We start from the raw sequence: 71,812 nt of genomic DNA on the forward strand, positions 1-71,812 counted from the left end.
TGGGTGTTATGTCACCGGGATTGCAACGTTTAGGCATTGAATGAATCCTTAGGATATTTTGAGTGAGAGTGGTTGAGAGACTACGGGAGAGACCGAAACAGAACGACGAAAAAATTAATTCAGAAACAAAGGGAAACAACCACAAAAGCCCCTAAATCCAAACCCAATGCAGAAGCATCCTTTACATATAAGAAAACAGTAATGACGAACAGATTCAAACACCAGAAAACAACTCCAAAAAGGAAACTTCGAACTTCGGGTTTTAGAAAAGAAACAGGGTTTAAGAATTAGGGTTTGAGGAAGAGAGCTTACACCAAATCCAAGTAGCGGCGCGTGAAGAACTTGAACGACCCTCAGTTGCTCATCTCACCTTCGAACATGAAAGAGAACAGAAAGAGAGAGGGGGCTCTGCCCCTCACTCCTCCCTCACAAGTGCCAAACCGCTGCTGCTGTACAAGAACTTCAAAAGAGAAACGAAGAACACAAAACCTCACACCCTCAACAAAGCCTGGGGTTTTAGTATTAACCGACAGTCTAAGAGTGTAATTCTTTTTAGAGACTCTAGGGTTTCTCTTTCCTTTTTTTTTTTTCTCGTTTTTCACATTTTTCTTTCTTTCTCTCACTCTCTCTCTCTCTTCTCCCTTTACGAGAGAAGCGCCGTACAATGCGCGTTTACTATTACAACGGCAGGGATTTCATCTACCCGTGGGCCCAGTATAAAGTTAAAAAATCGAGCCGTTTAATAAGCCTCGTGTGTTGCTGTTGCCTTCTAAAGTTATAATGAGTAATATGTACCTTCTCAGAGGGTATTGGTTGGAATTCTACCTGAGTAGTTGAAACACTTGCGGCTAGGAGAACACTGTCAATGGCTCGTCAGCTCCAATTGAAAATCGTTTCTCTGGAGAGCGGTAATCTCCTTCTTGTTAACCTTCTTAAGGGTCATATTACGAATGTGCTGTGGAGGATCACCACCATTATCTCTGACTGTCGTTCTCTTTTTTCGTTTTTTGATGTCATTCAGTTTGAGCATGTGCTTCGTGAGGTCAATAGCGTGGCTGATTTGCTTGCCTCTAAGGCGACAGAGTCTCAGCATTTCATGTGTGGGCTTTCTACCCCTCCCCCCTTTATCTCCCCTCTTCTGTTTGCTGATGCTGTGGGAATTTTGTTCCCACTTTGATGAAGTGCTTTTATAAAAAAAAAAAGAAAAAAAGAGTAATATAAATTTTCCTATCTATCAAATAGGAATATTATAAAATGTATATATATATATATCCATCTAATTCTAATAGGAAATGGTAATATTTCGACCAAAAAAATTGAAAAGTAATATTTATGGACGGAAGGAGTCGGAAATATCTTTTGGATTCCAAACGCGTCCTCATGTGGACTTAAGACATCACGTTGTCACGTATTGAGTCATGTTTGGGTATTTCGATTATAAAAACAATTATTTTGAATTGGATTAGGGATCTCTGACTTTTGTATGTTGTGCTACCACACTACTACTAGAAAGCAGTGATATTTTTTGGTAGAAAAGAAGGTTATTCATTCATGCGCGTCCAACGCCAAACAAAGGGAAACAAAATACATAAGATAGATAGAGAACATGATAAACACAAGGTATGGATATACGGTATCCAAAACCAAGGAGTGGAAATTGACCCGGTCTCACATACCATTGACTAGGTCATCCAGAGTAGGGGATGGATTACAACCATATCCCTAGAGAAAAAGCTGTAGACACAGCTAAAGATAAGCGCATGCACATACGTGCCAATAGAGGGGGGCCCATACGTGCCGAACAGACCAAAAACACCAAACTTTCCACACGTGCCGACATGCTGCCACAGTCTCGACGAGTGGAGCTTCGGTAGACAGTTAAAAAAATCATCTGAGATGTTGTCACAGCCTACTTTCGAACAGATCTGCAAGGATCTGCTGGATCGGCGAGTGGAGATTTGGCCAGCGACAGGAGAGGTATGGTGAAGGTTGAATGGCGGTTGGAGTTTCTGAGTCGACGATAAACTCAGTGCCACCAGCACCAGGATCAGCAATACCTGTAAACAAACAAACAAAGAAAACGAAAAAGGCAGGGCAATGATGAATCGTGAAGAAAGGGGTGGGTTTGTCGTCATCGTTGTCGGCATCGTCGGTATCATCATTGACGATTCCAAGGATCATGGTGAACGGAGCAGAGAAGGAGAAGAGAAGTAGTACACGCACAAACGATGAAAAAGAGACACACTCAAACGACGGAGAAATGACACGCACAAACGGTGGAGAAACACACGCACAAATGGCAGAGATGGGTAAAAACCATATGAGAAACCAAGAACTCGCCAATGACAACAATCAAAAGAGGTTTCGTGCAAGAAACCAGCCGGCATCCGAACCTTTAATTCATAAAGAGATCTAAAAATAGGAATAGCAACAGCAGGAAGTTAAGATCGTCGTCGTATTTTGACGGCAGCCAAAACTATCTTTAGGGTTTTTGTTTCTAGAGATAGCGATTTAGACGACGTTGGTTGGAAACAGTGATATTAGTACTTAAAATGGGATAGCAAGGATGGTAGGGGTACTATTGTAAATAAGCGTACACACATACAGGATAATAGATGTCCAGTTGCATTCAAGGCTAACACTTGAGTCTTGACAACTCACTCTGTCCACAGGTGAGGTTCACAGATTGTGCCTTGCCTTGGATTCGGCTCCTCTCCTCCGAGCCCAGCGCCCAAAGAGGCATCCAATGGGGTTGGGCTATTGGTCACCTCGGGATGCATTTCAGGCCCCATGCAAGCACACATAACCCCTAGTGCCCACCAACCCAATGTCGTTGGATGCCTACTTGGGCACTCCTTGAGCATTGGGGTGTCAGGAGAAGAGCCCGATCCGCCTTGCTACTATGAAGCTAATGATTGTGAAGCCAATGATGATATATCAAAAAATAAGGGGAAGAAAAGATTAAATTTTTCTTCCCCCATGGTAAAGAGAGAATCTCTTCGATCACGGAATCTATCCTTTTGATTGAACCCTAGTAAAGGTGTTTCTAATTCTATTAATAGGGATGAGAGTTAATGATGAGATTTATTATTGCAGGAGTCCAATCATAGCATCAAATCAACATGGATGAAGAGAATCTCTCTTCACCCAAGGTGACGAAATATAATCTCTCAAAACAAAAAAAAGGAGACATAAACCTCCTATATATCGATGGTGAAGATAAGTTTGTTTGTGCAATCCATTATTTTTTAGCCATATGGACAATTGATTTTAGCTAATTGATCGTTAGATGCTTAGTTTCAACTCCAAAAATTGTACATTTGTTGATTTGTATTTATATCTTGCCCATTTAACTCAACATAAATTGAATTTTTGCCTTTATGTTGGTTACAACCATTGAACTAAAAACCTAAGTTATCAAACTTGAGTTTTCAACCAAATTTAAGTTGTCAAACAAAGGATTAAAGCTTTCTAATACTTAAGAACAACAAAGGTTAAAAATTAACAAAATTAAGTTTTATGAGCTAGCTTGGTCACTTCCATACAACTACTCTCGTTAATGTATTACAATTCCAGCCTTTCATGATCCAACACATTTCTTGGAACATCTGCTAAGTTCACATTTAATTCAACTAAATATCACATTTAATTGATACATCTAGTTTATTATATCTAATAAATTAAAGATGTGTTAATTCAAACAAGATCTTCATTATAATTATATTTACCCTCTTTTTCAAAGGGGGAAAAACACCATGACTTGAAACAAGAACAATATTCATTTTTATTTTTTTTATAATTAGATGAAATTAAAAAAAAAATCTAAATACTAGTGTATTTATTATATTTTTTAGGGAATTTGGTAAGATGATATTTCAAATATTATAAATAACATAATAATAATAATAATAATGCCACAACTATGTGATGGATACCTGCAATTCAATTATGCTTATCTCTAGTTCGTGAATTTTGTCAATACAAAGGTAATATAATAATAATTCTATATTTATGTATATATGATCGACTATGTAATCATAGCATGATTTGGTTTTCTCTTAGAATAGATAATTATCAAAAAAAAAATTGATTACTTATGAAACCAAAATACTTACCATTACAGCATCAAGTCAGGGTTGTCCCAATGTTTCATTTATCACCTTGGTTTCACTAAGACTAGGTAGGCAAGCAAGATGATAAAAAGCATTCAATCATTTATAAGAGATGTTACAACCTTTGTTCACAGTCTATGTGTGCTTTTCAAATAGCATCCTCACAAAATGTTTTGAAAGACGTGTAGTACTCTTCACAACTTCATAGTTTATAGACAATGTCACAATTTAGATATGTTAGAGTGAAATATTGACAATGCATGCACCTTGTTAGGCCCCGACATGCTAAACCAATGTGTATTTCTAATTTATAAATTTATGGAGGAAAATTCCCAAGAAGACTTGATGTGTTTAAAGGGTACAGTTTGGGCATACTAGCACTATGCCCAGTTTGACTCTGTCTCTCCCCCATTCCCTATCGAAATGAACCCTCTGCCCTCCCCATCCCACCCTTTCCATTGGGCACAATCGCTAGGTACAGGAAAGCCATTGGCGTGCCCAACCCTCTCCCGTGTTTAAATTTGTGTCAAGAGAAGAAAGAAGGGGAGGGTAAAAACTTATAGGGTTTTCTTCCCTACTTCCCTGTCACTGTTCTTAGTGAAATATAACACTTCAATATTTCCTGCATAGTAGTACATGAGAGTTCATATGATAAAGGAATAGGCAAGCTTTCAGCTTAAAATAAGTAGAGGAAGTAGCTAAAAATACAAAAGATGTCATTTTGTATTTTATATTCATCTCCATTTGATGGCATTTTGATAATTTTACTAAAACGTTGAATTAGAGTTTGAGCAACTTTCCTTTCTTACATTGGACTCAAATTTAGCCATTGAGATTTATGTGCATCCTCTGTGACATGGACAAATAGTGAAGCTTTATACTTCATTAGGCATTGTGACCCCTTGAAGGACCCAAACTCATATTTCAACTATTTTTTTCTTCCAATAATATCTTATATTTCAACTTCATAATTATATTTCTTCAACTGCATCCAATGTGTCGTTAATGATCAAATGACTTGTCATCTTCAATCATTCAATAAAGATCATATGGATTGAAAAATGAATGAAATTAAAATCAACACCATCACCACTATATAAAAAAGAAGTCATGTTGTTTTGCTTCTAGTTTTGGGTGGGGGGAGGTTAGGGGACAAATGAACCATTATATTATACAAGAAGAGAAAAGTGTAATTTCTCTTGGGAAAAGGTTGGACAAGCCGTTGTTCTGCCAAGCCATGTGTTTGTCTCTCTCCCCACCCCTTGTGAAATGACCACCCTGTGCAGTTCATCCCACCCTCCCCATTAGTGCGTGCCGGCATGCCGCTAGCTTGTAGAAAGCGGGCAGCATGTTCAACCTTCTCCCTTCTCCTATTTACATATGGAGAAAGTCATCTACAGTAGATAAAGGAAGAATATACCCATTTAAAGTCATTATTACTCTGCCCTTCTGTTCCTAATATCTATCTCAAACCACCAAAGACATAGGTATGGGATTCTCCATTCATTGGGGGTGAAGGGAAACTGCCTGAATTAGAATGGATGAAAATGAAATCAATTTTCAATTGATGCTTGTTTTTGTTAAGTTCAATCGAATGAATAATGTGGATAAGATCCCAACCATAACCCTAACCCTAAGCTGGAAGGGTACTTGGTTTGAATTGCCAATGTCCAAAGAATAGGAATTGCTCTTAAGCATTATCATATGGAAATACTTATTCATCACAGGAATTGCAGACTTTAATTTTTCTCCCCAAATATTATCCCCCATTAGTAATTGAGCAATTTGAATTTCTTAAGCGGGATTAGTAGAATCCCATAGTTTTTTCATGCTTCACTAGATCAGATACACGAATCTGCTGTCTTACTAAAAATTTAGGATTTAATTTATCTTCATTGATGGCAATTTGACATTGTGATTGGAGTTTGGGAAGAGTGAATGTCATCATTAATTAATTCCCACCCCCCATTGTTTACCGCTATTGTTAAATAGTCTGAAATACTCTTCTCCAATATAATCAGATGGTTAAATCATGTGGATGAAGAGATTCTCTCTTCACTATGCGTTAAGATCAAATGGGTCCAATGATCTAATCCACCCACTAAAAAAACTAACCTACATCACTATATTTAATTTGTGAAACCAAACCTAATCATGGAAATTTAGAAGACTCTCACGATCTAAAGTCATAAAAATTTAAATTTGATTGTTGAGGTTAAATTTCGTCTAAAGGTGTGTTTGTGTCTAGGCGTGGTTGCCATGCCTTTTGCATGATTACCCCGAAAATAATGAGAGAGTATTTGATTTCTATTGATCTTTACCAATTAGCAAGGACAATTACATATTCTCATAAAAAAAAAAGGGACAATTACATATTAAAAAAAAAAAAAACTAACAAAGACAATATATGTATCTTGAAAAGGAAAAAGGAAAAAAAAAAGATTTCTTTATTAGAATATATAGGGTTTGAATAAATATGAAAATTTTTATTTCTTTAGAGCAATTATCCATCTTTGATTGTCATCCAATAGCAATGTTAATTAGCCACCAAGTCTTTTAATCACGTTGTTTATAATATAATTTAGCAATGAGTTTATTTTCAGTTGGATCCAACATTGTTCATTGTTAAACTAGGGTTTGCTACTTGCTTTAAAAACAATACACGAAATGCCTCATGCATAATGCCATGAGGGGTCATTCAGGTTCACATGGTTTACAAATTTGACATATGAACTATCCAAGTAACTCCTCATCTAACCAACAATTAGAATGATCAAAGCATTCTACAACATGGTTTACCAATAAATGCATTATGACCGGTGACAAAGAGAGAAGCCTATGGAGTACAAAAACTTCCCACCTCTATTGAAGTCAAGTGATATGTTTTCTTTCTCTTCCAAAGTATCGGGTCCAACCATCTAGGAATGCAAACGGATCGAATTCAAATGATACTCTCAGAGTGGATTTTCATTTGTATTCTTAAAATCATCCCTTTAGTAGTGAGTTTAATTACATAGAGTGGCTAAAATGACTACCCCATCCCATGAAGGATGGTAACGACTAATGATTGCCCTTTTGATGCTATCACATGTTTCCATTACACCCCCACAATACATGGTGCAGGCCGTGCTGCTTTTGGAGAACCTTCTCCCATAATTTTATTTATACGCTATTCAACCTATCCAAGATAAGAATATGGGAAAAAAAGCTCTGCGAGTGTGACTTATACTAATACTCCCATGAGTCTATCTCTTTCGTCCATATATGAGATGATACCTCTCACCTTCTATTTTGAGGAGGAGTGAGATAGATACATGAGAGTATTTACGTAGACCAAATCCCAAACACGTGTTAGGCAAGCACCGCAAGCGTAGGCAGCCAACTACCGCGGAGACTGACTTTTCGAGTAGGTGGATCAGTTGCACGGTGTCAGGTGTGAGGATTTTAAAAGTAAGATGACAACCCAATAAAGTACTCGAGAAAAGAATGGATGTGGCATTGCAGCCATGGTCTTTCGCATCGTTCAGCCCTCTGCCCAAACATAAGCAACTCTGTCTCCAAACGAGAAGTCAAACGGTTACTAATACTAAAATTAACTCCAGAACCAGAAGCAGATCGTATTTCATAATTAGCAGTTCTAGCCACCGGCGAGTGGAGAAAGAGAAGAAGACAAAGAACAATGACAATAGCAAAACCCTAGTATTAGAGGAGATGCACCCCGTCGTTAGTGACACGGGCACCGACAATAAGTACCGAAAGAGCTGTAAGCAAGAAGAAGAACGACAAAGCAAGAATAAGAGCAGCTTCAGTGGCATTTCATCGAACATGTGGTGGCGGAACTTGAAGGCGGTATTGGGGCAGAGTTTCAATCTCGAAGGGATCATTTCTTCGGTGCAGGTGGTGACTAAAGAACGCCATTTGGCCATCCCGCATATCACCGTGCGGGACATTAGTTGGATCGATTGGGTGGAACTGGAGCGGAGGGGTTTCAGGGGCGTAATTTTCGATAAAGACAATACCCTCACTGCGCCTTATTCTCTTGCTCTGTGGCCTCCTCTAAACCCTTCGTTGGAACGATGCAGATCTGTTTTTGATGGGAACGTCGCCATTTTCAGTAACTCTGCTGGTAATGCCTCTTCTCATTTCACTTCATTGTTTTATCGTCGGAGCGGATTTTTCATGTTGCTGTTCAATTATTAGGGCTCTACCAGTATGATATTGACGGTTCGAAAGCAGCAGCAATTGAGAAGTCCCTCGGAATTCGCGTCATAAGGCATGGCAAGTTTTCTTTCCTCTCTGTTTTTCCAGTGCGACTGTCGTCGGTATTTGTTTCCTTCATCCCCCCTAATCTGATTAACAACAGTAGCAAAGGGAAAATGGAAAGCATGAGAAGGCAAACAGAACCCTTCCCAATAGTTTGCGAAATTGGAGAATCCTTCTCGTGTAATGATGATTATGAGTAGAACAAAGAAAAAATTCAAAAAACTGTGTTTAACTCAGTTCTTTTGTTGATTTAATCATGTTTTTATTTGATGACCACATTTTTTGTTGCATAAACTAGGTCATTCGTTACCTTGAGGCTGCAGCCTTTGTTTTAGCTGTTAAGTACATGGATTGACCATTCTCTTCATTTTGAATTTTCCATAATTAATTCTTCACACTAAACTATAGGGACCAAGAAGCCGGCTGGAACAGCTGAAGAGATTGAAACAGACTTTGGCTATGATACCTCACTTCTTGTCATGGTAGAACTCTTCCACTTGAAAGAATGGTTTGCTTTTGTTACTTTACTCCTCAAGCTCTGTATTGCATGTCAGGTGGGTGATCGCCATTTCACAGATATTGTTTATGGAAATCGAAACGGCTTCTTGACTATTCTAACAGAACCAATTAGTCTATCTGTGGAGCCATTCATCGTTAAGCAGGTTGGTGGTAAAACTTTATCCCTTCTTTTGTATTATTGACATAATACTGAGATGTATTGAAAACCTCATAGATTTGGTGTTTTTTGGAAGTGAGGCTTCAATATTTTGAGTCTAGAGGGTGTTGCTTACTATTATGTTTGACTTAATCTTTTATCCATGCTATTATGGTCTTTTTTATCTTGGACGCAGAAACTTAGTTTTTTGGAAATCTAAATATATTAATGGCTGAAACTCTGAAAGTAAAACTAAGATGAATGTGTCATTAGGTCAGTCCAATTTGACTACCAGAGTGCCTGATTAATCTGTGGCTTCAATACATTCTAGCATCTATTTTTTCTTTCTTATGCATTATTAATGTTCTAGTGGTCTGTCATGTTTCTGTTCTTCGGCCTACAACAAAAGAATTAGTTTAAATTCTGCCATTTGAGGGTTTCATCCTTGATAAGACTTCACAATGTTTCTTTTACAGTTGGTGCTGTCAATTTTTGTGCTACAGATAGTGCTGAAGTAACAATGTTGTTAGATACTTACATTAAACAGATTTTGTAAAATCCCCAGCTATATGAGAAGCAATATCTAGGATATTTTTGCAGCTGTATTCAAAAGGGACTTGTTACTGTGGTAAGTGGTATGGGGGTGTGGCTTGGTTACGGACTTATGCCCTTAATGGGTTGTTATGGAAGATCATGAAGTGCTTTTTGCCTTCCATTCTGGTCAATTTCTCCTAATGATTAAGATCTGATATGTATCCTGCTGAGATATTTTGTATAGTTGATGCTAAAAATGTGATATTCTTTCATTAGGCACAAAAAATCTTTTACTGTGATTCATGCTTTAATTTCTTCTAGAAGTTTCGAGCATTTACAAATTACAAGTGCCATCTGTTTCTTATATATAAATAAAGTAAAACGGTAGGCTGACATAATGAACCTTAATTGAGATTGGAAGTTTCTGTAGCAGTACTTGAGAGTAACTTTTCCCTGTCTTTGTAAAATTTGTCTCAATTAGTTGCTCATGGGAGGATAGATTCCACTTGTTGCAATATAGATTGTTTAATGTCCGGTTGTTTTTTATGGTTAATAAAATTTTTAAAAGAGAACATTTGAGATAGATTAGTACCACTATTTTCAATCATCTTTCTAAATGTATGGTTGCTAAGAAGATTCTTGCCAGAAAGTCAGGCTTTTCTTGTGCTGCCCTCCCCCCTCCCAACCAAATTGTGATCATTATCACATATATGGGAATTTTTTAATGAAAAGTTGCCCTAACAGATTAAATTCTCTTGGTCAATTTAAAAAGCTCTACTACAAAAAAATTTTTGCTATCAAATGCGAGAAGGAAGAAAAAGTTTCTTCTCTTTTCTTTCATCAATAATTGTCATTACATGCATTGCATTCAAACACAACCTAACCATATGAGATGTTTTTCAGGTTCGGAAAATGGAAACTTTTCTTGTGAACCACTGGTGCAGGAGAGGTTTGAAGCCAAGGGATCACAATCTCCTGCTAGAAGCCATGGAATGTGTAAAAGACCCATCAACCATGTGACAAAATATTCTTTTTTAATGCAAAAATCAATTGATGTCTTAGGAGCCTGGTAGCTTACTATGTCATCTTTGCTCACACACACACATTCACACACATGCACACATGAGCACATATGCAACACTCATTGGTACTATGAAGAGGATCCTCCGTTAGTGTGTGTCTGCTCCAAAGCCAATATAGGGATAGATTAATGAGACCGAATTCCTCATAGTTAACACTATTATTCAGAGCTCTCCTTCAAAATAACATGGAAATTTTCATCTGGTCATGGGTATGTGCAGGTTTAGACTTGATCATTGGAAAGAAATGTAAAAACTGTCTCAAAATTCCACGCAAAAGAAAACTAGCAATTCTTTTTTCTGAATGGAGAATCAAACATGAAAATTATAGTAACACTGAAGAGGAAATAATTGAAAAAGAAAATGCAAATGGGGAAAGATTGAGTAATGCTTATTATTTTTGGAGAGGAAGTAGTCCCATTAAAAGTCACTTTGAAAGAAAACAAAGACAATGGACATTTTTAGAGAAAGCATATGGAATTGAGGACAAACCAACCCCCCCCCCCCTTCCCCCACCCGCTCCGGAAAAAAGGTACTGTTTAAAACTTTAAAATGCATTAGAAAATCAATGTTGGTAATATTGGCACTCTACCTCTACTGCATAGTCAATAGGTCAATATCCTTCTTCGTAGCTCAACTCTTTTTGCAGCTAAACAATGGTAGTGGCGTGACCATATCAAATATAGGAGTTGTAATACCACCATTTATTGTGGAAGTAATGATCTGGTCCCTTAAAAAATGGGAATCAGCATTTTAGTTGCTAATAACTAAGAAATTCACACCTTCTGGAAGATGTTTTTTATGTGTACAGATTAATAAATTGATGCTTTAGGATGAGCAATGAGCCTCTCTGTATACATTGTGATAGACATCTTGCATTGCACACCCAAGGAATTCATAGTATCCAAAGGGTGGTGGGTGTTTTAGTGAATGCATGCATGCCTTATGCATGCTTAGCAAAGACCCTATGAATGCTTTTTTTCACTTTTCATTTGATGTGGCGTGCGGGTTCATCCCTGTGATTCACAAAGGGTATGATTCTGATTCGCATCAGCTTGAATTGAAGCTCCAACTTTTGAACCTCCCCCCCCCCTCTAGCTCTGAGTGATTAGTATTTACTTGTTTCAGCTCAAACATCACCCTTCCAAAAATCCAGGGCCTGTTGCTGTAAATCTTATCAATTTGATGCCAATATTCAAATTAAGGGGTCTCAAATCCTAGCCTGACCCAGGCTTACTGGCTCGGCCTCGATTTGGGTGTTTTCTTACAAACTATATGCTGCTCCTGCACCCTTCAGGCGAACTGATTGTCCTGCCCCTGGGTGTTTGCAAGGGCAGCGCATTGCACACGCCCATGAAGCATTCTTTCTCCCAACAAAAGAATATTTAAGAGATTGAAGATTTGAAATTAACCTCTGCGAGCTAAATATAGTTCAAGCAATCTCGGAAGGCAAGGCATTTTGTATGGGGAAAATCTTGTTGTAACTATGGTTGGTGAGAAAACAAAAGTCATAATTTCACCATTTTTTGCTTTTCTAGTACAACACACTTTTTTCTGAGGGTAAATCCTATCAGTTCACATTCTTTCTCCCAACATGAAATCGTACAAATGAATTTGCACGGGAAAGTGTAATAAGAGGGTGGATAAAACTAGTTCTGCATCTTTTATTCTTGCAATCGATAAAGATGATTGCGTTTGCGTAGTATACTAAGAGGACTTACGGAATGTATTTCTCAGTGCACAGGGAACTCAAAACGAATGTGTCTATGAAATTGCAAAATTTGTTACTGGTAGAGTAACCAGAGGGTGGATCCAAGTAGTTCTCCATCTAGTATTCTTTCAATCCTTTGGAATTGAGCATTGTAAATTCTAATGTCAAGCAACACTGTTTAGTTTTGACAGGACAGGGCACATCCAACCACATCAGAACTGGAAGAAGGAAGAAACCAGAGGAGAGGAGAGGAGAGGAGAGGTCAAGTCACGTGAGGAATTCCAATCCAACCCTAGGAAACAAAATTAGCATTAACACATGACAAAGAAAAAAAGTAAATATCATACGATAAAAAAAAATATACTAAACCACCAAATGCTGTCTTCATACATAACTCAATGCAAGTGGGAGGCCCGCAAAAATTGGTCTCTTTTACTTGCACAGTGGAACTAGTCTCAATAAGGCAATTTCATAATCAAACACCCTCTTTTGAGGCATAAACGCCCCAAGTACAAGCATGGTATACACATACCTATGAATCATCCCCTGGAGCTCTTAAATTAAAATGGAGCAGCAAGAATACATGCATCGTAATGCAAGGGCTAAGATTTTTCCAGTTATCTTTAGTTGAGATTGAGCATCAATAACAGTCATTTCATCAAACTGTGGAATCCTTGCACCCGAGTTATCAAGTAAAGAACTCATGTTAATTCTGCTTTTTGGTCGGTGTAGTGTATCTCCAGATACCAGCTAAGACACTACCAAAAATTGAGTGGCAAACACTGGAAACCGCACACGGTACTGCAGTGAGGGGATTTCCAAAATGCTGACCAGCAAGAACTACCCCGAGCACGGAATTCTGAACACATGCAGTGAAAAAATCGGACTTGTTATATTGAAAGAGAATGCTTAATATGGTCCATAAGAAATTCAGTCACTTACCTGCATGCCAACCTCAATGGAGATGGTTCGTGACGATGATATGTCAAGCCCAAGCACCCTGGAAAGTGCATAACCAAAGAAAAAGCCAGATGCATGAAGAAGACAAGTAGCAAGAACCACTTGTTTACCAGACATAAGGATGGAAGATGCACTTTGAGCAATTGCATTGCCGCACAGAACAGCTACAGTTAACACAGCAAGAGGTGGCATCAAGGGTGAAACCACTTCAACCACACTTTTGCAATACTGGTTCAAGAGAGCACCAACCAATACAGGGAGAAGTACAACCTGCATCCTGTCACTGACTCAGACATATAGACCAGGAACAGCATAGCGACAAGAGGAAGCTAGCTACCTATCACACTTACCTGCATTGTAGAGGCAACAAGTCCAGCTGCATCTACAGCAACAAATTGCCCAGCAAGTTTGGCAGTGAGGAAAGGGGTCATCACCTGCAATTAAGGAAGCAAATTTTGAGACCATGGGTGGGAACCGAGCTCATTCAGTAGAGAGTATATACGGTGTAATTCAATACCACAGCAGATAGAGTGCTTGCAGCTGTCATCAAAACTGAGAGGGCCACATTTCCACTGGAAAACATTAGAGGTATTAGGACAAATTACAGCTCAATGAAGAAAGGAAATGACTGTATTTCAGATCTGACATACCGTCCAATGTAGGTGACAATATTGCTTGCTGTCCCTGAGCCGTACAACAAGGAAGAAACATAAGAGGATGGATAAATAGGAAAATAAGAAGCAAATATACACAAGAATACCAACCTCCCGGGCAGCAACCCACCAATATCAACCCAGCCGCATAATAGGAAGGCAGCCCTAAGAGCTTGCTCACAAAGTATCCTGATAATGGCATTATCTGTCACCAGTCATCCAAGTACTTATTCAGAAGCATATAAGCAGCAGGGGAGTTGGGGGAGGGGACCACTGAATCCAAACAATGCAAGCACCATTTGATGCTGATTTAGCAATCAGGCTAGTTGGACCCGAATTGGGGGGGGGGGGGGGTGGGGAATATGAAAAATGAACCAGAGCTGTAATCATGAATTAAGGAGACACACACACACACTAATGCGGGTCAGAAATCGAGAAGAAGATTGAAGGAGGTAGAAGAAGAAACCGGAGGGGGAGGGGAGAAATCACACAGAAGAAAGGGGAAGAAGGAGCCGTGAGAAGAATAAGAAGGGGGGGGGGGGTGGTGCACACGCACAAACTCACTTTGTTTTCAATTCATTCTTGCATTCATTCCAAAATGTGGCTGAGTACAATCTTAAATAAAGACAAGAAAAATGTAAATCCCCAAAATAAAGACTCCTAATTACTTACTAAAACCATACTAACTAAAATAGAAACCCATAAACTCAAATTGGAAATTTCCCTATCTGTCTAATAACTACCTTACAATAAAAGATTACATAATAATTTCCCAAATAAAATAAACTTCCTACAATCCTACTAGATCCGAACACTCAAACTGGGCCTGGTTCAACTGGGTTTGGGTCGGTCCAATGTGGTACACCAGTTAGGTCGGCCCGGTCCAAGATTGTCCTGCATCAACTCTCCCGATGTTGAGAAAAACTCGACCACGAGTTTTAAAAAAGGAGAGGATCAACACCACTCGATCAACATCCACGATCAACAACTTGGATGGGGTGAACGTACGGATATAATCGTAAAGACAAGGACGACACTTCTCAAAGTACTTCAAGGGGATGATGAATTCTACGTGCCCAACCTTAACGTCATGGGATGTATCCATAGGGCCATATGTGTCGCCTTCCATTGTGTTCTTGACCTCCATAGTTTCAATCTCAAGCTCCTTAGGATCCTCTTGGCTGGTCACGATCATCACAGTTGTTAAAAGGCTAAGTTCCTTGGTCTCGACCTCATTGTCCACTAATGCGACCATATTGCTTTCGACGTCGAGTGTCGGTAACAGGAACTTCGCGGGCTGGATCTTCCTTGAAGACAGAAATTACTGAAACTTCTTCATTCTCAATCAACGTTGCTTCAACGTCAGGCTCTTCGGGGACTGTCCTATAAGCAAGTGGGGCAGCCATTTGCATTTCATGGGTAACTGGAAGGTTTTTCAAGACCTCTCCAATCAAACGATCCAACCGTTCAAGTCTTGAGAGCTCTTCATCCTGAGTTGATTTGTTCGTGAAATCCCATGACCATTCAGTATTGCAGTTCACTTGTAACTCACTTAGGCATGAAAATTGGATGTTCAGTGTACAACAATCATCATAAACATTACGGTCTTGAAGAATATTCCTTGCTGAAACGGCACTCAAGAGTGATTGATACTGGATAAGGGCTTGAGAACTATCAGACTTATGAAATGTTGTCATGACCTTTTCCACAAATCCATAAGGAGAAAATACCTGATGCAGTGCTTCCACTGTTACAGGATATAAGAGGTGATGGATTGTAACCAAGAGAATTCGGTTGCATTGTATCAGAGTCCTACTATTGGTCAATTCCCGTAAATATGGTGAAGTGTAGAACATTGATGGCACAATTATAAATATAATGGGATCTATGATATCAATGGCAGAATTGTAATTCAACTGAAATTGCTAAATGGATGGCAGATTGGTAATTATGGAGATTCAACTAAAATTCTGAATGACACGTGAAAGATGGGGGGCAAACTTGGAACAAAAAGAAAAAAGAAAGGTGAATCCAATTATGAAGAAAAGGGGAGGGCAAATTGGAAAAAAAAAGGGACTTTAAAGAGGGACTTATCGTGTTTCAGCACTCAGTAGGGTGGAAGACGTGTTTTAGAGGGCTGAAGAGAGCCTTCACGTGGAGTTGAAGACGTGGCGAGGAGGGTCGTTTTCCTCTGGCAGCGGGATTTTAGCAGGAATCCAGCGGAGAAACCAACGGTACAAGAATTTCGAGCCAGCAGTGGTGGAGTTTGAAATCAACGATGACTCCCACGGCGACGATGGAACCGCGCTAGAGTGCAGGAGTCCGACAACGACGGGAACCAGGGATCTCTTCCTCTCTCTCAACTTCTTCTCTTCTCTGATCTTTTCTCCCTCTTTTTTTTTTTGGCGGGAATCGCAGGGGTGGGTCACTAGAATCGACGAAAGGAGAAAATAAAAAAAAGGGTGGTGTGGAGTTGTCACTGGGACTCAACAGGTTTTTTTATTTTATTTTATGGGTTGCTGTTGGCGGAACCCCAAAGTGGGAGGGTTCGATCGAAGTTGTGGAGAGGGAAGGTGGTGGGTACAGCTGTACAGGGAGGGTTATCGCTAAGGGAATCAGGAGTTGGAGGGGTTACGGGATCTGGAGTGCTGCGGTAATGATGCAGCGATGGGATGGGTCTGCTTAATTATTATTTATTTCTATTTGTTTTTTGGTCGCTGTTACAGCGAGGAAGAAAGGGGTTGTTGCGGTTGGGGTTTTGAGGGAAACAAAAGGGAAGGTGGGAGTTGGTGCTGGATGCGAAGAGGGCGGCAATGAAATGGGCCGAGGAGATGGAGAGCTACCGTGAGTCGTCGTAGCGCCAGGTTTGGCTCTGATACCAGATAATGCGGGCAGAAATCGAGAAGAAGATTGAAGGAGGTAGAAGAAGAAACCGGAGGGGGAAGGGAGAAATCACACTGAAGAAAGGGGAAGGAGCCGTGAGAAGAAGAAGAAGAAGGGGGGGGTGTGCACACGCACAAACTCACTTTGTTTTCAATTCATTCTTGCATTCATTCCAAAATGTGGCTGAGTACAATCTTAAATAAAGACAAGAAAAATGTAAATCCCTAAAATAAAGACTCCTAATTACTTACTAAAACCATACTAACTAAAATAGAAACCCATAAACTCAAATTGGAAATTTCCCTATCTGTCTAATAACTACCTTAAAATAAAAGATTACATAATAATTTCCCAAATAAAATAAACTTCCTACAATCCTATTAGATCCGAACACTCAAACTGGGCCTGGTTCAACTGGGTTTGGGTCGGTCCAATGTGGTACACCAGTTGGGTCGGCCCAGTCCAAGATTGTCCTGCATCACACACGTACACCCAAAAAAAAAAAAACCCTCACCAGAAATGAAGGCAATAAATGCCCATTGCAGCGGAGGAATGGATCGGTTCCTATTGTGTGTGAACTTTACAGTTCAAAAAAACTAACGGGAAGATATGGGTTACCTTTTGAACCGCAATCAAAGTTCCTCCACGCGAACTTAGCTCTTCCACACTCGAGAAATCGAAGGTATTTGCACGCAGTGCTTACGTTCGTCAGGGAAACACCGGACAGATACTCTCTCAACTAGGGTTTAAAAAACTCTAATTTCACAATTTAAGAGATGGAGAGGGAGATAGAGCAATACGTTTGAAGGGGAGGGGGGACTACTAAAATCATTGGAGTCCCTTCCCCTCCTCCCTTTTTTATAGTCTAGGTCACCCACTAAGTGAGCAACCTTGTCTGAGTCAGTTTAAGATTCACAATACTTATCTGACTGAGTTCGGTGAGTCCCTGTAGTGACAAGTGTCTTTGTCAATCCCTATAATGACAAGTATCCTTGTCTATAGCTAGTGTTATTGTTGCTACATTAGTGAGAAGAGGTAGGATCCCATTGGGAATCTTTACCTAATCCAAATACTTTATATTTACCATTAATCTAATCAATGATAATTATAAAATACTAATAGATAAGTTAATACCATTATCACCCCAAAATAATAAATACTTCAAAATTTAATCCTATTAATTGCATATTAGTCACTCCACTAATACAATATCACATAACAGGCTATACGGCATGTAATTGCATTCTGCCAAACCCCAATCCATCGAACATGTAAATGTAGAGATGGTGTCAATGATTGGATGAAAACAGTTTGTTAAATTATTTAATAAATAATATGAATTTTAAAAAACAATTTGCAAACACTTTACAAAAACAACACCGGATCCGGATTTATGTCCAATCATAATCAGACTTTCTCTCTCCTTGATATTCCCCAGAAGGACAGTGGATTCCGTGTTGAGTGATTCTTTCATTCACGACCAAACACCGTGAATCCAGTTCACCGATTTATAGTCTGGAAGACATCAACCATTAGTGCACCAAAATCCACGATGTGCAACTACAACAATAAGGACCTCTCAGGTCAAGGGAGCAATTGAATTCTATAAATGTGAATCTTGTTACTTAGCAACTAGAAGTAACACATGCAAGATTCTCGTGCAATCCAGTGTATGTGTACTCACATATGTGTCTTGGAATCAACATTTTGAAGATCACATGATGTAACGACCATATGAACAAGATGTTGAGTCATGTCTCTAGTTGAGTACGTTTTAGTTGAAAACCTAAGGACAACCAAACCCTCTTTAATATCATGCAAATTAAATTAAAATAATATAAAAAATGAATTCCAGGTTTTGATGGACACATATCCAATAAGAAATGAATTCAACCTACACAAAGGGCAAAGCTCATAAATTAGAGATTATCCTATGGACTCAACCAACATGGAACGAGGTCTTGTCGAGATCTCCGAGATGAGATAAAGGACGAGTTAAGGAAATAGTATCGACACGAGATCTCGGTATTAACTCGGTATCTCAGCGAGATCTCGGTATTATCTCGGTATTTTACATTAATTGTATGATTTCTTCTACTAAATTATGTGTAGAATAGGTCCTATTAGTACATCGTAGCCTACCAACCTAGGGTCTGAAGTCAAACTCCTATTTGGACTTGGATATTTTAAAACGTGATAGTGCCATTGTGTTTAAATGGCCTAAAATAGGCTGTATACCAAGTTTCATGACCTAACTAGGTCAAAAACCCACCAAAACCTGCCTTCGAGTTCCAAAAAAAAATAAAAATGCACCAACTCACCGAGATCTCGGCCCAACTCGGTTTTCTGCCTGGCCGAAACCGAGTACTTGAACCATGTCAACCAGATGTTAAAAACATAAATAAGTTCTTATCATGTGAATCGAGCTTCCATTGTGCATGCCTTGAAACAAACTAGAAGAAAAGATAATGGAAGAAATAGGAAACAAGTACACAAGAAAAAAGAATTTAACATGGTTGGGCCTTATTGCCGATGTCCATTGGATGAGCAATCAGCCTTCACTAAAAGGGAGAAATATGCAACTGGAAACAAGAGCTTTCACTCTCTCCCATACCAAATAATGGAGAAAAAACAAGCCCTCACAACTATACCCTCTTGTTTCTCTCGTAACTGTAAATGCTCACTCTATCTTTTTTAACATCTCTCTTCGGAAAAAGGCCTACTTATAGTGTTACAGGGGGAGAACCATTATTTTCTTCCAAGAAAGGACCAAATCTTTTGGATTTAAACCAAATCCAATGGTTGAGACTACACAACGTCTATGTGTGAAAAGTGAACTCATGTCCATCAGGTACCTAGGCATATTTTGTGCATTAGCCTTACTAGTTCTGGAAACAGCCTTTTTGCGAAAGCAGGGGTAAGACTTCCGACATTATGATACTCCCCAGACCCCGCAGTGGCGGTAGCCTCGTGCACTGGGTATGCCCTTTTTAGTCTTACTAATTCTAAAGCCATCAGGTTTGGTACGATCCAAAGGTCGAGATTATGTCTTGAGACACAAGTAAGGGTTTTTCCCCTAATAAATTCATAAATAGACCTTAGATATGATGCAATCATTGCAATGCAAGAGAAAAGCAGAAGGGGCACAGTTGTAAAAGATCTTTCATGTTTTCTCTGTTCTGTTGGAGATCTTACACCATTTACAGATTCTCTCTTGGTTGATCATCCCTCAGAAGCAACCGGGGTGAACAACCTTAAATTGTTGTTATTGTATTTGCTTGTTTTCTTTTCTCCATTATTGCTTTTTTTCTTATTTTGTTTAGAGAAACCCATCAGACGCAACAGACATTATGCAGTTCCAATCTCTTTTGATGATGTTTGTCTATGTTGCCTTTGAAAGTACCATGTAGAGCAATCACAACGCATACCAAGAGAATAGCAGGGTTAATGTTATCTTCTAGCGGATTAAAAGACTAACTGAATACTGAGGGATTTCCTCTCTCACAGTTGGCTCCAAAAACCTTTTCAAGACACTCCCAAGTAAACTCCCCCCCCCCCCTCTTCTCTCTGAAAGATCAAAGGGTCAACATCCCTTAAAGGCATGGTCCACCCTTAGCATAGACAAACTGAGGGCAGAAAGAGGGAGAGGACATCATTTAAAATTTGTAGGATGGAAATTAATGTAGTGCTAACCCCAAACCAGGAGTATCCAGTGGGAGATCAGCTTGCGACAGGATCAATCGCTTATCCTAAAAGCTCGAGCTGTTAAGTGAGAGCAACAACAATGTATATCACATAGGGAATAAGGACAAACCAAAACTGAGAGAAATTTAAATAACTTAAAAAGAGGACTTGACTGATTATGCTCTAATTCTGGCCGAAGGTCTATTATAGACTGGGAATCAGTCCTACAAAGTTTCACTGAATCTGAGGGTTAGATTCTCAGTTATGGAGCAATCCTACTTGGGGAAGAACAATTCAACAACTGCATAATCGATGGACAGAACGGGGGTTCAAACCAGAGATCAATTGAGGCTTTAACAGTTGAATAACCACCTGATCTGCAGGGCTAGAATCATCAACAGTACTTTAACTTTGGAATCACCACCAATGAGCCTACTGAATCACCACAGAACCAAAGGCAAAAGCCAATCTTTTATTACTCAAATTCGGGTACCGGGCTGTAGCCCCTAACAAATTTATATAGAAGACTGAAAAATAGACTCAAACTAAAAAATGAAAAGGCCTAAACCAATCTTGAACTGATTAGGAAACTGAAATAATAAAGGAGAAAGACTGAAATAAGACTTCACTTTTAGAGACCTATTCCACCCTCCTAACTAAAACACTCAATAACAAATAAAATAAAGAGATATTTCGAAAATACCTCTTCAGCAGTATAGATTAGCCTTAAAGAAAGAAATACCTCGATGGTTGAATCCATAATAGATACAACCTGATAATGGCGGTAGAACAGGGGATCCAGAAGCAGCAATCTCCACCAAATTGATTTCAATAGATCAGAAACTTCATCGGCAGACAGATAGATATAGTAGAAGATGACCCTAGTTTGTATTTATATCATCGAAACTAGGGTTACATATAATAAATAGGCAGCATGGGCTGCTTCAGCCAAAATCGAGATTTGTTTGTGTGACTATCAAACCAGAAAAGGAAGAACAGTGATACTAGTTAATAAAGCTCTGATACCATGTTACAATACCAGAGTTAGAAACCAATAACCGAGAGAGAGAGAAGAAGAAGAAGAAGATCAATGCAATTTAGAACCCAGTCCCACACAGTTTAACAGGGCAGTGTGGACATATCATAAGTAATTCACGGTAGAGGGACTCCCTCTATCACGGTGACATACAAAGACACCCAGTCCCACACGGTTTAACAGGACCAAAGGCCCAACACTTAGAACCCAGCCCAAGGCTTATTTCCACTAAAATAAGCCCCACTTTGCTGATTTATCAGCATCAGAGATTCTCTGAAGAAACTCAAGGATGGTGAACATCCCTAACAAACTTCTACAATATCTCATAAATGAGATCATCAGAAAATTCCACAGAATCACCAATCAACTCTATTCTAGATTCATATTCTTGTCATCCTCCATACTCTATTGTATGTTTTATATTCTGTCCCTTATGAGAGAAACTTCCCTCCACTGAATTCGCTGTTCAATCAGAAAAACTTTCATGTTTCAGTATAATATTAGTGAGGATGTCATTATTATCCGACTCTCAATCCATTCAATTCAGGTAAATCTTCTTTGATTCACATATCAATGAAATTCCACCCACATCACATTATTAAGTTGAATGACATAGAAGATCGAGACGATATTTGACTAGGGTCTTACCAGACCTTCTTTTGATCTTTAAAAGCCAGACTCATGTAGATCGAAGGAGGAGGAAGAGAAGATGGCCAGCCAGCCTTTGTGTCTGGGTTTGGTCCAATTCGTGGGCCAGCTCTGGGCCCATTAGGAATTTTCTATTTTGAAGGTTCTTGCTATAAATAGGAAACCTATCTCACTACATATGTGGTAAGATCCTATTAGTTACTATGTTCTTTTGTTTCTATTTTCTAATTTCCTTATTGTACAAGGCACAGCCCTACTACATGTGTAAGACTGTTAGACACTTTCTATTTTGCTGTTTTCCTTTTCTACAGGCGCAACTGAGCTGCTGCCTTTTCTTCACAAATACCATGTGCAGGTAGCCTAGGAGAAGAGGAGCAAGCTACCCTCGCCTACCTCCCATCTATATCTATAGGCGGCAATGGTAAGAGCTGATAAGCATGGTAGCTGTATTGGCGACCTGGGCCAGCACTCTACATTCTATCTAGGTTCCGCTATTACCCTCTATATATTATAAGGGCCTTAGAGCCCCACCCCCACGATTTTGAATAGTTGAATGAATTTTGGCTTGTGCCATTGTTATTGCTGTAAGATACAGTTGAGTGGTGAGATGCGCTTGTGGTTAGTGAGAGACTGACCAAGGCCATAGGTGAGAGGCCTTGGTCATATCCCCTTCTTCTTCCCCTTGTTTCAGATTTATTTTTCTGCAACCCTAGGCCTATTGAAGCTGTCCGAGACCTATTTTTCCAAGGATGAGATCACTGCCTTGCTGTGTTACTGTGGTGAGGTTGTTGTAGCTGGTAACAACATAATTGTCATGGCGTCTAGGCGACCCAAGCCATTAGAGGGGGGCCTAGACGCAAGGTAAACAACACGCCTGCATAAGCGATCAAGGCGACACTAGTTATCAAGGCGTTTGGATGCCAAGGCAGTGTCACCTAGGCGACTCCTTGACAACTATGAATACGAAGCTCTGTTGAAGCCATTCCTGCCATCCACATACCCTGCAGCATCTGGTTTTGAAGTTCTGTTGCAGCAATTTTCTCTCTCTTATATTCTCCAATCTGTCCAGCAGACTTGTGGGGTTTTGAAGAGTTCATCTACTGTTGGAGACCCTCCATCGATCACAAACCAAGCTCCATCTAATGGTTAGTTCTGCAGCAGATGAGTAAGTTACTAACCTACTTACTCATCTCATGCCTATTTTGTTATCCCTCACTGAATTCAACCACAGACCCATGTCGGGGATATAGAGAGTCAGTAAATGTGCTGTAGAAGCTAGCAAGTAATGAATTTATTAACTTTCCTCAAAGCTTGGCTTTATGGTATAAAAGAGCATTAAGTTGCCAGAAAAATATTTAACCGAGCTGGTGTCGGAAGCAACATGCCACCAGGGAAAAAAAGTATAATCATTAGAAGATGATATATTCACGAGTGATGCCATACTGAGAAAATGAAAATTGGAGGATATTGCAAGATGATAAGATCATGAGCAAGATGACAATTCTGAGAATTAATATGCATGAGAAGGTGAAACTGCAATGACACAATCTTGTCCAGCATGTCTAGAAACGAAATATGGTCATGGCATGAGGTTGAAGATGAACAGCAGTGATTCGGTTTCCCTTCCTGACATAAGTCAAAGGCTTTGAAACCATACCAAAAAGAGAGTTATTCAGTTCCTCCCAGATCTCAATTTTGAACAAACAAAGCTTACTATTCAATGAACATGGAAACAGAAAAACAAGAAATAACAGTCATTCATCTTCCTGTAGCTCAATATCAATGAAAGTCGATGCTAATCATTTTAAAGTAACTAGGAAACCATGATAAGTTCATAAGAGAAAGAAATCTCGACCCAGATACAGAATCTATGTAAGCAAGTCAGAGAAGGAAGCAAATGAAACTGACCGAGTATTGGAGAACGAAGCCGGCGAGCAATTCTTTAGGCATCGACAATGCGCCACGGAGATCGTCAAAAGTAAGAGTCATGCCCATACCGAGCATGGTGATGGTAATGCCGAGAATGGTCCACTTGGGTCGAACCCAATTGAAGGAGCTGGGCTTGAGGAGACCCAGTAGGCATCCCAATGCCACCCACACTGGAAATGCCGTCGATAACACTTCTCCAACCAATTCAATCCATCCTCGAAAGCTGCGGTTCCCGCCAGCATCACCATCAACAACGGCGGCAGTTGAATTGGACGAGTGAAGAGGAGAAAGTGAAAGGGTTGTTTCCTTTCGTGATCCCGAGATGAATCTACTTGTCGAGACGCAAGTGAAGTCTCTTGGTGGTAGCTGAGAGGTTAATTTGAGCAGACATGAGGGAGAGGAATGGAGAGAACGAGACTGGAAGATCCGAGTAAAGGAGGGTTTAGAAAGGGAAGAAACTGGCAGCAGCTTAATAATACTTCTGGGATTGGTTTTGATGGAATTGTAATTATTTGGGTAAAGCGTTACAACGCTACTCCTCCCAATAGGATGCGAGGGCGAAGCTTGCTGCATCTTCTACCTCTGTTCCTCCGTCGAGAATTTGCTGTGTGATCTTGGCCGGTAAATCCCGGAGTCCCGGTAGTCACTCCACTCCTCCTGCTGCGGCTTCTACTACTACTACTATGTCAGCAATAAAACGAAGAAATATGGAAAACATGATGTGACCCACTGGAGGATGAAATTTTCCATCCTTCTATCATAATATGGTGACTGGTGGTGAGTTGGTGATTGCACCAAAAAAAAGTGGAGAGTTAGTGACAGTATATTTTGAAGGGAAAATGGCTTTAGATTCATTATATTCGGATGCGAAGAAAATAATAGAGAAAAAATAAAAAAGAATAAAAAAATTGAAATTTGAGGAAAGAGATAAACACATATATCAATCATTGCATCATCATAATTTTTGTCTCTTTTTGTTTGTTTTTTTCTTTCTTTTCTTGACAGCCACACATAGCAAGGTTCTTCATTAACAGATTAAAAATAGTTGGAATCATATTTAACACTTGGATGGAAATAGAGGGCATGTCAATAACTTCGCTTATAGGAGAGCATATAAATGCAATTTTCAAGGTATATAACTCCAGCAAGAATCAAATTTTTAGTTAGTAATCCAGAAATTTTTTCTTCTCAAATCAATATAGAGAATTTTAAAAAACTATTTGTGCATGTTGTCTCCTGTCAAATTTAATGGTAGATCATAAATGAAAATTTATTTTATTATGTCTCATGTGAAATTTAATGATTTATCTTAATTACAGTGTCCATTATATTTGGAGCTTTTTTATTTATTTTTCAAGAATTGTTTTTCTTAAAACAAAAAATGAATTTTTCCAAATAAATTTCAAAACATTACCTAACTTGAACCACAGGCAAAGTAGGGTTGGGACTTGGGATAGAAATCAATCCATAGTTTGATAATATGGTTGAAAGCCAACAACATTGCCATTGTGGTAACAATGCTAACGGTCCATACCTATTCACCTCTCACTGGTTGATCCAAATAAATCCTTTAATGAGGGTTCATGTATTTGTATACGATCTTGCTCATCCAATGGTTGAAGGTGCGACTGCATAGCCATTCACAAAACCTTTTGCCTCTCTATTTTTACAAACATTGTCCTATTAGTCCCAAGTCCTAACTGCCCTACTCTAACCTTAGCATCCCATTCGTTGGAAGAAAAATAAAATACCTACTTTGTTACATCAAAAGCCTTAATTAACTGAAGTGTTCAGGAAAATATTAAATACTTCCCATGGCCACCTTTCGTGTGTGTGTCTTGTGTGATCAATTCTACCATCTGATAACCCATCCAAATAATCATTGATTCATTGTTGCTCAGCCTTGCTTCTTTGCTCGTTGCAGCACTTGAAACAATCCCCAAGTCTTCGACTTCTAAGATGAAGGGCTCAAAACTACCATCAGACCAAAAGATGCTTAATCCTGTATGATAAACCTCTGATAATCCTAAATGATGTTGCAAAACAAATCATTATAAACTCCAATCTATAAAGAAGGTGCAAGGGACTACTAAGGGAGTGTAGTGGGGGACCTGGCTTCTGTCCAACCGTGGCAGGAGCTAGACGGTCCAGCACTTGGAAACCACTCCAAAAACAGGGGTGGGGTGGTTGTTTCACATGTGGCGTTCAGGTGAGATCTACCTGTGAAATTACCATCCCACCCCTGATTTTGCTATCATTTAGTGAAGCTAGACGATCCAGCTCCTGCCACGCCACGGCTGGACAGAATCTTTTTCCAGTCTATGGTTTGAATAATCACATGACTTTTATACATGATGTACAACCGTGTTTGTCAAGAAGATTCCATATTAAGCAGTTGGCTCAAAAAATAATTGACCTTCCGCTATGACACAGAAAAATTTAGAGTGTTTTTTTATTTTTTTTATTTTGGATAGGAGGATAAGATAAAAAGAAAGATATAACCTACACAGAGGGGTTAGAGTCTTAGAGATTATCTATCCGGAGAATCTTTCTCAATTCTAATTTGTTTAGTCATCAAAAGACTATAAACCAAAAAGATGACTCAGATGATTCTAATGTCTAAAACCTAGAGAACAAAAAGGCTCAATAATCCATACCCAAGAAAAAGAAAAAAAAAGAATTTAGAAAAGGCAAATACAATTATTTGCATGGCCCACAACATAGGAAGGCCTAATAGTGGCATGGTGCTACTACACAAAAGGTTGATACCCGGGCTTGAGCCATTAGATAAATAAGGCAGGGTTCATAATATCTCTTCTTCAAATTCAATCATATATCTCATTAATTATTAATTTTAATCGTTCATTTGTTTATCATTTTTCCAAAAGATTCTTTTCATAGAATTTTTTTTATTTTATTTTATGAAAGACTTAATTAGAAATTGTATTTTGTTAAGTAACCAACTCAACTTGAGCTAAAACTTAAATTATGAACAGAGGATCCTATGCCTGCCTACCAATAAATTTTGGTCCCCCCTGATCTATCATGGTATAGAAAATAAGGACTTCTTATGCAACAAGAACATCCAACCATTTGATTCCCATTTAACCTCACAATTAAACGGTCATGAGATCAACTCTTCTTGGGATCTACAGTTCTATATATACAATGGAAAACTCAGCTGTATCTTCTAAGTAGTTGGATTTTTTCAAGTTTGCTAGATGGCCAGAAGTTTTAACATCTGCAGGTAGTCTAACAACCAATGACGAGAAAGAGGCAAAACTTTATGGACTTTTGCAAGAATGGAAACATGCTATGAAGGCGAATATTAACATCAAAGAAGTGTGGTGCTACAACAAAGATCTATGTTCTATTTTTTATCCAAATGACAAAATATGTTCATCCTGTAACTTACTTAAAAACTATTTCACTCTAGTTGATGAAACTATAAATTTCTCTAGCGTTAGTTTTAAATGGTGTAGTAACAAAACCTTCTACAATATGGTTTTGGATTTAGCTAGAACTAGTTTCAATAGCAATTGTACTATTCCATATCCCAGTGATGTACACATTTCTTTTTAATCAATATGAGGTTTTATTTTCATTAAAAAAAATTTTGTATTTTCCAAGCTCCAACATTAATCCTCCAACCCACCTTCCCTTTTTCCCTACTCTATTTTTATATTCTTCTTGTGCTAAGATTGGGCACCCTAGGGGGCCGCCCTCGATTGAAGGTGGGGAGTGGGGGGAGAGTAGCGAGCGGGACCTTTAAGGTAGGAGATGCACAAGCAGGTCTCTTGGTGCAGAAGGGGGTCTCGAAGTTGAGACTGAGATCCTCAACCCTGGAAACTATCACAGCCTCACAGGGCACAAGCCACCAGCCCAAGGCTGGCGTTCGCTCTTCCTTGCTCACTTTAGTTTGTCTTCTTAGTAAAAAAAAAAAAGAAGGGGATGGTTAAACCCACCTTCCCCTCCCACCCCCACCACCCAACACCCCCTCCCCCCCCCCCCCCCAAAAAAAACCACCTTCTCCTTCCCTTTTCCTAGCTCTCTCTGTTAAATAAGGTGTCAAATGATTTCTCAAAAATCCCATTGGGGAATATTTGTTCAGGAAGAAGGGGATGGTTAATTAAGCAGCTTGATGATTATAAAGACAGACACAGCAGAATATAGAATGAAGGAAAGTCTCAACTGCTGCCAAGTATTGCCAAGAAAAAGGTTTTTCTTGAGCAACCTCTACATGAAATTGTGAAACCCATCAAGAGTGCAAAACAAGGAACCATGAATCTCAGTAAGAAAAAAAAAAATTCCTATCATTGTACCTAGTGGTTCCTTGGCAATCCAAACCAGCAAGCTACAGTGAAATTTCTCTTCACCGATGGCTATCATTGCACTTGAAATGAGTGTGACCCTAGATTCGTGTGTTAACCCTTCATCACTGGTTAAGTAAAGCTCTTCCCTCCAAAATTTGTATGAACTGCACTATTTAAAGGAGTTTGTCCACCCAGCCTCCCATATTAAAAAAAAGGGTAATTTACACATACCACCCCTGAGGTTTGACGAAAGGATAATTTTACCCCCCAGTTTTGAAAAATTCTGCGTACCCCCCTGAGGTTTGCAAATGGTAACAAATAAATCCATTCCGTCAGTTCATGACTAACAATGTTAAAAACATAAAGTGAAATGACAAAATTGCCCCTGCAAAGAAAAAAAAAACCTGCAACTCATCGATTGGGGAAGATGAGTTGCAGGTATCATTGTAGGGAACACCATGGAACCGATCCCGATTCACTCTCCTTCCTTTCCCTCTTCCACTTGCTTCCGTTTGGCATTTGCTATGTCTGCAACTAATTGTGCAGAAACTTGGCGGAGAAGTTTGGAGAGAAGCAGGAGTACGGGATAATGGAGATTGATTCCATACGAAAACTTTGAATTAATCTCTTCTTTCATCTGATTTATTCATTTTTTTTTTTGTCACTGTACACTCTGATGGTTCCAAAAGTTTAAAGCAGTGAGCATTTCCAGAACCATTCTCAAAGATAGAAGACTAACCAAAGAAGAAATCAAGAACCTATAACCCCCCAAAAAATATGCTTTACTCAAAACAAGAGAAAATATGGCATGAACTAAATGAAAAGTAAAGAAAAAGGGGAAATTACTGAAACAAAAACTCTCAGAAGTCAGAACTCCTGAATGAGACGAATTGGGTAACGAGTAACTATTTTATACCTAAATTGGAGACAAGTTCGTTTTAGAGAACTATTGTACGTTCTCATTCCCAGTCTGGTTAGCTAGACTTTGGCAAACCTTGCTATCCATCAAGCAACTCTTGATGCTGTTCCAGTTCTTGGTGTTGTTAACCCTGTTCTGTAACCAATTCGAATAATCTCCCAAACCTTGCTATCCATCAGAAAATGAGGGTTTAGCTCCAGAAAAAGCCCAAGGTTGAACCATTGAAGAACGGGAGAAAGTGAGGGCTGGGATTAACCTTTTGGGGAAAATATGGGTCATTGATCAAAGGGAATGTCGGAATAGGACGTCTAGTGAGGGAGAAAATGTGGATTTAACACCAAGTATGCAGGGACAAGTGCCGATTCCCATCTTTCCATTTCTTCCATGTTGAAATAGAGAAAGATCGAGTCTCTGAATTGTTGGAGTATGAAAAGAAAAAATAAGCAAAATCCCCAACTCAAGTTGCAGGAATTTAGAGAGGAACTGGGCATGGAAAAGAGTGGTCAACTCAAGTTGCGGCTCTGCTTATTTAGTTGCAGCATTCATTAGTATTGTTTTGTGTACGCCTGAAAAATGCAGTTGAGACCTTATGCCTATGTTTTGTTTAGTTAGATTTATGCTTATCATGCCTGAATATCGTTAGAAGTGGGTTCCCATGAAATCAGTGCAGATTTTCATGGTGTTCCCTACAAGGATACCTCCAACTCATCTTCCCCAATCGATTTGGGGAAGATGAGTTACAGGGTTTTTTTTTTTTTTTTGCAGGGGTAATTTTGCCATTTCACTCCATGTTTTTAACACTGTTAGTCATGAACTGACGGAATGGGCTTATTTGTTACTGTTTGCAAACCTCAAAGGGGTACACAGAATTTTCCAAAACTGGGGGGTAAAATTATCCTTTCATCAAACCTCAAGGGTGGTATGTGTAAATTACCCTAAAAAAAAAGGGTTTTTTATCGAGATATTGTTCTCTTACTCAACCCTATTTGAAATATGGAAAAAGAACATTACCTGGTCACATACCTCCAGCACTCAGACATAAAATCTTGCAAAAATACCACCCACTCCCTAGGAAATAAAAAATCTCATCCATATTGATGCCCTGCACACATTCTCATTGACCCGCACTAGTGCATAGGGACTAATTTTTTCCACTGTTTATCACAAAATTATTTCTCTATCCCCTACTTTTAGCCCCTCAAATTTGCAGTATGGTATCACTCCTTTCAGGGGCCAAACAGATGCACAAGATTCTGAAATACAAATCCAACTGAAGACCCCCTCATTGCTAACACACACATCTTAACTCAAAGGCTCGAATTTAGGACGAAGGATTTTGCCCCACGTTTCAAATGGAACTATTTCCTCCTCCCCCCCCCCCCCCACACCAATCTAGACCTTTGGTAATACGGAAGACATGAGTAGTTAACTAGTTATCCTAAATATTCAACTTTGATGTGAAAACAATACATCAATAACATTTCAGCTTCCATGTACTCACTAGGTACTAAAGCTAAGCCAGAGATTACACTATGAAGAGTAACCTTTCATTGTGACTCAAATTTCAATACAAAATAAGAATACTTGGTGAGTTTATTAAGAAAAATAACTCAAAACCAGATTCTATAATCACATAAAATATATATTTTTTTAAAATAAGAGCTACAAAAATGAATGCTTAATGAAAATCAACAGCTTTACTACAACAAAGAGCTAAACAAATAATGACTGTCCCCCAAACCCCATAGTCTATTAATAAAAAATAAAAAATAAAAAAAGAGTTTATAGTCCAAAGTTAGTGATGAGATAAAAAAATTCAAGAAAAGGTATCACAGCATTGCTTGAACTAGGAGTCTGACTTGGCCAAGACCAATTGAGTCTCTTAGGCACCGTTTGATAACGTTACGCATTATTTTCTGTTTCGTTTCTCATCAAAAATGTATTTTGGTGTTTTTATTTGCGAATAACGTTTCTAGTTTGCAAAATGGTGTTTGATAAACCTATCTAAAAACGTATCCAGAATACTTTTAATATTTTAAAGGTGTTTAATAAAACCTGTTTCAACAAAGCTTTGTGATGGTATAATCCATATAAAATCAACAATGGTTAATGCATAGAGACACAGGGTGATCCTTGGCTGCACCTACAGACCTACTACAAAAGCAATCAATCTGTTATAAGACCTCAAACAAAAAGCTAAGAGTTGTCATTCTCAAATTACCTTAATTTGAACGGTTGAATAAAAAGGGTCTTAATAGATTTGAACCACTAACTTTTGGAAAATGTTTATGTTCCAAGTGTTGTACCAACTTGAGCTAAAGACCCATCAAGTAGTGAGAGAAATCCAAGTTTTCGATCTAGAACAAAGGATGGTTGAGTGAATCTTATAACTTGCAGAGGCTCCCAAATTTCAAGAAGATCCACGAGGTTGGGTTCGTGCACCAATTATCGCCAAGCCCGAGATTGAGACTTGTATCCACAACCTCGCTAACTCATTCTCAGCAACCTCAATTCTATGTCCCAACAAGTACCATCATTGATGGATCTCATCGTAGACTACTTGCAGAAAGGCATATGACTGGCAGACAAATCCCTGCCTCGAAATATAAGGCAAATGACGATAAAAGGAATACAACTTCTTCTTTGTCATTGATATAGAACTATATAAAAGGTCATTCACCATGCCATATTTGTCCTAGGTTTAATCCTGAATACTTAAGAGTTGTATTACCCCACCCTACCCGAATCCAACCCAGTTTCACACCTTATCCTACTCCCTCCCCTATAAAAGGTCGTTTGTTGTTTAGTTCAAATATTTTATTCTTCAGACAATTCATGTTTTTGTATTCAATCGCAGTTCTTGTACTTTTTTTTTTTGACTCCGACATTTTCGTCTTCAGATCTATTTCTTGCTATTCCTTCTTGTTCAGATCTGTTTTCCTTCTTTAGGTAAAAAAAAAAAAAGGCAAGAAGATATGACTCCTAAACCACCTATTCTTCTTCGGACTCAGATCTACATTTTAGTAATTTGTAAGTAAATAGTGATGTCTTTAATTTTTTTAACTTTTTAATAATTAAAAATTTTGTAGATTTGTTAAAGTAATGATCACCGTTGTTGTGCCACCTCCTCATGAGAAGAAGTAGAATAAAATATTATATTATAAACGAGTTGTTGTATTCATGTTTCTTCTACTTCTTCTCATGAAGAAATGGCACAATGTTGATCACCACTCCAACAAATCTACAAAAAAAAATATTAGAAAGCTAAAAAAATTATAAAAATATTAAAGACATCACTACTTACCCACAAATTACTAAAAAACATATCAGAACCTGAAGATTCGATAGTACAGATGAACGTAGATGAAGAATAGGTGACTTAAGAGTCATATCTTCTTGCCCCTTCTCTTTACCTAAAGAAGGGAACTAGATCCAAACAAGAAGAAATAGCAAAAAATAGACCTGAAGACGGAGATGTCGGAACCAAAAAAAAAATGCAAAAACTACAATTGGATACAAAAACATGAACTATCTGAAGAATAAAATACTTAAACTAAACAGCAAACGACCTTTTATACGAAAAGATAGAATAAGATAAGATGTGAGACTAGGTTGGGTTAGGGTAGAGTAAGGTACTACAACTCTAAGTATTCAAGATTAAACTTAAGACAAATATGACATAGTGAATGACCTTTTATATAGTTCTACATCAATGACAGTGAAGAAGTTATATTCCTTTTATCGTCATTTGCCTTATATTTCGAGCATGGAGTTGTCTGCCAACCATATGCCTTTCTGCAAGTAATCTACGATGGGATCCATCAATGGTGGTACCCATTCTCTAACTAAAACAAAACCTATGTTTTATCACCCAAAAAATACAAAGAATAAAACACAGAAAAAATATATATATAAGGCAGTAACATCGGGCCTCAACTGTTTCTCTATATGCCGGCAAGCGATACAGCCGGCCTTGGGTGACTGCTAGCTCAGTTCTCTCAAAGGCAATAACAAAACTCATCATACCCTAACTACAACAAAACCCATTGGATCGGACAAAAAAACCCATTCCAAAACTACAACAAAACACCTATTCTATCGACACAAAAATTACAAAAAATTAAAACACAAAAAGGAAGCTTAAGACCCTTTGCTCGGAGCTGCTGTTGGATCGGCCAAAAACCCATTCCCTAACTACAACAAAATCCCTATTCTATCATCACACGAAAAAATAAATAAATAAAACACAAAAAAGAAATCAAAAATAAAAAAAGTCTAAGATCCTTTGTTTGCAAAAGAATAAACTCCGCTCAGTTCTCTCAGGGGCAGAAACAAAAATCCACAAAAGGCCTTCGTGGCTTCTCTATAGGCCGGCAAGAGAACCAGGCTGCGTCAGAAGAGAGTTCGCCCAGTTCTCTCAAAGGCAGTAACACAACCCTAAAGGGAACGCACTCATCCATATTTATAGAGAGGAATGGAGGATTAGGGAAACTTCAAATGCCCAGAATACCCCCAACTTTCACCGGAATTTCTGAAGAGCTGGTATGTTTCTGTCTGCCATCCTAATCGATAGATGCGCAACTATCCTACTCTCTTGGATCAGACGGTTGAATTTTCCACGCAACCAACCCGAGGGGCCAGACGCAGGGTACGTTAACACCTTCGTCCATATCTCTTCATCTAATAACCTTTTTCATATAAAATGATTTTGTTGTGTTCTTATGTACGAGAAATAATTACTTTAATACCAAGAATAGGTTTCAATTTATCAAATTACCTAAAGTTTATCTTTGCCTTATTACACAATGGAAGATGAAATGCCTATCATTGGTTCAGTTTTATTCGGTTTCTATTCGATTTGTCCACTACTTCGATAATTCGGTTTAAATTGGTTTCAGTAGAAATACCTCATTGAAATAGAAAGTGGAAACAAAATTACAATCTCATGTAGATAGAGAGAGTCTCTCCATGTAAAATCGGTACGTTTCAACCCGGCCTTTTTGTATAATTAAACAAATTAAAAAAAAACTCATAGTAAATAATATGTTTGTAGAGATTAATATGGTTTAGGGGAAAGTTTTCATACACCATTGTGTAAGCCGTGTGTTGCGTCAAGAAATCGTCGAACGGTCCCTTCAAATGTCGTAACCTACGAAAGGACCAAGGGATGATAAAGGAGAATCGATGTGGTTCCGGCCTAGGACTCTCCGATGCCAAAGTTAGATCTTCTGAGCAAACAGATGAATGATAGTATTCAAGATGAGTTAAGATGTCCCCTCATGGGGTTGAGTACCTTTCCTTTTATAATAGAGTGTGGCGGTGTGGAGAGTCCCGATTGATGTAGAGTGGCCTTCGTAGTTGATAGAGTCCCTGGGTAGTAGGTTTCTTCCTTGATTAGTTGTCATCCCGTGGGAGGTAGTGTCCCAGTAGAGTTGGTGTCCTTAATGGATAGACTCATCTACATGGTAGATAAGGTTCCCAGTGTTTGAGTCCGTCAAGATTACGTGACTAATAAGCGGTGGCCTAGAGTCCTTATGATGGTACATGTCTTGTTGATGGACGTGGTGGTGACTTGGTCCTAGGTCAGGATTCATGTGGTTCAATCTGTACCTGCATTTATCTGAGGTCCTTGCCCATGGGCGGTTCGTGGTCGATAACCGTAGGTGGTCCATTACCTGGGATCCGCGCCTAAGGGAGGTGATGCTCATGGGGTCGGCACCCATAGGGGGTCCGTCCCAGAGGAGATGACATCCTTGGGGGTTGGCGCCAGAGGAGATGATGTCCTAGGGGGTCCGCACCCGATGAGGTGGTCTTTCGGAGCAACATCCGCAGAGTGTAGTCATTTCGGAGCAGTGTCCACGGAGTGTAGTCATTCGGATCAGCGGAGTGTAGTCATTCGGATCAGCGTCCACGGAGTGTAGTCATTCGGATCAGCGTCCGCAGAGTGTAGTCATTCGGAGCAGCGTCCGCGGAGTGTGGTCATTCGGATTAGCGCCCGTGGAGGGCGGTCCTTCCCTGGTCCTATCATGGTCCACCTCCTTGGGTCAGGACACATGGCGGCCTCTGATTGATTGGTGTGAATTTGGGTTTATCACCGTGTATGTGAGAGGGTGGGAGTTTCAAGGCATTAATTAATGGGTGGGGTTTTATGATTTTTCCAACTCTTTGTGAGAGGGGACACGATCGTGCATGCTTACATAACCGTGTATGAAAACTTTTCCCGTTGGTTTATATATTAAAGATCGATACGGTTTGATATATACGAGTTACACTTCATTTCATTCAAAATGATGATTTTAATCTAAAACCGAACAGATTGAAATTTCATATTTCAAAATAAAAAATAAACCGAATTTTTTAGGTTTTATTTTAAGAAACTAGGGGGAAATAAAACAAAGTTTCCCATTGATTTCTTTACTGTATGTATACATGCAAAATTGAAACCAGACCGGACCAAACCCAATAGTTTCCCAATTACAAATCAATAAGAAACCGATCGAAATCAAAACCAAAACTTAATCTACTCCTGCCCTCCCTCCCTCCCTCCCTCCCACAACCCGTTCTTCCCCATCCCAACAGCCACCCTGCTCTGTTCTTTTCCACCCCCATCTCATCAGTGGTAGAACACATGGTAGAGGGAGGGAGGGCAGGAGCACATTAAGTTTCAATTTTGAAACCTCTCAAACTCTATTCATGCAGTTCAAGAAGTACTTAAGCATCAAACATGGAATGATTCAAACTATGGGTTCTAATCCTAAAAGAAATTGACGAAGTTACATTCCACATTTAAGGATACATAGAATTAACGGAACAAGGAAAACATGAAGATTTATATTTTTTGGACTGAGTTTTCCTTAAGCCATGGTGAAGGGAATCCCTTTACCGCAGCTTTCAAGAGAATGGTAGCTGAACCTCACACTATAGGTGTAACAAATAAACTTTCTCCATACTTTTACAGCTGTTGGCTTCAAACTATAATGATTCAAACCATTCAAACTACAAGTCCCCAAACCCAAGAGAAATTGACGAAGTTGCAAGCTAATAGATTTAAGGATGCAAAGAATCAGAGAAGAAAGGAAAATTGGAAGATTACTTTTAGAAGTGCTTGACTTCGTTTCAATTCTTGGAAATTTCGAAGCTACTTCGTGGATAGAACTTTTTCCTTCGGCAAAAGTTTATCTTCACCATGAGCGAAGAAAATATAGGCATTGAGATGTCATTATTCCCTCTACCCTGTATTGTACAAAGTTTGAGGTAATACCATAGGCAGTATTATAGGAGTCCCATCCAATCACTAGATCATATGGATTAAGAGATACTCTTTTCATCACAGGTGAAGGAAAACTCTATTTTTTTCCTTCGTTGTTTCAGATCGAAATGAAGGGTATCAGAAGATATTAGCGAGAGGGGTAGAGCGGAACTTGATGCATGCGATTGCATAAAATAAGTCTTCCATCCGTGCTAGGACACACATCAACAAGACAACGTATATGGAGAGTACTATTCATGTCCGGGGGGAGGATCCAGATCTCCTTGCCCCCCAGCCCCAAAAAAAGAAAAGAAACTAACTCCACTGCATATACATGCACGATGTACAATACATGATCAACGCTCAAAACATGTCCCTTTTGCTTCTACAATTCTCTCTGTTGACTACTATTATGGCACTGAATAGAACATATGTCGATCATTGCCCGTATGAGCAATGTATCTAGCCTTCAAAAAAATCCTTTCAATTCTATGAACAATAGGAAAAAGACATGAGTTTCCCTTCACCTATGGTAAGATTAGAATTTCCTCACCATAACCATTGGTACCGTCGGATGGCTACAAGGGACAATTATTTTGACATTGCCGGTCAACATGTGAAAGTGCAACCATGACCGAATAGTCCGATAAAATCACTTCACCCGTAATGAAGGAAACTTCCTTCTATCCCCCAAAAAAAACAGACAAAATTATCATATGCCATATGGTACATAAGGTTTACAGCCCTGAAAACCTAAAACGTTCTCTCTGTGTGATGTTGGATCTATTCGTATGTAATTGTCGGTAATGTGCAAGGAGAGAGATCTTGACAAGCATCATCATAATCCATGGCTCTTGAATCTTTACCTTTTCTCTCCCTTTTCTTCTTCCTCATTTCTTCCCTCACAACTGCAATCTCATCTTGTGGAGGTACATGCCAAACCCTAAACGATTGTGCAGGTCAGCTCATCTGCATCAGTGGAAAGTGCACAGATAATACTACAGTCGAAACCCATATCCATTCCAATGGATCCTCCACCGCCGGAGGTTGCAACCAGGCGAGCACCCTCATCTGTGGAGGCACTAGCTATTACACATTTGATTGCTCACCTCCTATCACTTCCTCTACTCCAGCCCTTCTTTCTAAAAATGATTTCAATGCAGGTGGTAATGGTGGATGACCATCAGAATGTGATGCACGACACCATAAGAACACACAACTTATTGTTGCCCTTTCCCCTGGATGGTATGATAAAAGGTAGGAGCTGTGGAAACTTGATTCTCATAACTGTAAAAAATGGAAAGAAAGTGAAGGCTAAGATTGTGGATGAGTGTGATTCTATGCATGGCTATAGCTGTGATAGTGAAAGACATGTAGAAGGACCTCGTGTAAATAATATTATAAATGGTTCTGATGCAGTTTGGGAGGCTTTTGGGCTTAACATCACTGATGGTATTGTCTTGACTAGAACACAAGAAACCATGGGAGCTCAAGCATAAATTAATACAGGTGTCATGTTCATCCTTGCAGAAGTTATATGTGAATTTCCACGTTTTGTTTAGAGATGGCAGCAGTTGTGCTGGTGAAAAAAATTCTTCCCAGACAATGTCACCTAGAAACAGATTTGAGTCAATAAAGTAACTATTGGGTATATATGTAGTGTCATCCTCAAGAAAAGATCCCATTGCGCTCTTGTGTCCAGCCCTGTGGCTGGTGTATGCCGCTAGCGTACTGAAAACTGGCAGGGCATACCCAACCGTCTCCCATATATAGTGCTTAAAATTTAATTTTGAATGGCACCAAGTTTAGGGAGTGCACAGAACATTTTATCACAATGCCCACTTCCCAGAGCTTTGTTGAGAGTTCTTTCACAGTTGGCAGAGAACTAGTACGCTTCAGATAAATTAGATCACTTGCACCGAATGGGTCTGTAGAAACAAAAGTTTGGACAACAAAGTATCAGTTAGAATAGCTGGATTCTTTTTCTTATTTGTAATAATTCTTCAGAGTTATACCATAACTGAGTACCTCAGTAACTATTAACAGAAACTGTAATGAAGAGCAAAGGGCATACCTCCTAGAGGCTGGAATCAAGCGTAGCAAATTGTACCAGCAGAACAGCAGGCGTGGGTGAAGGTTTCTCCTATAAGTAAAGAAATTCCAGATTAGTACAAAGTGTGGAAATAAGGAAGACATGAGTAGTTATCCTAAATATTCAACTTTGATGTGAAAACAATACATCAATAACATTTCAGCTTCCATGTACTCATTATGTACTAAAGCTACGCCAGAGACTATAATTTGTTTTGGACTTTAGCCAAAAAATCTATGTACTATGAAGAGTGCCCTTTCATTGTGACTCAAATTTCAATACAAAATAACAATACTTGGTGAGTTTATTAAGAAAAATAACTCTAAACCAGATTCTATAATCACATCAAATAAATTTTTTTTTAAAATACGAGCTACAACAATGAATGCTCAATGAAAATCAACAGCTTTACCACAACAAAGAGCTAAACAAACAATGACTATGTCCCCCAAACCCCAAAGTCAATCAATAAAAAAAAAATTCATAGTCCAAAGTTAGTGATGAACACGATAAACAATTCAAGAAAAGGTATCACAGCATTGCTTGAACTAGGAGTCTGACAACCTTGGCCAAGACCAATTGAGTCTCTTAACCTTATGCTCTCTGGACCAGTAGTTATTTTAGTTTCTTGCTGCCTAGTTCTTAAAATAATACTCTCTACTACTATACAACCCAGTTGTTTCCTCATTCAAAACCATCTTTAAACATACTGTCAGGTTCCATATTCCAAGGGTTGCTGCAGGACCAAAAAAAATGTACAAATGCCACCAAGACTAAAATTGGATATGTAGGTTCTAATTGCATGACACACTTGAAAAACAATTTCCCCTACGTAAGGTCTTATGGAGGGAGCATTACTACCAGTATCCAATGCCAAGATCCTAACTAGGAAAAACAATTTCTCCTACATATAACATCATCTTAACTATAGAGTGGAAATAAAATAGAAGATCAAAAGTGATTGTTGAACAAGCACAATAACTAGGCTGCAGTCAAGTAGCATAATAAAAGGGGTTCAGATAGTTATGTCACTTACTTGAGCATGAAATACATCCGCAGCTTCATTTGTGAACAGGTATTGTCATCGACCACAGTCCTCATGCAACCAAATAAGATGCAACGATGCTTCTTGCCAATGTTAGATAAAGGATGAGACTTGGGCTACACACTTAGTCCCAATAAGTTTCTAGACCACCATGATTACCACTAATAACAAGAAGATACCCAACTAAACCTAAAAGAGGATAACAGCTGACTAACAACTCCTATTCAAGACATGGACACATGTAATGAAACCCTAATCAGCTCAAATTTAGACATCTCCCATGCCACAGACCAGTCAACTTGGCATGTATAACCTAATAGGTAACAGCTACTTGTGCACTAAGATTCTCAGGGTTGACACCTACAAGACCAAACAACATTTTTATGAAGGTCAATAGTTGAGCTCTCTGCCCACAGTCCCAGAGAGGCAGAAGAATACAGCAATATAACCATGAATGCAGCATTATCTCTGCTCCAACGGCTGTTAATGCCAAATTGACCACTAGGACCCATATCCATACAAAGTTAAAGTCAAAGAAAATTGTGTCTCAGCAGTAGTTGCTGAAGAGGGAACAAGTATATTCTAGAAGACTACACAAAGTACAAGTTGAATATTTCCAATGACTAACCAAAGCCAAGATCAGGGACCACCGACACAGATCTAATTGAAGATTAAAGATGGCACTGAATGCTCTTTGAGCAAACAGGTGTCGACTTCATGACTAGAACAGTCAAACGAAAACCCGTGAACAATATCATACTAACTCAAGAACATTACAAGAACAGTGGGTTGGTAACCAAAAACTAAAAAGTCTAGACAATTGGAGATTGATTCCGTGGCTGGAGCAGAATCCATGCTGACAGAGAAGTTGAAGTTCCTCGAAGCACAATTCATTGCAGAAATTCTCTGTAAAATAACTCCCTTAAACTATTACAAGAGTCAGGATCTCTTCACAAAATAAATGCAACACATCAAGGTTCCAATCAAAGTTCATTGCTTCATGTGGACAGTATCACCTCATTAGCAGAGTGTACTTAGTGCTTCCTGAAAAAAGGACTGCCAAATCTGCCTGCCACTTTGTCATCCAAGACTAGTACGCTTTGGTTATAGAGGTCATTTGATATTTTATTTCAGGGCCAGTAGGAGGAATGCAAGTCATAACCATATCTGACTTAAAGATTCTTTAGGAGTCTCTCTATCATACATTATTAGCTGCGTGACTTTTGTTCTAGAATCAATATAAACTCTAGAATATTTTTTATTATTATACATAAATGCCTGTATTAGTAATATAATTGACATAAGCTAAATAAGAAAATTCCAAACCATGTCTCCACATATACAAATTTTAAATAAATATTTCCAAATGGTATGATTACACATATCAAACAAATAATTGTCCAATACGGAGACAATTGCAAATAATAATCGACTTTGTTCACAGGTTTCAATTTATTAGCAAACATATTTTAATGAACAGGCGTTTAAATGATTATAATATATAATTATCTGCTAAAAGTTTATAGTTGCGCATCCATCACCTAGTCAGCTTTGTCATTACAAACAAATTTTAACCCTTCGAATTCCCATATCACTGTGCTTACCCACATAATCCCTGTGGAAAAATATGTTTTAGGAACCTAAAGCTTGGTATAGGGTTGGATGATAGAGTTAAATTAGGTACTTAATTTTCTCTTTTGCAGGGCAAGGAAATCACAAGACTGATAAGAATTGCTGTTAATTATTTTTCCCAAAGGTCGTTTAACATACTAATATAGTGATAGCTATTACATGTCGTAGAATAAATAAATATAGCAACATATAAAGCTCTTACATACGTTAATGTAAAAAAAGTACATAATAGTCCAACAGGGAAACAGGATACACAGAAATACAACTTCTTACATACATTTCCTTTTGCAGGTATAATGAATTATCCAAATGATTTAAGACCCCAAAAATCTTCCAATGAAACTACAAAGATTGTTCAAATAATCTTAAACAAGATCATAACAAAAGACACTAGTAAGTTCATAACAACAAAGATAGATCTTTCTATCAGAAGCATAAATCCATCCTCGCAAAAGCTCAAATCTGTCCTAATGAGCAACAGCTGAGTAAACTGACCAGTATAACATAATTTGGTAATGACAAGGATGCAAGCGCAAGGTGGAAGATACTGAATTCTAAGGTTTCTTGGTTAAACTCAATAATCCTGAGAGGAAAAGGGGAAGTCTATTGGTACAATCTAATGTACCTACATAACTTTGACAAGAAATATTAAAATACTAACACCTGAGTACAAAAACTGTAAAATAGCCTAAGAAAATTCGATAGACCTGCAAGTTAATCTCAGTATAAGTAAAAGGACACTATGCTACAAAGAAATGTCCAGTTATCATAATCATCCTAAAGTTCTTGATGCAAAGATCAGGAGCTCCAAATGGTAATAAGGACTCGATCAAAATATATTGTCACACATCCTACTCTAAGAGCTCAACCGAAAAACATCATACTATGCCTGCTTTGAACACTATAGACAGCTGCAACTCAGCAGCACACAGAATGAATATCTTGGTGCTGACAACCAAGGATAAAAAGGATCTGCTCCTTAGGAAGGAAAAGCAAAGAGGTAAGTATATGAGATGCACATTTGAAAAAGACATTACAAATAGAACACTAGTTGCATGACTCTGCATTAAAACGCATCAAATGAAATTCATATTGCTGCATTCATAGTAAAAACCAAATTGCCAATATTTCAATTAGGATTAAAATATCCAGATTTCAACAGTATTGAGAATATCCACTATAATGTCATTCATGAGACAACTCTTCAGACCCCAACCTCGGCATCTACTAAGTAGTGGCCTAATCAACCAGCAGCAGGTAAGCAAAACGAGAGGACGACTCAGCATAACATCACACTAGTTTATCTGCGTCCATGAGCTCGCTGCATGTCATAAGCACCCCAAGCACCTTGTCCAGGTCCATATTGAGGACCAGATCCATATTGATGTCCACCTTCAGCACCAGCCTGTACCTGAAACAGACATGGTAGAAGCAAAGGTTATAATAACCAATCACGTAAAGCAAACATATCAGAAGGAATTGCAAAAGACAACATAGAACATACAGGACTCATGCCATAGCCAGCAGGATAGGGATTTCCTCCGTATGCGCTATCTGGATTGCCGTAATTTCCACCATACCCTGAACCTGCAAAACCAAAAGCCAACCTCAAAATCCACACAAATGGGAGGGTGAAGCTCCAACTTTTTTTTTTTGGGTGGGTGAGGGGGAGATGGGGTGGTGGTGGAGGGTTCTAATAATTAAGGGATCATAGAACCTGATCCTGTGCCAGAAATAAATAAATAAAAACAAATTAAATTGAATAGAACAAAATCAAATAAGACCAACGACCACATGTTTCAAAAATCCCACAAATGGGCTACTAAGCATTTGTGAAAGAATTATCAATTTCTCCTAATTATTGAGGTTAATACTTCCTATGGAACTTTAATCAAGTAAATGCAACCATACTATCTTTACTACCATCCAATCTCCAAAAATTCACAAGGCTTTTGAAGCTGTTGTCAGAAAAAACTAAGCCCCACTTCTCATAATTGTCTTAACATTTCACAATCTAGTTAGATCATCGTTTTCAACATAAAATAATAAGCTGCATTCACCATCCTTGATCCATTATCATCATGATATAACATATCTGTTACCCAATAAAAATACAAGGGGAATCAATTCGATGAATCCATATGGTATAAAAAGAATTGAATGGATTATTTATGCATGCCAATGTTCTATCCTCTATTATGTTCTCTCTTTCATCTTCTTTTGGGAGGATAGAGCTAGAACCCCCAAATATTTCACTGCAGTTCATTTCCTAGCTGCATACAACATTATGTATTTTTGTTAAATGTGGTGTATATGGGTTCAGCAACTCATTTGCATGTCTTTTCTGGTTTTCCTCCTGATAGGCAATGTAAATTTCATTGATGTATGGAGCATACTATACAAATTTAAGTACTTCCTGCCTCACTGGGGCATCTTCATCCATATATAGACAAGCATGTCACACTATGCACATAAATCTTCATCATTCAACAGGATGAATCCAACATTGTGAATTTAGGAAGCTGGCATGTGTAAATGAATCTAGGAAACTTCATTGATCCATTTTATATCATGCATCTGAGTTAGTTGTCCCTGCTTCAAACACTCTTGACAACGTTCTTCTAATCAATTTGTGCTAAACATTAAATCTAACTGTATATAAATAAGGTCAAGAGACATTCCAACTCAAATTCTACCACACTTCTATCAAACTAAATGTAAGGAACTAATTTAAAAAACTAATAACAAAGATTACCCAAAACTCAAATATTCAAACAAAAAAATTGTTCAATGCACTACTGGTGTGGTTGTCTGCCCATGATGGAGCATTTCCATGGCCAAGAATCTCATGTCCCTTAAGCCTTGCAAAGCCATTGTCAGTGCATTAGCACACAGGGATATAGGGGGAGATGAACCAAAATATGCTTCATTACGTATAAGCATTTATGCCATCCTTGCTTAGCTGTAGTCAAAAGAATGAAGCCCTATGCTTCACCACTTCATACCTTCAAACTGGCCATACTTATAGTGAATGAAGGTAAAATAAAACACATTCAAAACAGCAACCACAAATCTCAGAGCGCGGGTGAGGAAGGAACAATGAACACTGAGATTCAAACAGTGGTGAAGTTTGAACAAGTTCTTGAGCTTTAAAGCTTTAAGAATAATATTTTACCAGGGTTTCCAACAGCAGCAGCAGCACGTGCTCTCTTTTCCGCATTAGCAATCTCTGCTCGCAGCTTTTCCACCTCACGAGCCATGGCAATCAGATTCTTTTCCATGGCTTGACCCTGTTCGTAATTTTCAGCATGGCCTTTCTTCTCATAATCAATAGCAGCCCTATTGCCCACAATTACATCAACACATAAGCATCAAAATTCCATCCAGGAATATGAAATGAATGAAACAAATTGTCTCACTACCTAGCTCGCTGCAATTCCTGTTTCATGGTGTCTATTTCGGCCTTCAAAGCCGGCGCCTGCTGCAACCCCGCATTAGCTCTAGCCAAATCTTGACTGAGCACCTGAACCTGACTAGTAAGCTCTTGTCTTGCAGCAGTGAGCTTCTGAATGTCAGTGCGAACTTGCAGAAGCTCCGCCCTCATAGCCTCTGAAGCATGAAGATCAGCTTCCATTTTCATACACTTCTCATAAGCTTCTTTTAGCTGAATATCCTTCTCGGAGCGCATAGATCCAGAAAAATGAGCCATGCGTTGAAGCTCATACTGGGCAGCCTCTAATTCCTGTTTTAACGCGACATGGGTTGCAGCCAATCTCTGGTTATCGATGAGAAGCCCTTGAATTTCCTGATGTTGAGCTGCTAGGCTCTCCTCGATTATGGCAGGGTGGGGGGGTAAAGGTCTTGGGCCTCGCCCGAATTGAGCTTCTCTCATTTCTTCAAGGAGGGCTGGATGAGGCATGGGACCAAGACCTCTACCGAATGGATGTTCGTGCATAGGGGGAAGCCCGGGGTGTGGTAGACCATTGATTGGATGCGGAGGTGCACGATTTCTGCCTGACATACTTTTGTCTTCAGACAAAGAACCCTAGATTTAGAAAGTTGGGGTTTTAACGATCAATGAACAGAATAACCTGTAATCAAAAGACCTTGAAAAGCATCAGAACGATCGAGAACCAAAAAATGTTGAAATGTCCAATTGATAACAGAAAATAGGGGAAAAAGAAAAAGATTCACAAGAAGAGGTGGTTTGGCTCTAAATAAAATAAACCCTAGAAGACAAAAGCTTTGCAATCGATCACCTCGGGATTAATGGTTGAATCCACAGAGGGAAAGATAAGAGAGGAAAGCAGGGAGAGTTGCCATGAACGAACCTTAATATTGTCCCGGTGTTACTTGTACAAGTCCCTGAGTTCCCAAAACCGGCTGGAAATCGGCGGAAAAGTAAGAACGGCGCCTGCAAACCCTACTCGAGGGTCGTCGAGGAATGAAAACTAGGTCACGACTCACACGTAATAAGCCAATGACAAAGTTTCACCACCACCCTTTACCTAGAGCTTCCCCTTTGGCGTTTGCTTTGAAAGGAAATAACGGGTCGTGTCACTCGGCTCCTCGGGGCTGGAGGTGACTCACCCGAATATCCACCCAACTTTTTATGTTTTTGGGGGTAATAAAGGGTTTTTTACAAATACTCCTCTGAAAATGCCCATTTGTCTAAATGCCCCCTTATAACTTTTCTAATTATAAATTCTCTTTTACTTTCAAAACATTGTAGTACTTTAGTCTAGTCCGTTAGTCTAGAATGTTAGAGGTTAATTTTAGGGGATTTAATGACCAAAATACCCTTCTGATAAAAAACCCATCAAAATTAAAGAATAAAATGACCAAATTTCTTTCATCTCTCCCAAATGTTTGAAACTGAAAATTATTTTCCCAAATCGTTTAGGGTTTGAAACTGATAGAAACCAAAAAAAAAAAAAAAACCTCTATGAAGGAACCATGAAAATTTTACAATGGCTCACTACCCACATCCAAGATGCTCAGAACGTTCTTCGAAAGCCATTACTTCTCACAAAGTTCGGAAAACCATGGAAAGGTCCTGATTTCAATATCTTCTAGAGGGACCAATTGTTCCATACATTCTACTACATGATCTATTTATCAGTTAGTAGTGCAACCACAGGTGGTGGCAGCTTCTTACAGAAGGAATGGACTCTTTCCGAAATGGGTAAGAGAGTTTTTAGTGAGAGCCCCTCAAACAGATAATTTGATTGCTTAACAATCGCACAAAACAGCTAATTTGATTTGCAGATAGAAAGCATCTCAACCATTCAATCCATCTACACAGTTGTATCTCTCTCCCACCACCGCCACTACAGGACTACACCCAGTGCTTTGCATCTCCCCCTTTCTCTATCCTTCGTTCACCGCTGCAACCCATCGCTCTATAGCCCATTATCCCCTGCCTCCACCTGCAAGCTCTCTCTACAATCCTCCGTTTTTGTAACTCAGGAGGTATTAATGCCCTCTAAAACAACCCATTATTCTTTATTCATTTATACAAAGATTGTTCTGATACCCTGAAACAATGCGGACAGATCTTTTCCAAGATGATGAAGTATAAGCACAATTGCATTTTCAATTTTCCTCGTGAGAGAAATTTCACAAATTGGATGAAAGAATCGTTTTTTTCTTTGATCTTAGTTGCAAAAAGATGAGAATTCAAGTAAGTGGAAGGAGGGAAAACAGAAAAAAGAAGAAGATGGGAGCTATGATTTGGTGATTAATTTCCATGTTAATGGAAGTGATTTTCATAGATCTACTTAATTCTTATAAACTGCAACTTTAAAGTTCCAGGTTTTCAGTTACAAGGAGAAAAATATAAAGGCAAACTGCAAACCTATTCTCGATCATTTTATTTGTTATATATAATTAAGAGTATTCCTATTATAGTTTGAAAAATCAAATCATACATACTCTAGGGGCCATAGCAAGGTTCTAAAGAATGATATGCCAAATCGTATACAGTGCTGGGTTTTTGTTTTTTCCTTAACCTTCCATGTGGATATTCAAAATCTTTCAATCTTTTAAACCCAGCCACTGATCAACTTGGTAAGAGCAGGTCACTTGATTGAGTTTTTTTTTTTTTTTTGCTGATTCTATCAATTTCAAACCATAAACGATTTGGGGACAAAATTTTCAGTTTCAAACATTTGGATAAGATGAGGGCAATTTGGTCATTTTATTTTTTAATTTTTGTGGGTTTTTATTAGAAAGGGCATTTTGGTCATTAAATCTCCTAAAACTAACATCTAACGTTCTAGACTAGCGGACTGGACCAAAGTGCTATAATTTTTTGAAAGTAAGGGAGGGTTTATAGTTAAAAAAGTTGTAAGGAAGTATTTGAACAAATGAGCATTTTCAGGGGGGTATTTGTAAAAAACCCGGGAATAAAATATCCAATCAAGTTTCACCAATGGAAAAGGCAAATACCCCCCTCCCCTGTACTTTGCCCTAATTACACTCCTTTCCTAGTGTTTTCAACAATTACATGAACTTCTCCTATGAATTAAAATATGTTACAAACAGACCCAACGTGAGTAAGGACGAACTTCTTTAATTTCCAAAGTACCCAAGTAATTGATTGATGGCACAATTCGGTCTCACCGATTTCTTAAGGTTATTTATGTGTCAGTTAGTCTATGGTTAGATATAGTTGAGTATTTGTTTATTTATTTATTTTTGGAATTGAAAGTTTTTTTATATATATTTTATTTTATGGGGTGGAGTAGGGAGGGGAGAAGATACCTGTCAGGAGACTCGAACTCGAGACCTCCTGGTGAGCATGGACATGAAACGCACCACAGCTCACCAACCGCAATAGGCAGATGTTGGTGTTGAGTATTTATTTCCTTATTTATATTTTGAAATATTTCTCACAAGATATATTAAGGAATTTTTTGTGCTAATGGAATATATTCTACATGAGGCACGGGCTGTAATGATTTTGTGGAAACCATTAGATTCAACTCTTGCGATCCCATTGAACAAGGGTTTGAAGTTTACCAAAACAAAAAAACAGAACAAGGGTTTGAAAAATCGGATCAGCCAATTCGGATTGGACTGATCTGGATTGGAATTGGCCGGACTCAATCCCAATTTCAACCGATCTAGCACAAAAATCAGAGTTTAGGGTTTTTTTAAAAAGATTTTCATTAATTCTGGATCATGATTGTTGGTTTTAAACTCTACATTGAGCATGATCTAAGCTTTTGTGGATCTAGCTCTCCTCTAGCCATAGCGAGAGTTGGAGGGTCCAGTCCAACAAAAACATCCAACAATAGTGGGGGTTTTGGTCATTTCATAGGGGCCTGCCTGGATCCCATCTGTAAAATGACCAAAACCACCATTGTTTTGCTGGGCTGAACCCTCCATCTCCCACCACGGCTGAAGGTGAGCCAAATTGGGCTTTTTTGCCTATAACTTGATGACAATAGACTCAATGTATCAAGGAGTTGATTTAGAGTCGTATAATAAGAAATTTTTATTAATATTACTTATGTAAGAGGGATAGGCACACTGCCCGGATGCAATAAGCTAGCAGGTGGCATCACTAGGGGCATAGGATGGACCATCATACAGGACTAATAGGAGGGGGTAGGGGAGTCATTTCAAGGGTAGAGGGAGAGAGAGACACAATGGGTGCTAGCTTGGGGTATAGCGGTGTGCCACTGTGCCCATCCTTTTCCCATTATTTATCGAAGCTTATAGGGTGATGCATCATCATTTAAATAAATTAAAGTGCAAATTACTATTTAATTACTCGTACCCTACTCATAATTTCTTTTTCTAATCTCTCAGTAGCAGACTCTAAATTGCTGGATCAAATGGGAGATATCAAGTAAAATATGAGTTCGTGAGTAACTCCACAAAATCCTTTGTATCAGTTGTAAGAATTGCTGATCTGCCAATTCTTCAACTGCAAGTTCCTGCAATGTAGTCGATTCATTGAAGGCTCCATCAGTGTTCATTGTGATCACTTCAAGAGGGGTTGCACTAGCTAGATTTGGTGTTCTTTGTTCCCACTGTTAGCAACATTTTGCATAACTTCAAGAGGGGTTGCACTGGCCTGAAATATCTCAGCCTGACCTAACACCAGGCCTAGTTTCAGTTGAGCCTTGGGAATCCCGGGCTGGGCCTGGGTTTTTTAAAACCCGGCCCTGTTGCACCCCCAGAGGGATGTTATGGTTTTCTTGAAGAAAAAGGTAAGAGAAATGGTTCTCTTTAATTTTGGTGTAATCTGTTATTCAGCTAGATAGTTACTGCTTTTTTGAGCAGAGGTTAATGACAAGAGATGGATAAACTCTTATCCAATGTGCAGTACATATACGAAATGCAATTAAATTAGTTGACCACATTGATTTAAGACCCCTTGAAGTCGTGGAAGAGTTTTAATTGAAATCTGCCAACTCGGTTAAGAAACAGGTGAGCCTCACAGAATGGATCCAACCAGAAATCTGATCAAAGAACTCCACCTCATCACCCTCATGGGTAAAAAGCACAGAAATTTGTCCAAGACAAAAGCTAGGCTTTTAAAACTAAATTTGTGAAAATTTCTTTCTCAAATACATACAGGATATGGTGGTAGTATATCTGCATTACATAAGGTAGGATATTTTGAACACCCAAGAACTTTGCAGCCTTGACTTGAAAGAGTTGGTTTAACAGTGTTTTCCTTTGTTGTGCACGAAAAACCAAAAGCTGCTGTGACTCTTTAAGGACCTTCTGTGATTTCTCTCTGTATCTTCATTTCTCTAATTACCAAAGAAAATGAAAAGGAAGACTAAAGAAAGAACAAGGGCAAACAAAAGATAGAGAAATTAGTTGAAGTTGTTTCAAATTTTACGGGAATCCTGATGTGAACATTACAGCTGCGGCTTAATATTCCCATTAGCTACTGAGTGACACAAATTCACTTCATTGAATAGAGAAATGTAAAACAATCTTTGTTAAAAGAAAAGGGGAAAGTTTTCATACACAGCTGTGTAAACTGTGTATGTGAGAGGATGGGAGTTTCAAGGCATTAATTAATGGGTGGAGGGGTTTATGACTTGTCCAACTCTTTGTGAGAGGGGACACGACCATGCATGCTTACACGGCCGTGTATGAAAACTTCCCCCAAAAGAAAATGAGAGAATTGTTAAAACAGAGAACCACCTAATTACCGCAGGGAGAGAAAAAAGCACACAGGATCCAATCTTAACATGTATTATCAATTAATTGATCTTCTAGTGGGGAAGAGGGAAGGGGGAAGGAGGGGTTGGAATTGGAAGCCAACATCCAGATGAATGCAGCATCAATTTACGGCGCCATTAAGGTAACATAATATCACACACATGGTGCCACACTTTGCCCAAGTCTGTGCAGACCCAGGCTTCTTGATGAGACTTCAGCACAAATTTGTGGTGTTGAATCTCGTCAAGAAGGCCTTGAACTTAACCTTAACTCAGATAAAGAAGAAAATATCAATAATAAGCAAACACAAATTTACAATCAGGGGTTAACAAGTGCCAAACATCCTCATCAATAAAAAGGATCAGGTCGGAGAGAAACTTTTAAGACAGCAACACAAAATAACTTTTACAGTTACACACTAAGAAAATGTCAGTGGAACTTATAGTCTATTGGCATTATAATCTCTCTGAATACAAACATGAACAAACCCTTAATGTAAGTGGGGATTTCAATCTCAGACTAGACAGGAAATCAGACAACTTCCCCTTAGGAATTTCCAGTGATGCATGCAATGGACTATGAAGAATCAGATGGAACTCTGAGCATCTGAGCAGCTTTCCCTGCAGATTTATATGAGTTTTGAAAAACCTGGAAATTGTGTTCATCCCAGAAATGACAAACAACAGCACAGAAAGATAACCTTTTTTCAGGGATTCTCAGGAGTCAGGCCATCTCTTACAAAGTTCTTGACAAACCAGAAGGTCTTCTAATTTTCAGGTGCCAATTATGTGTCATTGCTATCTAAATACTCCGAGGATGACCTGGACTTTCTCATAGCTGCAATCAGAGAACAAATGGCTTGTCACCATCTGTTGCTAACAAAAAATATACTTTGAGCTCAGTAAAACCCAGAATCTAACAAAAGTAGGCTTTCACCATCATTGAGTGTATACTAACAGAATGAAAATTTTTGAGGGAGTGAATCTAGGAGTGTCAAGCGGTGGGTTCAGTCCAGGATTGGTCAGGTTTTCAGTTTTTGCATAAACCGGGACAGACTGAAACCGGAGCTATAAGGTGTTGGGTATACAAAAACCAAACTGAAACCGGTAGCTATCAGTCTATTATCAGTTTCTTTTAATGGCCTCTTAAAGTCCCTTATCGATCAATTATCATTCCTGTCTCAGATTTTCATATTTAAAAAAAGAAAAGAAAAAGGTGTATCCCAAAGGGGGAAAAAAAATACATTTAAACTTTATAGGTTTTATCGGGTTTTTATTGCTTCTTCTTGTTTCCCTTATGGATCTATTATCAGTCCTGTCTCTGTTTCATACTTTTGGGTGAAGACTCTCCTAAAATACATTTACTGTAACAAGTAGGATCTCACCTCTTTATTATCTCCCAAATTGAGCTTTCCCACAGATTTGATAGATATCATAGTGAATTCCTGACATGTCTTCCTTAACAGTATAGTATGCATGCAGATTATAGTAACCATAATTGAATATAGTATACTGCAGTTGTGCCATGCCTTATGGTTGGGAAGTACAGCAAAAATCACTAAGCAAACAATGCAGAAATTTTTTGACCGGCAAACTACTTGATGTTGTATAGTGCTAACTAAAGACAACAATTAACGGTCTGGATTGTTTCTAGTTCCGTGAGATGATGATGAATCGGACCAACAACCAATAAAAAGTAGATCTACTCTCTCTCTCTCTCTCTCTCTCTCTATGTAGTCTCCGTGAGAGAACATATATCAGAAAAGCATGTATGTATATGCCTACAGTTAGTAAGTGCACCCAGACATTGTCGATCTGTTTAGATTCTCCTTGGTCTTCTGCATGCTTGCATAGGCATATTAGAGAGAGAGAGAGAGAGAGAGAATAAATTTCACAAACATGAACTACATCGAGGAATGCATCGATTATATTAGATGGCAACACTACTACTGTTGGGCATTCAGAATATGATCATGCACAGAGGACCCTCCCCACCCCCCCAACCCCGGAAAAAAGGAAAGAAAACAAATAAACCCAAAAACGGAAGAAAAAAAATTCTCATGTTAGTGCCAAAACTACATCATGTATGGGATGTTTGCTTTTGATGCTAATGAAATGAGGGGGAAGGGGAAACTGAAACACAACTCAAAAGCAAGCGAAGAACCCAAAATTCCAGATACAAGCCCTTCAAACTACAGAAGTATCAGCAGACACAAGACAAGCCATTGCCTCTGGAGTGAAGTCATGAACATATCATTTCTTCTTTCTGCAATGTTAAGCAGTCCCATGAATGTATGCTCAGTAAAGTCTCTAAATGTCCTTTCTTTCTCTTACTTTCAACTTTTGTCCTCATACATTTCATACATTTTTACATCTTGGTTCCTAATGTATGAGGCTAAAGCAGAAAGAATAAAACAGTTCTGGAATTAACAAAGTATCGATTTAATTGCATAAGAGTAACTTTTTGTTTGAAATTCAGCAAATTATTCAGGTTTTCCATGGCAGTTACAAGATCCAGTTCAAACTTACTCCATGCAAAAGACAATACAAGCAACCTCCTCACAAAAGAAAAATGGAAGGATTACAATTTTTTAACGAAATACAACTGAAATGTATCTTTTACCTCTATTTGGGAAAAACTCATTTCATGCAAACGGTGTTATCAAGGGTTCTCTTGAGTCTTCTCTGGACGTTTTGCTGTAATAGCAGTACAAAACTAATTGTACTACCCCCAGAATGGATCCAATCCCATTTGGCACCTGAAATTCATTTGGAAGCAAAATCAACAAAATAATAATAATAATACAAGAAAAGCATAAAATAATAACCTTATTAGAAGCATCAAATGAAGGAAAACCTAAACTTGGATCTACAGGATACTTACATAAATGAAAGGATCACACTTAAACATTCCGTAGGCAAAGAAAGAGATGCTCATCAAGAAGGTCGAAAGCGAAAGATAAAATGGCATGAACTCTACACTCTTCGTTCGGATCACCAAATTCTAGCAACCAAAATATATTTGTATAAGATAGGAGCAAAAAGAGTTAATTCAGGGAATTAGATTGAATATCTGACTTGGATATCCTAGATATATAGAAAGCAAAGCAGAGATATGATTTTAGATAGACGTACAACTATAAACAACGGGGAAGCAAACATGGATATGAGAGAAGCAACACTCAAGTATCCAACAAATAGCTGCCGCATAGGAGAATGAAGTAAACTCAAGCTCATATATACAATTAGTGCAAATACGCCTAAAACTGCCAGCAATAATCCCAGCATCTTCACCTGCCAGCAACATCCACGGATTATATGAAAAACAGCTCCTCATAATAGCAAATAAAATTATAGATATCTGAACAAAAGTGCAGACAAATCTTAGAGAAGGAAAAGTTTTACCTTCTTTTTTTTCTCAGCATATAAAATAAAGATGATTATGTAGGTTAACTGGAAAACAGCCCCGATGGAATTGACCGTCGCAACCAATATAATACCAGGTGATACAATGGGCATGCCATACCAGAGGCAGATCAAGCAGTTCAATAGACCATAAATGTACGGCAACCCCGAGAACTCTTCTATTGATTGGTTTCTCATAATTCTGCTAAATGTGGGTCTGTGACAGAAGACAGTAACTATTATAGCTCATGTATAGAGGCAGATATTTTCTTTTCTTTTGAATCCTTATAAGAGGAAAATAAACAAGTGGTTTAAAACTTACATAGGTGAGAGAAACAACACAAAAGCAAACAAATTCCCTGCAACCAACAAATAGGGCATTAGAAAGCTTTTCCTAAGCAAATAACAACCAAGTCAAAAAGACTGTCTTGAAAGCAATAAAGAAGCCAGGAGAAATTTTAGGATCGTGATCCTCTACGGGGATAAGGCGGTCATTGCGCTGCACCCTGTTTGTGCGCCGCTCAGGAAGCTAGGGGCAGTGCGCCGTAGAGGATCTGAATTGGAAATTTTATGGGGAGGAGACAAACAATAAGCTATCAGGGGTGCTTTCTTCTTGATGGGCTTTCAGTAAAGGAGCTTCCTGATCTGCATTTCTCTATAAGTTCACAACGCATCAAAAGATCACTTTCCACAAAAATGTTTCCATTTTCTAAATCAGAAGTGCTCCTCCTCCTCTGAAATAAATCAATGAAAAGGAGGATACCATTCAACAAATTTTGAGCATCAAAATCAAATATCTTGTTTTCTTCAAATTCAGATTACCCGCTCCCCAACCCAAGTTGGGTCTTCTTCTTCTTCTTCTTCCTTCTCTCCACCTCTGTTCCTGTCTTTTTGGTTAATCATAATCAATATGGGGGAGGAGGGGGGGATTTCCCATTCTTCAACTCACAATAGACTCTTCGATTTATATTTTTGAGAAGACAGAGTGCCCGAAACAGCACATATTGTGACCAAAATTCAATCAGAGACGCAATAAGCTCATCTAATTCCTTGAAAACATTTCTAAAAGGCACTAATTTAAGCCAAAACTAAAGGATCAAGGTGTTATAACTTCTAATCGAATACCATGTTCCACCTAAACGTGCAATTGCAGTAGAAATCATGGGTTTTCTTCCAACAACATTACAGAGTAAAGAAGTAAAACAAATCACGCTTTGAGCAATCAAACAACAAATTGAGAGAGAAGAGAGACGAAGCATTAGAATGGTACCGGCGATTCCAGCTGCATCGCTGAGAAATGAATATGTGGAAACAAGTCCAGAAGAAGTCATCATCAGTCCCTTCAACGGCTTCTAACGAAGAACCGAATCTCAACGATACCACAGAATCAAGTCGAAACTAGTCTGAATTTTTTCCTCTAACAAATATATATATATACATATAATTTAACGAAACTATACGTTATTTGGCGCTTTCCTTAATCTTGTGTCCAAAAAAAAAAAAAAAAAAGCAACTGTAAAAAATAAAGGTCGCTCTTTCGAGGTTTATTAAAGCCCACGCTCCACATAATGTGATCAACTGATCATTCCAATAAATCGGAATTCCCTCGACGGTTTTAGAAAATTTGAGTAAAAACGATTCACTTTTGCTAAAATAAGGGACAATAATTTATGATGATGGCATTTTTCCCCCTTCATGGAGTAGGCGGTAGGCCCTGATTCTCATTGTTGTGGGATTTTTCTACGGCAGAGTATATTATCAAGATACCTTTTAAATGCTCTTTTTCGTCCATTGTTCATTTTCCGATCATCGGAATCGGCGTGTTTGAAGCACGGTTTGTAATCTCGGTATCGGAATGGGCTCGGATCAGTCAAATAAGACGCATTTATTTATAGTTTTTCATAAAATAATTAAAACAAAAAACTGTTTTATTATCATTTTATCCTTATCCGTCCAGGTGTAGTAGATCAATATCAATCTCAGCCAATGCCAATCCGATTTGGGTGATTTTTCCCAATCCAAGAGGACCAAGGCTGAGTGAGGTAACGAACCTTGGTGTGAACCCTAGAAATCAGGTAAAAATTTTCAGGAATCAAAATAGGGATTTGATCGATTTCTATCTAACTCGATCGGAATAAGGGATCTGATTCCAAATCCTCAAACAACGGTCAAATGTATGACTGTTCCATGCAAGCTTGGAATGATCAACGAAGAAGAATATTGGATTGACTTCGGCCTAGTATATTCCTGACACATCAATAGGGGTGGGATTTCTACCTTTCGTAAGATGGGAAGGTCATTTCATGCATCTTTGTGTTTGAGCACAAAGGCATGCTACCTTCAGGGTTCTTTTTCCCCAATAGGAACATGTGTGCGAGCATCGAGGGGGTGAGATTTCCACATTTTAATGAGGGTGGAGCGGTCATTTTATGCCTCTTTGTCTAGATGCAAGGGCCACGCAATTAGGTAGCGTTATTTTTCCCTCCCCGTAAAGTAAAAGGATCCAATTTTGTATCCTAAGATTTTGATACAATTGTTTCTCTACTACTTTATCTTTCGTAGTTTTTTTTTTTTTACCAATGAGGGCAAAACGATGAAACCTAAGGGTGCAAGTTTGGCCCTGATGGCCTGATCCCGCTCTTACCTACCCTAAGCCTGAACAAGACCTGGGTTGAGATATCTTGGCCTTGAGGACGGGTCAAGATTGGGAATTTTTTGCTCTTAATCAGTGTCAGGCCAGGCCAGGGTTGAGGCCTTGGGCTGAACCCGGCCCGGCCCAACCTGACCTTGTCTTCTTCTTCATGTTCTTTCTTTGTTTTTCATTTCCTTCTTCCTCTTCTTCTTCTTCTTCTTCTTCCTCCTCCCAACCTGGCCAGCTCATGCACCTTCCTTCCCTCCCATGGTTAGGGCCAATCAGGATCAACACGACCCGACTAAAGGGACTCAAGGTTGGTATGGGGTTTTAAAAGGCCCGATCCAACCCAACCCCGTTGCAGCCCTAATGGAACCTATACCTTAATCCATGTTTAAGATCACTTCCAACCGTCGAGTTGGAATATGATGTGAAAATTACCGATAAGTGATAATCTATCCCAATCAAATGGTTCTCATTTATCACAAACTGCGGCTGAGGTTTGACGGTGTGAGCCTGTGAGGTGGTCCAATTCCAATAGAACAATCGCTTTCCATAATGAGATCATATGAAACTGCATTAATCACACACTCACGCCCTTAGTTAGTAAGTTCGGGAACGGCAATTGAACGGGAACGGATACGTACGGCAGTTAAACGGATTAGACGGTAATAATACTTTTCAAAAATCCGGCTTCATAAAATGCATATGGTAATAATACGGTACGCGTTTAATACGGATATAATACGGCATAGACGGCAATAATACTTTAAAAAAAACGGACATATATTCATTATATAACATGCATTCACCACCTAATAAACAAAATAATATCATGATTTTATTAACTAAAATAAACACAATAATATAATATGCTATATAACATCTCTAAGATTATCATTTAACATACCAAAATATCAATAATCTACAAGAAATGAATGTAGATTGTCCGAAAATGACATGAGCAAGTTGAAAGACCAGAGAAACAAGAGGAGAGTACAAGACTTAAGTGCCGCTTTGTTGAACGGAGATGGCGAGGATGATTGGAGATGGAGGGCGGCTACTTTTGCCACGGTTGGATGTTCAACGCAAATCGAAAGGGACGAAAGGGAAAGTGAAATCGTTTCCCTAAATTCTAATCTTTTGGATAATTTTTTTTTTATAAAAAAAACGTATAATACGTGTATTATTCGAGTATAATACGTGCTTGCTTAAAAAACGCATTTTTTTATAAAAATACGGAAAAATACGGGGACGGGAGTATTATACGTTTAAAAATACGGGAACGCGTATAATACGCGTATGATACGCGACTTTACTAACTAAGCTCACGCCATGCTCATTAGTCATTATACTCTCTCCATGTACCTTGGATAGTCATTATACTCTCTCCCTCCATCTTGGAATCTTGGACCACCATCTCATCTTACCAAAAAACAAAAAAGACCGACCACCATCTCATTAGTATTAGGAAAAAATAAACGTGGATTAATACAATAGAGGTTACAGACCCATTAATCAAATTTTGGCTCAAGAAAAGCATAGGAAATGAGGGTTGGAATCGGACCTTTATCCCCTCAAGTACAATATACTGTCAAGTGCACCAAAAAGATATATTTGGCGGTGCACATGCACTTGAAGGAGTGTTTTAAGCAAAAGCACTTTAAGGCACACCGTGAGATGTACATTTTTGATGCACTTGACAGTATAATGTACTTGAGGTGATAAAAATTCATTGGAACCCTGCAGTCCTATCCTCCCCCAATAAGTGTTTTCACCGGTACCTACTATCCATTATAAACCAGCCACAAGCAACTTTCTTTTTCAATTATACTACGCCACGCCCATGACGGGTTGGACTCTACTTAAAGAAAATCAGATCTAGGAAATTAGTGTTGCTTCATAAAACCACGAAATTTCCATAAGCATCAAGCGAGTTCTCCATGCAAAGCCCGATTTTATATTGAGGGATCCTGAAAGTCCAACCCTCCTTTTTCCTTGATAAGCATTGCTTTCGACCTTGTATTATGTTCATAATTTTTTTTGTTGATTCCTCTTAACAACTCCGCCTTGGAAACGCTGAATTTGGTTAAAAAAATCATATGCATTTATATTCCACAATTTTATAGAGAATGGGATCCCAATCCAATTCTGTATTCAAAACGTAGTAACAATATTAAAAGGACAACTTGGCCTTAGCATGAAGGACAACTTGGCCTTAGAGCTAGTAACATATTCAATTTATTCCAAGAGCTAATAATGTTATTGTTGATGCACTTTTTAAGGAGGCCTTGTCCTTAATGAGGAGCACAACTTGGCCTTTATCTAGATTTTTTTCTTGTTCATGGAGAGTGTATCTCGCTTTTTAATATATTGGCTATTTACCCCCAAAAAATAAAAATAATGTACTTACTAGTGTTGTGTAATAGATTTATGTGCGCTAGCATTTTATTGATTATCTGATCCCTTCTCTAGATCTCAGCCGTTCAACCCCTCAATTGTTATAATCCCATTTTCTTCACCACCGCTACACTCTCTTAAACTCTCCCTCTCTCTGTCTCATGCACTCGTTGTTGCATCCCCATTCTTTTCTACTCTTCCTTTCCCACATTGACTCTCCCTCTTCCAATGAAATGTTTGTTTGATCCTTTATCACATGGACGTTAATGTGCTGCCATTCTTTTTTTTTTGGATAAGTGTGTTGCCATATGATAAATAGTGAAATATTATAATTCACTATACATAGTGTGACATGAAGAAACAACCCCCTCTTTTCTTTGTATTTTTTGACTAAACAAACCAATGTTAGTGATAAAAAGTAGGACAGAATCGGTATAGTGATAGGCTTAATATAGCATATGCTCTTGCAAGGAGAGCTTTGTCCGTCGTAAGAAATACATCATGACTTATTTTTCGATCCCTATTTATCTGAGTATTACCAGCCATATCTCCAAAGTGTATCTCATTTCTTCTGAATAGATTGGTTCTTTAATGAAAAAAAAAAAAAAGACTTAATATAACTAACAATGGTTACACCTCATCAAAACTAGGGGATTAATTGGCTCGCCTTTAGCCGTGGTGGGAGCTAGACGGTTCAACCCACTTGGGTCCCACCTGTGAAATTATCAAAACCCCTTATTTTACTAGGCTGGACCATCCAACTCCCGCCAACTGGAGGAGAGCCAAATTGAAAACTAGGATTTACGTTTGTGCTTGGACCGATGGGAGAGGCTCCGTGATTTGACACAAGGTGGTTTCCATTTTTCAGCTCATCTTTATCGGTGCTAATTTTTATTTTTTTTTTGATGAAAAGAAAATATTTATAAGATTAGTAAAAAAGAACACTTGTACATTAGTCTATGCAGTAAAAAGTATGGGGAGCAATTGTTATAAAACATCTAAATCAGTTAATAATAGAAAAATTAGTAATCAACTTAAAGGAGACATCATGAATTTTGACTGAAATCTTCAAACAATAATCTAAAACTTAAAGAGATCATGGGAAAAGGGATGGAGTCGGAAAAAGTCCCGATACCACTTCATTAAACCAACTCTGTTGTCTTTTCTCATATTAATGTCTTGTAATACAATTCCAACCAAATAAATACACTTACAAGTCAAATTTCTCCACCAACCGCTACAGTCTCTCGCCTCCTCACGCGCTTTTTTCATTAAAAAAAATCTATTCATATTAATATCTTGTACGTTACTGACAAGTTACAACTTACAATATCAAATTGCTTTAGCTTTTGTTTGTGAGACGTTTTTTTGGCCTTTTTGGGGGAATTGGAGAGTTTTAATGGGGAGGAGGATACGGGATGGGCATAAAGGTATCAACCGACACAGTTTTGGTAATATAGTACGGTTTCAGTATGGTACAAAAAATAGGTATTTAATATCGTTACGGTACGGTTATGGTACAAATTTAGTAAAATGATATGGTTTCGGTACATATCGATGGTATGACCATAAAAACCATTACCATACTGTACCGTAGTCAATATCATTTGACCATACCATACCATACCCTACTATTTTTGCAATGGTGAGATTTGGTACAGTTTTATGTGGGCGATTTCGATTTTGATACACGATTTCGGTTCCAGATTGACACCTTTAGATGGGGATAGACCCCAAGGTGATTTGAAGTCATGACTTCTTATTTGAATAGACTTTTTCTTCTTCGCAAGATAAAGTATAAATTATGATTAACTGGGTTAAATTTTGGTATTCAAACTCCTTCTTGCCTGGACTTCTTCCAACTCCATCCCGATCTCCTTGGCTCTACGAACTACGAACCTATTTTTTGTAGATTTCGAACATGTCTAAGGATATCATTTTCCGAAATCTAATCAATGAGGGGATTATAATATGGTTAAAAATCAAAGCTAAACTTGCTGCTAGACAAAAATTACCTTGTATGTGTGAACATTGTAATAATTTGTCAACTTTCTAGTGATATAATATTTTCCTTTCAACGAAAAAAAAACTATGATTCATGTGATTCATGGTAGGTGATTTGGCATTTGTGAAAACTTTGACACAAACCGAGGTGGCAACACACCGGATCCGGCTCCTCTCTGGGGAGGCCAGAGCCCAGGGTGTAACCAGGGGGCATCTAAGGGTTGGGTCGTGTCGCACGCATCTCAGTGCAAGCCTAGGGATGTGTGCAGCACAGCCCAATAACTGGATGCTCCCTGGGCGTGCTAGACTCCCTGGAGAGGAGCTCAATTCGAACACACCACGTTTCTAAGTCTTGCTCACACATGGTAAGAAACACTAATTTGTCCCAAAGCTTAATTAAGATATGGGAGAATGTTTTCTGTGCCGCAGCGCAACCTGCACCCAGGCACATGGTCAGCCTGTGCAAGACGCCCACCCCCATGTGCCTGGACGCAAACTGCGCTACGACACAGAGAATAGTGCCCCTTAAGATATATTTATAATGGGGCTATATACACCAAGTTTCTAAGTCCCACATCTCTATGGGGGGTTCAGATTTGTCCCCACCCATCCCCATGTGGGTAGCAGTTCTAAACTCGTGCTCTGGATCCGGATCAGCTACCCACATGGGGACGGGTGAGAATAGATCTAACCCTTCCATGGAGCGTGGTCGCATGGGTCCCACACCCCCATGGAGGGTTCAAATTTGTCGCCATCCGTCCCCATGTGGGTAGCAGATCTAAACTCATGTCCTCTACCCCAGGAGCGTAGGCTGCGCCCAAACATATGGAGCGGCATGGAGTGGGATGGCCCACCCCCATGTGTCTAGGCACATCTTGCACCCAATGCCGAGAAAATTTCCCTATTTTTAACCGACATATGGATTAAAGGAGTATATAATATTAAGAAATAATCATCTCCAATTCCCTAAAACTGTGTAGTGCGGCACTTGGGGTGAAGATGACATGTGGCAGCTCTAACATCCAACAGTGTCGAGTTCAAGAAAGAAAAAGAACGAAAACAGAAGTCAATGAGTTCGGATCGTTGAATGTCCGAGCTGTCACGTATCGGCATCTTCGCCTCAAAATGTCGCACTACATAGTTTAGAGAATTGGACAGGATTAAAATCCATATAATATTTTAGATTATCTGGGGAATCTTCCTAATTTTGGGAAAGTTGAATCTGTCTATAAGACTATAACGGTAAAAAGTAACCAGCTCGGTTTTTTGGCAAAAGATTCTGTACATAGTCATGCACTCATGCAAGTACACGGTTTGTGCACAAGTCCGTCAGATGGGGATCTTTGATTGGTCAAAATGATCAAAATTCTCCTATTGAACACACTATCGTTTGCCATACACAAACTGCTGTGAGCCTGTGAACAACCTATCCTCTTTTTTTATGTTTTTTTTAAGTTATGGAAGTAACCAGCTATTTAAGGTTCTCTCCCACATTGTACCGTTGTTTATAGTTGGAACGGTGAAGGAGGAATCCCCTCGTCTGATCAGAAAGGGTGGTAATTTATAATGATATAGATGTCCAATCATACAGTCAAATCACCTGTTAATACAAATTATTTTTTCTATATGGATGAATAGATAATTTTCTTTGGAAGAAAAGTTCTTTATTCTCCATGGCTTTATGGATCGGGAATCTCAGTAGGTGAATCAACTGATTTGTTTCAGAATTGACTAACACCAATCCCAAGTTCCACATCTTGAATCGCGATCTGATCTAGATCGGTCGATTCCTATCTTCAATTGGATGGAATCGCTTCCTAACTAATTACTGATACAAGGCTGGTCCCATTTTCATTCCAAAATTGCTTAGAATTGGCTGAATCGCACCGATTCAAGCAATTATAATCTAATATGGATCAGATTCGGTGCTGATCGATTCCAATTCCATTCCAGTTTTTATAACCATTTTCTTCTCACTTTCTGGCTGTGTGAAAATCTTATGCAATTGCCACTACGTCTGTCTCTCTCTCTCTCTCTCCCTTGTTTGACAATAGCCATGATTTGTCAGGGAGCATGTTTGATAGATGTGAAGAGAAGGGGAAGGGACAAGTTTTAGCTCATGTAAGGGAGGAGTAAAGATTTCACTTGTCAAGCAAGAGGCCGATGGCATGTCTCGTGTTCAAGACTTCCCACCCCCACCTACCATTGAAATAAAATATGATGGACAAAGAGTACAAGACTAGAAATATAACAAACGAACAGTAAATACAAGACTTATTTAATTAGTATGCCACCTATATTCTTGTAGAAATAAGTACACCAATACACATCCTCTTGTGATACTCGAATAGTAAATGGTAGAATTGAGTCGCATCAAATGATGCTCTCCTTAAGATTTTTAAATGTTCCAATTCTGCTATATAGGTTGACCATGCACCTATACCTCCAATATAAAACAACTCTCAAACTACATAGGTTGTAGTTCTAAGTGCGTTTACGTAGGGAATCGAAATGTTATATTCACTAACTCATTGACATTGACATGGTGAGAAAGAAAATATAAACTAAGGTTGCTTCTAAGATGTTGTTATCAAAATAATGTTAGAGAATGAGCAAGGCCTCCTTCTCTCTCTATATAGGAGAGAAAGAAAAACACCACTAAGGGATTTTATTACCGGATATTCAGACATTGGGCTGGCATTGACCCACAAATCACTCCCTTCCGTCTTTGTTATATTCTTCATATCTGTATAGCTCAAAGTTAGGTAGGATAGCATCAGATCAGCATCAGTTTTGATTCTTTTCCTTACATCAAGGAGTCAATTTCTCCATTGTAACTTGTATATATTTGCACAGTTTTCTCAATACAATACACAACGGTTAAATCCAAAACTATCTTGAGCATTCTCTTTACATGGTATCAGCCTAAAACAACGATTCTGGTCCTCCTACTGTATCTCTCATGGCCACACCACCAGCAATTTTCGATCCTACTTCTCCATTTTTTCTCCATAACTCAAACCATCCAGGCACTCCTCTGGTCACTCAGCTTCTAAACGGAGATAACTTTCTCACCTGGAGTCGTGCCATCACCATGGCCCTCCAAGCCAAGAACAAACTCGGATTTGTTGACGGAACCCTTACCAAACCTGCTACTGGATCTCCAACCAGTGCCGCTTGGGATCGATGCAACTCCATGGTCCCTTTGTGGCTCATTCACTCTACCATGTCTCCTATTGCAAATAGCCTCCTCTGAATTACCACTGCTAGTGCTATCTGGAAGGAACTCCATGACAGATTTTCTCAAAAAAATGCACCCCGATTGTTTGAAATTTGACGGTCCATCTCCAACCATTACCAAGGCACCGATTCCATCGCCACTTTTTACACCACCTTGAAGGTGTACTGTGATGAACTTGCATCATACAGACCACTGCCGGCGTGTACCTGTGGCGCCATGGCCACACTTCAAAGCTATATAGACACTGACGCCCTTATGGATTTTCTCAAGGGCCTTAACGAATCTTTTTCTGCTGTGAGGAGTCAGATTCTCCTAATGGACCCTCTCCCTACCATGCCAAAGGCTTACTCTCTTCTACTGCAAGAGGAGCGCTAGCGCTCGTTGCACACTGCGCGCTCGACCCCCCCTTATCAGGTGGCCTTGGCATCTTAGCATAATGCAACTCGATCTGAACCTAAAGGCTCCAATCGTCCACGTAACCACTGCACCCATTGTAACATGGATGGACACTCTAATTCCAGATGTTTTAACTCCACGACTACCCATCGAACTAGACACCACGTTCTAGCGATGGCAGCAAGGGCAAAGCACGCCAATCTCACAACGTTGCACCTTCTCGCACCCCTGTTGCGAATGCTTCACAGACCAGCGATTCAACATCCCCTAATGTTGCTTTCACATCCATCTCGGCTGAGCAAATCCAACAGCTTCTTTCTCTGCTGCCCACTGGTAATCCCCACCCTCTGGTCAACATCTCAGGTAATACCACCACCCCATCTCCTTGCCTTTGGATTATAGACACAGTCGCTACAGACCACATGGTCTCTAATAATCATCTATTTTCCACCTCCCAGCCCTCCACGACACCTTCTTCAATTCGATTACCTAATGGCACTAGTGCACCAATTACTCATATTGGCACTGTGCCTATACTTCCCCATGTGCTTTTAACTGATGTGTTATTTGTACCATCATTTCGTTTTAATCTCTTATCCGTGAGTCGTCTCACGACCCAAACTAATTGTGTTCTTACCTTTCATCATGATTGCTTTTTTTTTTCAGGACCGACGAACGAAGACGATTTTTGCGAAGGGTGAAAAAATAGGTGGTCTCTACTACTTGGCCTCATCCACTCCAATAACTTCGGCCATCACATCCCCATCCCCGTTTGATTTATGGCACTGGTGCTTGGGCCATTGTTCTCCATCCCTTCTCCCAACCTTAAGCAAATTAGACTCTAATGTTTCTTTTTCAAATAAGGTTGTTTGCATTATTTGTCTTGTTGCGAAACAAATAAGGCTTCCCTTCCCTTCTAGCATTATCTCAACTACAAACTGTTTTGATTTAATCCATGCCGATGTTTGGGGACCTTATCATACCCCCTCCCTGTCTGGGGCACGTTATTTTCTGACAATTGTGGATGATTATTCACGCTCTCCATGGGAATGTCTAATGAACCACAAATTAAAAACTTCATCTTTAATTCGTAATTTTTTTACAACCATAAAAACCCAGTTCAATGTCACCATTCGTCAAACTCGTACCGATAATGTTAGAGAATTTTTTAATACCGATATATTCACCTTTTTTCAAAATCTAGGAGTTCTGCAACAGTCTAGCTGTGTTTCCACTCCACAACAAAATGCTGTTGTGGAGCATAAACATCGTCACCTCCTAAACGTGGCCAGAGCTCTTCGATTTCAAGCCAATTTACCCCTCACATTTTGGGGGGATTGTGTCCTCACCGCTTGTTATTTAATCAATCGTTTACCAACCACAATCCTTCATGGCAAATCACCACATGAAATATTATTTCACAAAACCCCAACCCTATCCCACCTCAGAGTTTTTGGATGCCTTTGTTTTGCACGCAACATAAATGTCAAACACAAATTTGACCAGAGAGCTTTACCTGGCATATTTATTGGTTATCCCCATGGCCAAAAAGGATACAAGATCTATGACCTCTCCACCCATGTTACCTACATCTCTCACGACGTCGTCTTTCATGAAACAACTTTTCCATATCAACAGTCTACCCAACCCACCACCCCAGTTCACCCCGTCCTACCCTTACTCGCCCTTGATTTTGAAGACCTACCTTCACCTACACCCCCACCCATTGACAATGCGTTTAATGCCCCACCAACACCAACTTCTCCCCCCCTCAGCCTCCACCTTCACCACCACCACCACCACCCACCCAACGCCCACCTTGCATCACCAAACCACCCGCTTGCCTCAAAGATTATCACCTATCTCTCGCCCACGCAGGTTGTTCTTCGCTCGTTGGTCTAGGTACATCTCATCCGCTAGTCCATTTCTTAGGTTATCATCGCTTCTCACCTAAGCACATGTCATTTCTCACTGCCCTAACATTTTCAACTGAGCCTCACAGTTTCGCCGAGGTAATGAAGCATTCCGAATGGCGAGAAGCAATGCACAATGAGATAGTTGCGCTTACCAACAATAACACATTACACATGGACCTTGGTTCCTTTGCCCCTTGGAAAGAAAGCTATTGGATCTAAATGGGTCTACAAAATCAAACGACGGGCTAATGGTTCTATCAAACGTTACAAAGCTCGTCTTGTTGCTAAGGGGTATTCACAGATTGAGGGTGTAGATTATCATGATACATATGCTCCGGTCGCCAAACTTGTTACAGTTCATGTTCTACTTACCATTGCTGTTGCTAATGACTGGTCTCTACACCAATTGGACGTCAACAATGTGTTCTTACATGTGGATCTTCCGAAAGATGTCTATATGATGTCGCCACCAGGTTTTTGTCGTAAGGGGGAGTCCACAGTTTGCAAACTACAACGCTCCATTTATGGTTTTAAACAGGCATCGTGTAATTGGTTTGCAAAATTATCCACCGCTCTACTGAGTTTCGGTTTTTCACAATCACAGGCTGATCACTCACTTTTTGCTCTAAAGCATCATTCCGACTCAGTATACATACTAGTTTATGTCGATGACATCATCATCACTGGATCTGATGAAGTTTTACTTCAGGACATCAAAAGCAAAATCTGTAAACACTTCCACACCAAGGACATTGGACCGCTAACATATTTTATGGGCATCGAGGTTGCCCGTTCCAAAAAAGGGCTCTACCTCTGCCAAAGAAAGTATACTTTGGACATCCTCAATGACAGTGGTCTCACTGGTGCCAGACCAGCCGAATTCCCTATGGAGCAGAACCTCAAACTTTCAGACTCTACTGGTACTGTTCTCACTGATCCTACACCTTATCGCCGGTTAGTTGGTCGCCTATTCTACCTCACTATCACAAGGCCTGACATCGTACATACGGTCAACATATTAAGCCAGTTTATGCACCAACCTAGACAGCCTCATCTCGAGGCAGCACATCGTTTACTTCGATACTTAAAAGGCACCCTTGGACAAGGATTTTTTTTTCATCGCCACAATGAACTGTAGCTGCAAGCTTTTTGTGACTCTGATTGGGCCAGTTGCCCAATGACTAGACATTCAACGATAGGTTATTGCATTCTCCTTGGATCTAATCCTATATCTTGGAAGACGAAGAAACAGGCCATTGTATCTCGGTCTTCTGCAGAAGCCGAATACCGTGTCATGGCCATGGCCACTTGTGAAATCAAATGGCTCTCATACCTCTTACAAGACCTTGGATTACCACCACCACAAGCAGTTCCCTTATATTGTGATAATCAAGCTACACTTCACATCGCAGCCAACCCAGTATATCACGAACGCAAGCACATAGAGATAGACTGTCACGTCGTTCGTGAACAAATAGCTCAAGGACTGATTCGCACTGCAAAAATTGCTTCTGCCGAACAACTAATAGATTTATTCACCAAGTTACTCGGTCGGACCCCTTTCTTGCATCTCACGTCCAAGTTGGGCATTCAGAATCTTCATGCTCCATCTTGAGGGGGAGTATTACCGGATATTCAACCATTGGGCTAGCATTGACCCACAAATCACTCCCTTCCTTCTTTGTTATACTCTTCATATTTGTACAGCTCAAAGTTAGGTAGGATAGCATAGATCAACATCAGTTTTGATTCTTTTCCTTACATCATGGAGTCAATTTCTCCATTGTAACTTGTATATATTTGCACAGTTTTCTCAATACAATACACAACGGATTAAATCCAAAGCAATCTTGAGCATTCTCTTTACAGATTTCTCCAAAAGATATGCCTCAAATTATATCTTTTCTCACACGGCTTGTTTGTTAGCCATTCTAACAAGTCTTCCAATAGGCACGCCCATTGACTATTTAGGTGTCTATTAGGAAAAAGCTCAACTCTTTAACACACTCATACAATTGGTACAGTTGCTTGGTAGGAAAACACACCTAAATAGCCAATAAGTTTATTACATTTTTGTTGAGTGTGTTAGAGGGTTGAGTCATTTCCTAATAGACACCTAAATAGCCAATACGTGTGCCTATTGAAAAACTTATTTAAGTGGCCAACAAACAAGCCTTGTAGGGAAAGACATGATTTGGGGCATATCTATTAGAGACATTCTTTAATGGAGTCTCTATTAATCTCCTATATAAAGAGATGGGGTAGGGTTGCAACAAGGTCGGGTTGGGCCGGGCTTTATAGAACCCTAGGCCAACCCTAAGTCCCCTTAGCTAGGCCTAGGCCCGACCCGACCCTGACTCAGGGCCAGAAAAATCCAACCCGACCCGCCCTCGGGTCGGGCGGCCGGTGACCACGATTGGCCCCGATCATGGGGAGGGGGAAAGAAATGCATGGGTTGGAATGGGCTGGGAAGAACTTATTAATTTTACATAAAATAACAATATGATAATTATATATAACACTTATTATCTTCATATATAATATATTATATAAAAAAATGTGGGTGGAATTTAAAGTCTATAATATATAAATTATATAAATATATATTTTATAGTATAACTTAAATCAGGGTCGGGCCGGGCCGGGCCAAGCTTAGCTCAAGACCTCAACCCTAACCCAACCCGACCCTAACTCAAGGCCAGAAATTTTCAGCCCTGACCCGCCCTCAGGCCCAAATATTTCAGCCCAGACCCTGTTTGGGCTTAGGGCGGGTTCGGGCCGACAGGGCTAAACTTGCATCCCTAAGATGGGGTCTTGCTCATTCTTTAACATTGTTTTGAAAACAACATTTTTAACCTAGAGGAACTGACCCGGGCAGTGAACTGGAGGAGATAGTTTTTCACCTCAATACCCTTGTAATATCCATTCAACCTCACAGGTGAACACGCCCTTTTAATAGTCCTTAATTTTCTAATGGATTAAAAACCTTAGTCTACCTATCTGCAAACGTTCCGTCTGGATTATCATGCAACTTTTCCATGTGATGAGTGAGGATTTTTATCTGCTGCTGTACTGACACGCTCTATTTTGTTGCTGTACATACTTAGATGCTTGACACGTGTTTTTGACTGATCCAACGGATACTAAACCAAATTGAAAATATACTTTTTCTTTTTGTCATTTTGCTTTTTAACTTTTCAGTTTTTTTAATTTTTGGTTCCCACTTTTTTATTTTTACCTTTCTCTCTCATTTTCCCTCCCCTTTCACGAGAACTTTCGTTTCTCTCTTGTCTCCGGCCACTTTGGAGAAGTCTCCGCCGGGAGCAAATGTGAAGAGCTAGGATTTCTGGCGAGGTGTTTTGGTCCGACCTCTTCCGTCTCCAGCAGCTTTCGTCTATCTCTACTCTTCCCAATCTCAAGAGAAGAACGGCAGATGTGGTTTGCGATTGAGATCAGATCCGCTCTAACAGTGGATTTTCTATCTGGTTTGCACGGCATGTGTCTGATTCAAGCTCTTCCTTCTCCAACCTCTTCCACTAACACTCCATCTTAGTATGTAACAGATGGGAACAAAGAATTACTTTCTGCTGCTCCCAAGAATTCAAATGATCAGATGGTCCCTTCTGTTAAATTTATGAGCAGTCAACAGCCATGAAACACAGAGATCAACCATAATTGTAACAACTTCGCATCAAATCAGACCATTACAAAAAATTCCTACATGGGGAAAAATAAATCAGAATCAACACCAAGCACCAGCTTCAATTAAGGGTAAATAAATGAAAAACAAAAATCAAAAAAGAAAACAGAGTCCTGCCTTCCATCACACAAGAGGCAGTTGTTCTCAGCATGCTAAGTACAAAACAAACCTTGATAACCTCTTAACTGAACCCCCCTCCCCTCCTTCTCCACCAAACCCATCTAAAACAGTAATAATCATTGGCGGGCGGAGACAAAGTAAGAACTAGGGGAGACAAAATTTCCAACAAAAAAAAAAGAGTATTTGTAATACCCAGATTAACCGATCAAAAAATTGAATTAAAAGATTGAGAAAGTAAGAAATGGAAACCCAAATAAAATACTATCAGTAAGAATGGTAGTGAGACCAATGCCGGTATTCCTTGGGTGACTTCCTCTGCTGTAGCACTAGCTGAGAACCCAGAAGAAGTGAACGTCATCGTCAAATATTACCTAAAGTCAACCCAGAAGAACCAAGAATTTATGAATACTCTCCCTCCGCCCGCCCTCCCCTCCCCAAGGAACTAACTAGGTTTCACACTTCACAATCGATGGCAAGTGGGAAGCACCATATGGATGGATTTTTATCTGCTTGAGATAGACGAAAGCTGTTGGAGACCGAAGAGGTCGGACCAGAACACCTCGCTGGAAATCCTAACTCTTCAGATCGCAGGTGGTTCATCACCGGCGAAGACTTCTTCAAAGTGGCCGGAGACCAGAGAGAAACGAAAGGTCTCGTTGAAAGGGGAGAGAGAATGAGAGAGAAAGGTAAAAACTAAAAAACTGAAAATTTAAAAAGCAAAATTACAAAAAGAAAAAGCAAATTTTCAATTTGGTTTAATGATCGTTGGATTAGTTAAAAACACGTGTCAAGCATCTAAGTATATACAGCAGCAAAATAGAGCGTGTCAGTACAACAGCAGATAAAAATCCGATCACTGATAACAAACGAGTACTATTCCAGAATCTCCAAACATGTGAGCAAATCAAGAGGTCTTTGTCTTGGTTAAGTCAGTGGGGCCGTTGGGTTGCCCCAGTTGATTCCTGATTGTTCCTACCAAAGGTTGTCATCCCACATCGATTGGTAGAGGATGATATTAAAGTCTGGTCACAATTTTAGGATTGTTATGAGTTGACTGACGTCATCGATCGGTAAAGAAAATTATTCTTTCAAATTATTTTTTTTTTTGTGCTTTTCATCTCAAATTGGTATTATTGGATGTCGTGCTTATCAGGTGTCAATATTCTATTTCAAAAAATATACATCTTTCTAGAGTATTGAAGAAAAAATTATTTTCTCTAGTTCTTTATTTGGCCTAGATCCCTAGTGCCTCTAATAAAGGAGGGGTGGAATCCACATGGATAAAGTGTTCGGGCAGGGATAGGATGGTCAATACGCTCCCTTATTGATGGAAAAAATTTTACTGTTATATCCATAGCAGGAATGTTCCTGCTACAAGGGTAGCAGCCAATGAAAAGGAATAATTCACTT

At 39.1% G+C, this 71,812-nt stretch overlaps 5 protein-coding genes and 1 pseudogene across 6 annotated transcripts in view; 2 read left to right on the forward strand and 4 right to left on the reverse strand.

Annotated features, from left to right (window-relative positions):
- The window catches only part of LOC122652220 (transcription factor GTE9-like), a 9,937-nt gene extending 9,552 nt beyond the window's left edge, over positions 1–385 (reverse strand). The window contains exon 1 of the mRNA XM_043845902.1: positions 313–385. The gene's annotated coding sequence lies outside the window, so the exon portion shown is untranslated. The remainder of the gene's footprint in view (positions 1–312) is intronic.
- A 7,312-nt stretch (positions 386–7,697) lies between these two features.
- Positions 7,698–10,623, forward strand: LOC122651986 (phosphatidylglycerophosphate phosphatase 1, chloroplastic/mitochondrial). The gene is made up of 5 exons (XM_043845597.1): positions 7,698–8,238; positions 8,313–8,390; positions 8,784–8,857; positions 8,930–9,037; positions 10,468–10,623. The coding sequence occupies exons 1-5, from the start codon at positions 7,824–7,826 to the stop codon at positions 10,582–10,584; spliced, it is 792 nt and encodes a 263-aa protein (XP_043701532.1). The 5' UTR covers positions 7,698–7,823; the 3' UTR covers positions 10,585–10,623.
- Positions 10,624–12,702: 2,079 nt separating this feature from the next.
- Positions 12,703–24,781, reverse strand: LOC122651985 (probable sodium/metabolite cotransporter BASS1, chloroplastic). The gene is made up of 7 exons (XM_043845596.1): positions 24,127–24,781; positions 14,079–14,172; positions 13,965–13,998; positions 13,832–13,886; positions 13,665–13,748; positions 13,297–13,584; positions 12,703–13,213 (listed from the first exon to the last, which is right to left on the reverse strand). The coding sequence occupies exons 1-7, from the start codon at positions 24,718–24,720 to the stop codon at positions 13,061–13,063; spliced, it is 1,302 nt and encodes a 433-aa protein (XP_043701531.1). The 5' UTR covers positions 24,721–24,781; the 3' UTR covers positions 12,703–13,060.
- Positions 24,782–37,475: 12,694 nt separating this feature from the next.
- Positions 37,476–38,127, forward strand: LOC122651106 (annotated as a pseudogene).
- A 4,379-nt stretch (positions 38,128–42,506) lies between these two features.
- On the reverse strand, positions 42,507–45,512 carry LOC122650214 (protein FLX-like 1). Its single transcript, XM_043843555.1, has 4 exons — positions 44,820–45,512; positions 44,573–44,736; positions 42,902–42,984; positions 42,507–42,808 (listed from the first exon to the last, which is right to left on the reverse strand). The coding sequence occupies exons 1-4, from the start codon at positions 45,416–45,418 to the stop codon at positions 42,698–42,700; spliced, it is 957 nt and encodes a 318-aa protein (XP_043699490.1). The 5' UTR covers positions 45,419–45,512; the 3' UTR covers positions 42,507–42,697.
- A 4,429-nt stretch (positions 45,513–49,941) lies between these two features.
- On the reverse strand, positions 49,942–55,407 carry LOC122650215 (bidirectional sugar transporter SWEET2a-like). 2 transcript variants are annotated; one of them, XM_043843556.1, is made up of 7 exons: positions 55,264–55,407; positions 54,316–54,352; positions 53,994–54,210; positions 53,724–53,882; positions 53,473–53,592; positions 53,212–53,347; positions 49,942–50,169 (listed from the first exon to the last, which is right to left on the reverse strand). In XM_043843556.1, the coding sequence occupies exons 1-6, from the start codon at positions 55,325–55,327 to the stop codon at positions 53,234–53,236; spliced, it is 711 nt and encodes a 236-aa protein (XP_043699491.1). In that variant the 5' UTR covers positions 55,328–55,407; the 3' UTR covers positions 49,942–50,169; positions 53,212–53,233. The 2 variants fall into 2 exon arrangements, with proteins under 2 accessions (XP_043699491.1, XP_043699492.1); XM_043843557.1 differs by lacking the exon at positions 49,942–50,169 and adding an exon at positions 50,868–51,209.
- Between the last annotated feature and the right edge of the window lie 16,405 nt (positions 55,408–71,812).

Source organism: Telopea speciosissima, chromosome 2 (genome assembly GCF_018873765.1).
Source record: "Telopea speciosissima isolate NSW1024214 ecotype Mountain lineage chromosome 2, Tspe_v1, whole genome shotgun sequence".
Classification (NCBI taxonomy): domain Eukaryota; kingdom Viridiplantae; phylum Streptophyta; class Magnoliopsida; order Proteales; family Proteaceae; genus Telopea; species Telopea speciosissima.

What these genes read in the sequence shown, in the direction of transcription:
- LOC122651986 (XM_043845597.1), top strand. Translation starts at nt 7,824, where the DNA reads ATGCACCCCGTCGTTAGTGACACGGGCACCGACAATAAGTACCGAAAG. An exon ending in AATTCGCGTCATAAGGCATG is followed by an intron (nt 8,391 to 8,783) that starts GCAAGTTTTCTT and finishes ACTAAACTATAG; the next exon opens with GGACCAAGAAGCCGGCTGGA. An exon ending in ATACCTCACTTCTTGTCATG is followed by an intron (nt 8,858 to 8,929) that starts GTAGAACTCTTC and finishes ATTGCATGTCAG; the next exon opens with GTGGGTGATCGCCATTTCAC.
- LOC122651985 (XM_043845596.1), bottom strand. Translation starts at nt 24,720, where the DNA reads ATGCAGCAAGCTTCGCCCTCGCATCCTATTGGGAGGAGTAGCGTTGTA. An exon ending in GGTGGGTTGCTGCCCGGGAG is followed by an intron (nt 13,999 to 14,078) that starts GTTGGTATTCTT and finishes TGTACGGCTCAG; the next exon opens with GGACAGCAAGCAATATTGTC. An exon ending in ATTGTCACCTACATTGGACG is followed by an intron (nt 13,887 to 13,964) that starts GTATGTCAGATC and finishes AATGTTTTCCAG; the next exon opens with TGGAAATGTGGCCCTCTCAG.
- LOC122650214 (XM_043843555.1), bottom strand. Translation starts at nt 45,418, where the DNA reads ATGTCAGGCAGAAATCGTGCACCTCCGCATCCAATCAATGGTCTACCA. An exon ending in CAGGAATTGCAGCGAGCTAG is followed by an intron (nt 44,737 to 44,819) that starts GTAGTGAGACAA and finishes TGTGGGCAATAG; the next exon opens with GGCTGCTATTGATTATGAGA. An exon ending in TGCTGCTGTTGGAAACCCTG is followed by an intron (nt 42,985 to 44,572) that starts GTAAAATATTAT and finishes TTGGTTTTGCAG; the next exon opens with GTTCAGGGTATGGTGGAAAT.
- LOC122650215 (XM_043843556.1), bottom strand. Translation starts at nt 55,327, where the DNA reads ATGATGACTTCTTCTGGACTTGTTTCCACATATTCATTTCTCAGCGAT. An exon ending in ATGCTGAGAAAAAAAAGAAG is followed by an intron (nt 53,883 to 53,993) that starts GTAAAACTTTTC and finishes TGTTGCTGGCAG; the next exon opens with GTGAAGATGCTGGGATTATT. An exon ending in CTTCCCCGTTGTTTATAGTT is followed by an intron (nt 53,593 to 53,723) that starts GTACGTCTATCT and finishes TTTGGTTGCTAG; the next exon opens with AATTTGGTGATCCGAACGAA.